Genomic DNA, 72,089 nt, shown 5'->3' on the forward strand with positions numbered 1-72,089 from the left:
ATGAGAGTTCTTCAGCGGAGAAGTTGGCGGAGATATATGTGAGAGAAGTGGTATCTCGGCATGGGGTGCCGATCTCGATTGTTTCAGACCGTGATGTGCGCTTCACTTCCAGATTTTGGAAGAAATTCCATGAGGAGCTGGGTACTAAATTGCATTTTAGTACCGCATACCATCCCCAGACAGACGGTCAGAGCGAGCGAACGATTCAGACGCTGGAGGACATGCTTCGAGCGTGTGTGTTAGATTTCGGGGGTAGTTGGGATGCGTATTTACCCTTGGCAGAGTTTTCCTACAACAACAGCCATCATTCGAGCATTGGTATGACACCCTTTGAGCTGTTGTATGGTAGGAGGTGTCGGATCCCCATTTGCTGGGGAGAGGTGGGACAGAGAGTGATGGGCAGTACCGAGATCGTGCTTCAGACTACAGAGCAGATTCAGCAGGTTAGACAGAGGTTACTGACCGCCTAGAGCCGACAGAAGAGTTATGCAGACAGACGCCGATCCGAGCTTGAGTTTCAAGTCGGCGACTTCGTTCTCCTGAAGGTCTCTCCTTGGAAAGGAGTGATTCGATTCAGGAAGAGGAGCAAGTTGGGACCCCGGTATATTGGGCCATTTCGTGTGATTGCAAGGGTAGGCCGGGTAGCCTATCGTTTGGAGTTGCCAGCAGAGTTGGGGCAGATCCATGACACTTTTCATGTGTCGCAATTGAGGAAGTGTATAGCCGATGAGTCGATAGTGGTTCCATTAGAGGATATTCAGGTGGACGCGAGCCTGAATTATGCCGAGAGACCAGTGGCCATCAGGGATCGGAAGATCAAGGTTCTGAGGAACAAGGAGGTACCTCTGGTGTTGGTTTAGTGGCAACACCGGAAGGGATCGGAAATGACTTGGGAGCCGGAGCGTGAGATGCGGGAGCAGCATCCGGAGCTATTTTCAGAGTGAGACTTCGAGGGCGAAGTCTAGTCCTAGTGGGGGAGAGCTGTAACAGCCCGAAATTTCAGGTATTGTTATATTTATGATTTTGGGTGTTTTAAGAGGGGACTCGGCGAGTTGGAGCCTAGACTCGCCGAGTAGGATCGCGGATCTGGTCGCGGGTTCGCGACTGGACTCGACGAGTCCGGATATGGACTCGGCGAGTCTGCGCTGTTTAGCGAAAACCCTAACCGTTCAGGTTTGGGACGTATATGAGAGACTTTATGGCCGTCATTGTTCACCCTAGTCCTCTAAGAGAAACCCTAATTCGATTGTGAGCGTCTGGAGCAAGGTTGAAGGCCATTGTTGATTTTGGAAGTGTTGTTTTGCAAGGAAGAAGAGGCTTGGTTAAGGGAACAACAGGAGGAGCCACGTTCTGTGGATTGGGGACACAGAGAGCACGTTATTCAGGTAATATTTCGAGTTACATTCTTCTATGTTGATGTGTATATGGATTTAGGGTTTATTGAACCCTTTTGTGGCTAGATTGAGTGTTACTTTAGTCCCCCAAACGATTGGAACCCTGTATTGAGACCTTTGGAAGTCCAGAATGTCCCATGCTTGAGCATTTCGGGAATCAATGGAGGTTTTGGATTGGAATCCTTATGCCTTAGGTCAAAATGTAAATTATGAGTCATGGGGTGTATTATGAGCACCGAAATGAGGACCTTACGTGATGAATCAGTCTAGGAAGGCCAGACCTATGAATGGTCGGAGCAGTTCTGACCTTAGAAAGCAGTTTGAGCGGTTGCATGGCATGGACTCGCCGAGTCCGATGAACAGACTCGACGAGTAGCTTGAAGATTAACTGGGACTCGTCGAGTTGTTCTTCAGACTCGGTGAGTTGAGTCGGGGTGGCCCCGCGATTCTTCCAGGAGAAACTCGCCGAGTCAAGGAGGATACTCGACGAGTAGAAAGGGAATCTTAGAGAATTGGTGAGGACGTCTAGACTCGCCGAGTCGCCCTAGTACTCGCCGAGTCCGGTCAAGTTGACCGTTGACCAGAGTTGACCTATGTCTGACTTCTTAGGGATAGTCAAACTTAGAAGATAAAAGTGTTAATAAGAGATATATGATGTTATAGGGAGATTGTAGCTTGACGGAGCGAGCACGAGTGATTTCGGGATTTGCTAGCTTTCGATATTCACGAGGTGAGTCTTCTCACTATACTGTGCCCGGAAGGGTTTGACTGTGTGACCGGAAGGTCAGATATGATATGTGATATGTGTGTTTTATGTGCTATGTATGATATGTTTGATATGGGCCGGAAGACATTATGTTATGGGCCGGAAGGCGATTATGTTATGGGCCGGAAGGCGTTGTGTTGTGGACCGGAAGGTCGGCGTGGGTAGGACCGGAAGGTTTACCCAGCAGGGACGGAAGTCCCCTGAGACACATGGACCGGAAGGTCAGGGCCTGGAAAGGCGTATGTGCGTAAGTTGTATATTGGGGAACTCACTAAGCATTTATGCTTACAGTTGTTATGTATGTGTTTCAGGTACTAGCGAGGACCGTGGGAAGGCGCCGGCGTGATCTATACACACTGAAGGATGTTTTGTGATCTTGGGATTTAGATGACTTGTATTTTTGACATGACACTTGAAATGTTTATGCTTTGTTTTGAATGAAAATAACTTATTCTGAAATGAAAATTTTGTTTGAAAATTTACGGTGTTACAAAATGTTTGAAGGTATCTTTTATATATTACTTTTGGTACGTTCGGTATATATAGATGTGTTTTTATTAATGTTCTACAAAGCTTGTTATGTCTTCAAAACTTATATTTGAGTCACACTTTAACAAAATGACGTCTTAAATCATATGTGTATATAAAAAGTATATAATAGTAGAATATATATATATATATATATATATATATATATATATATATATATATATATATATATATATATATATATATATATATATAATTGTTAGTTATATGTACAGATTTGCCGTTTTAAATCGCGTCTTAACGTTAATTAAAAGAACTATAAAAAATCCTTATAAAAAAATGATTTTCGATGATACTGTGGACCTTAATTAATTATTTGGACTGCCTTCATATTTAAGTCATGTTATATGGTTGATGGTTGATGGTTGATGTGGCTTTAATGTAAGTAACTAGATGGACGGCACTAATTGTATTGTTGAACTCTTGTTGATGTTTGACTGTTTTTATACCCTGCTTTGCCAATGTGATTCGTTTTGTACCCTGCTTTGGCCATGTGTAATTGTTTTCTTGTTAGCTAATTGCTAGTCTTTTAATAAAGGTTTGTTGTTAAAAGAAAATTATTGTCTAAAATAAATAAAATGTACTTTTCTCACAAAAAAATTTATTATTTGTGTTGTAATAGCTAGAATGTCTTATAAATTTTGGATTACATTCGATAGAGTAAATATAAAAAAATATTGAAATATTGATATTCCTTCCAAGGATAAAAAAAGAAAAATCACACACAGTAAACATTTTTTAGTTGTAAGCCTCCTTTTGACAAAAATTTAAGAAGTTAAACAATAAATGAAGGCACTGCCGCCAGACAGCGTTGGCCACATCACGATTAGAAAAGCTAGGGGACCACAAAATTGTTGATCGTTTGATCATGTGGTGTACCCATCAAACCAATATGGTGAAACGTTATTTCTGTTTTATCTTGTCACGACATCACTCTATATTTATGAGACGTATGTGTACGTAATAGAGGAAGAAAAGAATTAATGGTCTGTACAATAAAATAATGAAGTTTTAAATTTATAGGTAAAATCTGTAAAAAAAAAAAATTATTATTTTCTTTTGCATTTTTAACCTTTATATACGGTTAGTCGTCAAAGGTCCTGTCAAATGTCAAACTCCATCCCCATTTCTCATTGCTTGTGTTGCGCATGGCACCACGGCACAACCATGATGACCAGCTAGGTGGCCACACAACCCCAATGTTTTAAAAACCGGTTTTTTAGTTGAACCGGTATGGTGACCGGTTTCCGGTTCAACCGGTTTAATCGGTTCAACCGCCGAGTGAACCGGTTTCTATATTTTTCATGTTTTTTTCTATTTTTCTACACATAAATACATATAAAAATTATAAATTTGATGTTTACAAGTTTAAACATTAAAAATATACATAAAAATAAGTTGTAGATGAATCAAAATACATTAAATTAACACATAACCATAAATTTTAATGTTTTACATCAATCCATATAGGTCAAAAAGAAAATAAAGTATGATACCGAAACGAAATATAGTTTTTGATTAATACAAAAACATCAAAAGAATTTATAACATTTACCGTATGTTTTTATTTAGAGAAACTAAATAGATTTGAAAAAAATTACCAAAGTTTATTATGTAAATGGTTCTTTTTCATGTGTTTTTATTCGGTTTGACCGGTTCAACCGAGATATGATGTCAGAGGCAAATGAGGTTTCATAGGGTTGCAAAAATGTGTTGTTGCAATTAAACTTATGGTAATAGGGGAGTCGCCCGATTCTGTTGACGATTATATGAGAATGTCTGAGTGGACCACGCGAGAAAGTTTGTATTTATTGGCAAGAGGTGTTGTCGAAACCTTCGGTGACCATACTTACGCAAACCTTCGTTGCATGATATGCAACAATTATATGCGGCGCATGAAGAAAGACATGGTTTTCCGGGTATGCTTGGGAGCATTGACTGCACACATTGGAAATGGAGAAATTGCCCCGTGGCGTGGAAAGGCCAGTATTCGAGCGGTCATCATGGAGCGCCTTCGTTGGTATTAGAGGTTATTGCTTCACAAGATTTATGGATTTAGCATGCTTTTTTCGGGTTTGCGGGTTCTAACAACGACGTCAACGTTCTCGATCAATCACCGATATTTGACGATCTTTTGTCAGGAAAAGCCCCAGATGTTCCTTTCATATTGAATGGAAATGAATATAAGTTTGGGTATTACCTTACAGACGAAATATATCCACAATATTCTACGTTTGTGAAGGCGTTTCGACACCCAATAGATCCAAGGGACAAATATTTCAAGAGACGACAAGAAGGAGCACGTAAGGACGTTGAACGTGCTTTTGGGGTTTTGAAATCAAAATGACACATTGTTGAACATGCGGCGAGACCTTATGAGTTAGATACTCTACGATATATCGTGTATGCATGTATCATAATACATAACATGATTGTTAAAGATAAAGGACGCAATATTGCAACGTATTCTCCTACGAAACCAAGACATGTGCAATTTCAACTAGGGACATCAGAATATTTACATAGAGTGGTTGATATTCAAGATCAGCGAAAACACAAGCAACTCCGTGAAGACTTGGCGGATTACATCTATGTTGGTCACGAAGATGAAGATGAATAGTTTTAGGGCAAAAAATGCAGGTTTTATCATCTTTTTATTTTTTATTTTTTTTAGGTTTTTAAATGTTTTTGTGTTTTGTTGTCATTTTTTTAATGTTGTTTTTAATTTAAGATTTATTAAAATTTTATTTTTTACTTTTCAAATATAAATAAATAAATAAATAACAAATTCGAAATATAGAAAAAAAATAATAATAAAAAAATGGAAAATAATTGGTATTATCACATGTTATTAGATGTTGCCCATTTCCATCTTGGGTGTTATAACACCATGTATGAGTAGGATGCTGATATGACACCTTTTTGGTGTGGTAACATGTGATAACATGTTGCCCACACCCAGTAGTCTAAAAGGTATACCGAAAGACCTTAGAACTCATTTGGTATGTTTTCAAATGCTTCTACATAAATCCTAGAGAATAACCTTGATAAAACATCAAAGTTTGCTTCTTAATAGTTGCCGTTTCTATGGTTTTTCTTTTATTCTCATGATAACTCCATGCTAACATACTAAGTTTTTGGCAAAGTTTATTCTTGGAATCAGTGGCAGATGCATGCATTCTTGTTGTAGTTACACCTTACACTACATATTCTTTTTAGTGGATGTATCTTAATAAGAAAAAAATTACACTACAACGAAAAATTCAGTGGTTGCCACTAACGCTTTTACTATGATGCTCGTAGTGATACCGATAACACCTAGCTTTTTGGATGTAGTGGAAAATTTTTTGAAAATTTTGAATTTTTTTTTCTACAATCATGATACTACTAAAATATTCCGTGAAATCCTTGTTATGAAATTATGTGCCCATCTCGGTGAGGTGGTGGTTGGGACCCCAGGAAACACCTAAATTCATCGCTGCTTGGAATCAAACCAGAAATAATCTTTTTTTTTTAGAATGAAACCGGAGATAATCTTAACATTAGAAAATTGCAATTGGGTGAATACATTCATTTTATTAATTTGATGTATCGATTTTTATATTTTACTCTTTTTTTATTTGTCATGTAACTCTTTGATATAATTCTCATGTAACTATTTTGCCATATGTTGTCTTGAATATAGGTAATGATTTTCTATTGACATTTGAAATTACATATTATAGCTTAAAAATAAAACTTAATATCAATTGACCATTATGTGACTTCAAATTTTAAAATTATTTCAAACAATACCAACAAAATTTAAACACAACTTGCAAGAAAACGTTTGAGATGTCGATTGTATGCGAGGGGTTGCTCTAACGGTAAAAGATGACCAGCAGACTTTATGTACTCTATAGTCGTTTCAGCACCCAATCGCCTACACATATGAACACATACGCGCGTATCATATTAAATTATAAATAAGAAAAAACGCCAACATATGAAATTAGGTATCTTACGCTTTCATGGCTTTCGCAAGCTCATAACTGAAGATCTTGTCCTCCTCACCCCACAACATATGTATCCTCTGCAATTAAGACAATGTAATCGACTCCATTGTTATTCTCAAACATAAACATAAGAACAAGGACGTTAAATAAAATATAACCAATTTAATTAATTAATTAACAACCTGAGAGTATTTAGCAACCGTGTTCGCATCATTGTCGGGGACGACCAATGCTGCCAGGAGTTCGCTTCTCTCTTTTCTGTTTTTGAACATTGTCTGCATGCGAGTGTAAGCAATTGAAGTAAGATCCAGAATGATAAGAACTCGGAATGTAAACCCAGTTTCGGCGTTAATTAAAGTTGGTGTGCATGCCCATATAAAAAAAGAATGGGAAAAATTAAAATTACCTCAAAAATGCCACGATAAATGAAATCTGGAAGCCATGGCATTTTATGAGCACCAGCAGTAAGCATCCTTATCAAACCCTCCATTGTTTCCGGCAACAGAAGGTCTGCCCAAGAGGATACACCAAATCGCTTGCATGACTCATGGCTAAGTGACTCCGTTAACTCTATAGCGGTAGAAGACACCACCATAGAATGCACTAGATTTGGGTACAACTTAGCCATTTCAAAACCAACAAAACCTCCATAGCTTAACCCCACTAATGTCACTTTCTCCACGCTAAGGATCTTCATCCCTTTGGCCAAAAACTCGGCCTGAAAGCTAGCAGACCTCTCATTTCTGTTGGTGGTTGAGCCACCGAAGAACAGGAGGTCCGGGACGTAGACGGAGTACGTTCTTGTTAGGGCTAAAACTTGTGGAAACCACAGAAAGATACCATCCATCGCGAAACAATGCACGAGGAGTACAGCAGGTTTCTTGGGTGGTATGTATTGGGGTATTTCATCAACTTCGACGATAGTTTCTTGTGGAATCCATATGTTCATGATGGTACCAGGCTCTATTTCTAGGATTTTTGGTGTTAGTCCTGCAAGCTGCATGAGTCCATGAAGTAAACGAGTTAACCCTGTAAACAACAACCCCATCTTCAATGGAGAAATCTTGATGGTGTACAAATGGAGTGGACAACAATATATATATATATATATATATATATATATATATATATATATATATATATATATATATATATATATATATATATATATATATATATATATATATATATATATATATATATATATATATATATATATATATATATATATATATATATATATATATATATATATATATATATAGGGTTGAGTTCTTGTGAGACGGCCTAATTTTGTGAGACCGTGAGACGCATTTTTTTTATTTTTTTTTGGTAATTCAATTTCCGAAAATAATATTTTAAAAAAAAAAATTTTATTTTTCCATTTATTTTGCATTTTAAAATTATTTTTAGAATATGTACAATGTAATATTCTATTTAGAATATTTCATATATTTTTCAAAATAAATCGAATTTTTTTTATTTTTTTTTAGTTAATTCAAGTTCTGAAAATAATATTTAAAAAAAGATTTTTTAGATTTTCCATTTATTTTGCATTTTAAAATTATTTTTTAGAATATGTCAGTGTAATATTCTATTTAGAATATTTCACGTATTTTTTAAAAAAAAAACGGGATTTTTTTATTTTATTTTATTTTTTTTTTATTTTTTTTAGTTAGTTGAAGTTCCGAAAATAATATTTAAAAAAAGAATTTTTAGATTTGTCCATTTATTTTGCATTTTAAAATTATTTTTAGATTTGGTCTTACGGTCTCACAAAATTAGAATGGTCTTAAATGAACCTGAATATATATATATATATATATATATATATATATATATATATATATATATATATATATATATATATATATATATATATATATATATATAGAGAGAGAGAGAGAGAGAGAGAGAGTTCTTTTAAGAACCAAAACATTTACGAGAATTTGAGAATTAAATTACGATTGTTGTATTAGTTTATCTTTAATTTTTTTAAAGCAAGGTTAAGATTGTCTTTTTATCATTTTTAATTAAAACAACATTTTGTTTATCTTTAATTCATATATCCATTCGGAAAGATTTAGGTTATATTATTCTTTTTGTCCATATTCATTGTACTAACACCCTATGGTGACGACACCTATGCCGACGACGAATGTCGTCGCTACAAGTCTATCTATGCTGACAACAAGTCGTCGCCAGACTATTTGACAACATTGACCAAAATCCTTTGACCATGATACCTGTGCCGACAACATGTCATTGCTACAAGTCTGGCTGGAACGACCAAAGTCTTCGTGGTATACTGAAAATCTATTGCGACGACATGTCATCGGTATAGGTATCGAGAAATCTAATTTCGAATTATTTATATTTCATTGTCCAGTAAACCAAAACGACGTAGTTTTACGCAATCTATATCGACGACATGTCGTCAGTAAGACACGTGGCGATCCGCGTGAAAACCCTATACTGACGACATGTCGTCGCCACGGGTTTTTCATTTTTTATTATTCTTTTGTTTACGCAAATAATGAAATGGCACCGTTTATCGAAACCCTATACCGACGACATGTCATCGGCATAGGGGTTCACCCTAGCAGAGCGCAGTTTGTCTTTCATTTTCACACAGCGACGCAGGAAGAAATTCTCTCTTCCCCGCCGACGAAAATCGAATTAAACCTTACAAATTCCGGCGATTAGCACCAGGTAACATCTTTTTGCTCCTATTTCTTTCTTTGTTGCTGTGTGGTCATCTTTTTTTACCCTAATTGGGGGTTTTATTTTTTGCTGTTCATGGGTTTTGGTTAACCACCGTCGCCCTTCCACCATCTTCAGCCGTCTCGCCGATGAGTCTTCCTCACCGACAAGTCCAACTGCTCTCCTTCACTGCTACATCATGTAAGTTTTGTAGTTTTATTGTTGTTATCATTTTTTTTCTCCTGATTTGGGTTGTTTCCTTTGACCACCAGCCATATCCATCATATTTCACAATTGGAATTGGCTATCACAGCAAGACGAACAGGTTAGTTTTTTTTTACCTGTGTATATATTTGACAATTAGTTTTTTTTATTTCTAATTTTTATTGAAATTGAAATTGCACACACACACACACACACACACACATATATATATATATATATATATATATATATATATATATATATATATATATATATATAAAAGTTTATATGAAATTGGATTGTATTGTTTGTTTGGTATGATTATGGGATTGTATTGTCGGTTTGGTATGTATTTGATTATGTTGTTTGTTTGGTATGATTGTATTATTTGTTTAGTATATATATGTTTGTTTGTTTAGGTTTATGTGAAATTGAAGTGGTATATAAGTATAAAATGTTAATTTAGTTGGTTAATGTTGTATGAAATTAAGATTGTGTTTAAAATATTATATGAAATTGAAAATTGTTTAGGTACATATGAAATTGAAATTGTATGTATAGAATGTTAATTTACTTATTTAGGTTTATAAGAAATCAAATATTTTGTATGATTGTGAAATATGTATGATTGTGATCTTTGTTTAGGTTGATATGAAATTTTATGTATAAAATGCAAAATATGTATGGTTGTGTTATTTGTTTAGTTTATTAGCTTAAGTGAATGAAGTGATCAAGTGTTTAATTTTGAAGTTAAAATGTTTGTCATTAAGAACAAACGTTACTAATAGCAACATAGAACAAAATATAAAAATATTTAAACTAATAAAAGTACGTTTTTTGAGAATAAAGTTTATTAAGTAAAAAATAGGATAAAATGGGACTCAAGACGCAACATATTGAGGGTTGGAGACAAATGTGCTACAAAGAAGGTTCATATTGGTGTACAAGTCGAGCACAAGAAAATTGGGTAAGTGATAAACGAAATGAATGTGTTATTTAAATATATTATTATTATTAATTATAGTTTTTTGTTTAAGGAATATTATAATTATTTTAATGTTTAAGTTTAGTTGTTTGTTTTAATTAACGTATGTTTATTGTTTTCTTTATTTTAGGAGAAAATTCAAGAAGAATATGAGAAAATGCAAAACAAGGTTGGGGAAGGCGGAATACTAGACATGGAAGAATGTTTAGAACGTGCCCTTTGGACGAGACGCGGGCATGCTCGTAGGGTGGGTAGGAGACCAACCGCAACTTCTGTTTAATTCCAAATGAACGACCTTCCACTTCAAAATCGTCCCAATCTCAATCCCAATTTGATGCACAACAAATACAAGAATACTTGCAACAATATAATGCATCATTGTCGGCATGTATTCCGGGCTTCCAACCATCACCATTTCCTAACTTTCTATTCAACTATAACACACAAGCAAGTACCTCTCAACAAGTTGCCGAAAGGATGGAAGAAGAAGGAGAAGAAGGAGAAGAAGAAGGATATGATTATGATAATGATGGTTGATGTCTTTTTTAGTGTTTTGAACAATGTTAGCTAACTACTTGAATTTGATGTTTTGAATTTGAACAATAGTACCTAGTTAATGTATTTCAATTGATATATGTTGCAATGTGTTTTGAATTTGTTAAAAATGCAGGAATGGTAATGTATTAAATCTGTAAAACAGGGGAAAAAACAAACAGTAGCTATCCCGACGACATGTCGTCGCTATAGGTATGTCATTGACTCCTGTGAAAAACCTATACCGACAACTAGTTGTCGTACTAGATTACACCTGTTGCGACGACAAGTCGTCGCTATACGTTTTCCGACGACAAGTCGTCACAATAGGTAATTAATAAAACTTTATTTATTTCCCCCGAAAATATGATTGACGAAATATGTCCCAACGACCAGTCATCGGCATAGGCGAAGCTATCGCGATGACATCTATACCGACGACACTATGGACCTATGCCGACACGACTATCCCGATGACTATATACCGACGACATGTCGTCGGTATAGGGTCCGAATTTGTAACAAACGTAAAAATTAGGTCGATGTCCGTCGATCAACGACCGTAACTAATTTTGACGGAGGACTTAATGTACGATGCTCTTATAAATTTAAATATATTTTAACAATAAAAATCGTTTAATATAGATTATTATTCCTATATGGCTAGTTATATGCTAATAAAATCAATAAGATACATACAATTATGTTTATGTAGTGAAAAGGTTTTATTTATAAAAATAACCAAGTCCTTACTGTCATTATATGTAATAATAAGGGGACTCTATTAGTATATGAAAAAAAATATAACAAAATAAATTGAATATGAAATATATTTATGGGTGTATATGGTTAGATGCCTCGAAAGTTAGCCATAAAACCACAAAAGTCCATTTTTTTGACATACTATACCTCATTAAGGACTTGTACCCACTTGCTTCCAACTACATTAAGAGCTAGAATTTAAAGGTCAAATCGTATGAATTTATCCCTCCTCTACAGGTGTGTTAAAGGCTTTCAACCACCAAATCCCATCATCCCATTAAGTGTATAAGCACATTCATTTAAGAAGGTAGATTCTAAGTATTAATTCAAAGTGCAAGTAGTTGGGGCCTCCTATACCCCAGACCCAACCCCCCACGTTTATTCTTCTTTTCTCTCTTCTTACACTCCAAAAATTATGCATTAAGAGTACAAAAATGATTACAAGTCTAAGGCCTAACCATCTACAAAAGAAAAGTGTTGCTTCTAAAAATGGGCTAAGGTACATGCTAGAGTAAAGTTGATAACTTAGGAGAGTATAAAAAGAGCACTATTAGGGACCTTTAACCCAAAAAAGTTCAGCCTCAAAACTCTTTCCTCTTTACTTCTTCTCTTGTGTTCAAAGTTCATGAAGAACACCTCCACCGGAGGAGATTTCTGCTGTGATTTCGGGTGGCAAAAAGGAGCAGCCACCACCGAGTCTAGCCACCTGTTACAGCCAACAAACGTGCCAAATATACCCCTGAAGTCATTTGTTTTTCAACCCATTGATCCCCCCTCAAGTGCTGCTGCGAAAACACGAAGAAAAAGAGGCGAGAAAGCTGCCGGAAACATCCCCAACCACCCTATTTTTTTCGACAACTTTGTGGCTGTTTCGGTGAGTTTATTTCCAACTAAAAATCTGAAAACTTGCTGTTTTGTGCACCTTTGTAAGGTCCAAAAATCTAAATCTAGATTCGTTTACTTTTTGGTGAAGATACCGGGTCTTGAACGAAGCAAGAACCTCACCGAACCTCCCATCTAAACTCGAGAAAGACGCACCAAATTGGAGTTTCTACGGCCCCTCTTTTACTGTTTTAATATTTGGGGGAGAATACATGAGTGTCTATTTAAAGTTTGATGATTTTCAAGTCTTATACATAAAATGACATCATACCTTATTGGTTCAGAGTTATGAAAATAACAATTTAAAAGGTATAAAACATTAATAAATTATATAAGTTATATTAGAATGCTATAAATGATATCATTATACCTTGTTGTGATATATTAATTAATATTAATAAAAATCACTGAATTATAACTAGATTGACATAAAGATATAAGTTATTCGACGAATCATAAACTGTAATACTCGTCGTATATATGTACATGAAAATATTGAGAAAGCATAAAAATACATTATATACATAACAAAATATGCTATTCAACAAAATTGTGTACAACGGAAATGTACATTGTCTTAAACGACTATAAACAAAGATTTGACAAATATATAATAATTAATTGAAAATATAACAAAAATCAATTATTATTATTATTATTATACTCCCGATCATAATGTGGAAACGATTCCTAAATAAATGATATAACTTATTTTTATAATTATTATAAAAATATAAATTATTTTAGTTGTGATACGAAACTCACCACATATGATAAATTAATTAATTCTCTGATTTTTGGGGATTATTACCTAATAAATTATATATCATATCAATTATGCAATTTATCGAATATTTGCATGAATGAGTATTCGGCTACGCGAACGAACATCCTCCTTATTGGCTGAAGTAAAGAACTATACAAATTATTACCGCCACAATAGTTGAACGCTACGTTAATTTCACTATTTAACTAATTTCACTAAGCTTCGAAAGTCTTAATAATCTAAGATTCACGTTAGTGACCCTAGTGAACGACGAATTTTATGAGTTGAAGACTCGTCATCATGGATTTCGTGGATTGTGTATCACATGTGTGTTTGTAGGAGGAATGTATCGAAAGGGGTGAAAGAGAGAGTTTTATGATGGTGTATTTTTCCTTTGTAAGGATCAAATCCTAGAATCGACACCTAGCTCTATAACCGTTAATCCAAGAGGAATCATATACTGTAGGTCTATGTACACGGCATAGATTTATAATAAAGAACTTTGGTGTAGATCTATTTCTTATGGAAAGATTTATGCGAATGGTTATTTTCCGTCTGTGGTTGCTAGCTACAACTTCATCTGACGAGGCAACAGGCATCAAGTGTTTCTTTCTTCGTTACTATACGACTGCTTTTAAACGTTAGTAATGATCTCGATTCCTCCATTTATATTTATATTGTACATGTGTGGCTTGTTTATTGTGCCTTTTTGGCTTGTGGAGGAGCGACGAATAGTGTCGCTTATACACAAATTGATATATTGAAGATTCTATTCGAAGAAGTGTAGATCTAGATTGAGTCAATCCTCCCAATTTGGGCCGAGTGTGAAAGAGTGTTTAGGTTGTTAACTACCTCTACCTACAACATAATTCTCTGTAAGCAGAGACGTTTTAAAGAAAAGAATTGTAAAGAAAATGGTTAATACTTGTCGTTGAAATTATATGAGTGGTAAAAATATGCATTTATAATTTACCGGTTATTGAAAAGTATTTTGGGATGAGTTTGCCCCACTGGTTAAGTGTTGATTTCCAAATTAAGTAAAATAATGCTTAATTAATAATATGAAACGGATTTACAAAGTTTATAAAATTCAAAATTTTGAGTTTTACATATAAACTATATGAACGTTTGTACAAAGTTTTAAGAGAAAACTTGGCTATTTTATGTTTACACAAAGTGTGATATGACTTTATATAAATTGGTTTCAAAATCTTTATATAAAGAGCATTTCGGTCATGAGAACCGTAAGAATTTGTTATAAGTTTGGTTTACTTATATATTTTACAAATGGTGTATTTTTAGATTTGAGCAAATGACATTTCTAAATGAGTTTAAATATACTTTTATGACGCAATTATTTTATACTTTCGATAGAAAAATATGTGTTTATAAAAGCTGGTCAACCAGATAAATTTTATAAAACATTTTTGGGTGAAAAAATACATTGTGTCAAAACCTGTAGAACTCACCAACAATTTTGTTGACGTATCTTAATGCATGTATTCTCAGGTTATTTATAAGGTCAGAAGAGTTTGTACAGAAGATTCTCCGATATTCTTATCATACAAATGTGAACGCCGGATTGTTAGGTGTGTGTAGCGTTTCAGCAACAACTATTGTCACTGTAATTTCCATTTCGGTAGTAATAAAGATTATATTTCTATTATTCAATGTATGTTCAATAACTGTGATTACTGGTTTACGTCATGCACCTCGGCGTTTCCGCCGTCGGCCGAGGGTGTGACAGAATTTGTCGTCGCCATAGGGTGTTAATGTTGTAGTGTTTCCAAAATTCATTCAGTGATTCATCGATCCATTTGATTTATCAATTTTCTTCTTAGAATCTTCTTCTTTTCTTTTTCGAATTACATTCATTGATCTTGAATTGTTATCTTTTGATATATTATTGAAGATTTTCGCATTCAACGATTCATTGATCCATTCGATTTATCAATTTTCTTCTTAGAATCTTCTTCGTTTCCTTTTCGAATTACATTCATTGATCTTGAATAGTTATCCTTCTATTTCATATTGAAGATTTTCGTTATTGATTTTGTGATTCAGTACCGTGATCGCTTTCTAGGTTAGTTTTTGTTATTCATCGATCCATTTGATAAATCAATTTTCTTCTTAGAATCTTGTTCTTTTGCTTTTCTAATTATCTACATTGATCATTAATCGCTATCTTTTGATTTATTATTATACATTGACTTTACTGATTTTGCGATTAATTACGTCGATCATGTTATAGGTTAGGGGTTTTTTTTAGGGTTCCAACGATCGTCTTTATTGTTATTCTTTTTTAATCCTTTGTTTTTTTTGTTTAAAACCTTTATTCATTATTGTATTGTTTTTTCATTACTGTATTGTTTTTTGTTTTCTTTTTTAGTGTTTATCTTAGAATTTTTCATTGATTTGATTTAGTTTTTAGTGTTTTTGAATTTTTCAATAGCTCATCAATGGAATCAAGCTTTTTTGTTTCTACAATCCTATTAATGAAGGTATTACTCCATCTATAAATTTATTCTATATGTTATTGTTTTTTTTTATATACTTTGTATTTGTTACAAAAATTGCTTATAGATGGTATTCCTTTCAATGATAATAACCATTTTTTTATTGTAAAATGTTTTAAACTTGAAAAGATTAATCAATTATACAAAATGCTGATAGAAATAAATGATGATATTTATTAATATTGATAAGTGTTGATTGATCTTAATCAATAAATTGTGAATAATACTAGTTTGTACAGTATAGACTACTTTTTATAATTAAATGATAATTAAAAGTTTTTCATTGTAAATTATTTTTAGAATGGTTCATAATTTCAGAATTATAAACCGATTGTGGATGTAAGGTCTTGTAGTTGAAAAAATTAAATAATTATACAATATGTGTATAAACAAATAATAATGATGTGTATTAATGTTAATAATTGTTGATTGACCTTGATCAATAAGTAGTGATCAATACTATTTCAATAGTATAGATTAGTGATGACTGCTGATTTGTTATTTTCGTATATGTGCACGTATATATGAATGTTGATTTGAACTTTCAGTAGTTGATGTGTATTTTCATTTTTGCATATATGAAGTTTTTGTTTTTGTGTATGCACAAATATGCATATTTTATGTATATTATTGATTTTTTTTCTTATTGTAATGTTATATAGATCATTCTTCTGCTAGGAATGGTTTCTTTTCTTATGTGAATGAAGAGAATGAAAATAACACAACAAATAACATTGTTAATTCATCAAATGAAGTTAATGTTGGGATTCTTTTTTTGTTCAATAAATGGAACAAGATGAGCATTGTTCAGCAAACAATTTAAGTCATTCAATATAAGAAATTGATTCTGGTAACTGTATTTTTATTCAACATCAACATTGTAATCAGAATATTGCAACAACAACTGAATTGGAAGGTGATTAAAAAAAAACTTATTCAAATATTAATTAAATTTTTTATACTTTTATATTAATATATTTGTTATTCAAATTCTTAGATCATCTTTCCTGCATCGAAGTGAGATCTCCTAGTGGCACAGGTATAGTTTTTTGGATTCCTAAAGTCGATAAATTACTTTGGCATTTTCTACATTCTGAATTTGATTCTTTGGATTTGGGAGTTTATATGTATATGAAAATATGTTGAAAAAGCAGGGTTTGATTGTAGACTAAAAGATGAGAAAGTTTTGGAGGCAGTTTTAATTTATGAGTATGTTTATTGTAGTAGATCTGGTATAACAAAGAAACACAATGTTGAAACATTGAAAGGTGTTAAAGGGAAACAAAAAAGAAAGCGATCTAGCCAAATGATTCAGTGTCCGACGAAGATTGGTTTTAAGGTAGTTAAAGGCACTACTAGATTTTTTGTTTTGACATTGGTTGCGGAGCATAATCAAGAATGATATACATATCATATTGTTCACATGTCACGCTCTAATATACAGTTAGATTATTTTGATAAAAGTGTTATCTACAATTTAAATTCTTCAAGCCTTGGTGCCACTAAAGCACATGTGTGGTGTCTACTTTAAAGGGTGGACATCATTTTTTTTTGCACATGAAAAATCACGTTAAATGTGAACTTATATTATAAATTCAATATAAGTTTTTCTTTTTTGCTTTTTTTGTTTCATACAGGTTTCTAAGAAAATATTGGCTAAAACTGATTTTCGAAAAAAAAATATAAATGTTTAATTTGGAATCAATGCATTGATCCTGAGGTTTTATAAAATGATTGGAAGTCTCTTATTAGTGAGTTTCAATTAGAAGATAATAGTTGGTTAAAGCAGATGTGTTTTAATTCGTGATCGATGGATTCCTATTTTTTTTAAGAACATTTAATTATATGATCTAATGAGGACTACTTCTAGACCTGAGAGTGATTTTTTTGGAACTTTATGTCAAAAACAGCCAACTTGTCTTCTTTTATGATGAAGTTTGATGCTGCTATGGACTTTCAACACAATACACAAATTTCCAATGATTTTGATTGAATGAAGAAAGCTCATGTTCTTGAGACATCTTTTCCATTAGAACATCAAGCATCAATGTTTTATACGAAAAAAATATTTTTTCTATTGTTCAAAATGAATTATTTCATTCTATCTACTCATGCTCACATGGAACAGTCTCTATTGTTGAAGGGCATGATGTTTATGTAGTTTTAGAGCAATCCTTAGGTCAATATGGTGAAAATTGAAGTATGTTTTTTTAAACAATTCTCGAAACTTGAGCATAATCGAAATGTAAAGGAGTTTAAATTTCAGGTATTACTTTTCATTACAATTTGAAATATATGAACATCAATTTATACTTTTTTCATTTATTTGAATAATTTTTTATATTTTATAAACATATTTGATTCTTTTTTTTTCAGGTGAATGTGAATGTAAATGAAGAAAGTTTCAAATATAGTTGCATGATATCTGAGCTTTATGATGTTTTGTGTACATATGTGTTCTGTATTATGAAGAAGATGTTTTTGAAACAGATTACATCTAAGTATTTGTTAAGAAGATGGAAGAAAGATATAATTTGTCCAGAAAAATTGGAACTAAAATATTCATTAAGCGATAGTAGTGTTGGCTGCCAAAAGATGGTAACTGATTTATATTATGTGGTGGCTGAGTGTATAAATTTAGTTTCTCATGATACTGAAAAGTTGCTCAAGTATTTTGAATGGAAAAAACAAAAAAGGAATCTACTTAAAGAAAATCCGCTAGAAAAAATTCTCGTTCAAAATGTGAACACTTTGATTCTTTAATTGGTTTTCTAAACTTGATGTTAATGATATTTTGAATCCTGAAGTTGCTAAAAACAAAGGATCTGGTTCTGGTAAAAGGTTTAAAATTCAGAAATAGATATCTATGACTGATCAAGTGAAGGAACCAAGAATATGTAATTTTTGTAAAAAAAAAGACCCTAGTGAAAAGCATGATAAAAGAAACTGTCATCTCCGAATAAAAATGGAAAAGAAAAAGAATTGGAAAAAGAAGAACAAGTTATTCAAGAAAAAGAGTTGGAAAGAAAAAAGGCATTGAAAAAAGGAAAACAACTTACTGTACTTAAGAAAAGAATTTACCTTGTTAGCAATACTTTTAGAAGTTTGGTTAATGTTTTTTTAAAAAGTTTTGTCATTGTTTTTTAGATATTTTTGATAATTTCATTGGTTGATGTTTTTTACTCTTTTAATATCTTTTGTTTATGTCAACATTTTGAAGTTAATTTGTTTTTATTTGTCTATTAGTGTCTTTGTAAGTTATATTGCAATTATTACATAGTGCAGGCATTATGAATTCTTGTCATTACAAATTTAATGCTTTACCAATTCCATTCTTTTCATTAATAAAATCATTATATCAAAATATTTGTTTTCATTGATTTTATTTAAGAAAATAATAATTTTATAAATGTGGTTAATGTCAGTAGTTTATATTGATTCTTCATGTAAGTTTTAGAATGATAATCAGTTTAGAGGACTGTTTATAAAGAAATGTTGACTTGAATTCTACTTGGAAATAGAAATCAACAGTTATTAATTTTAGAATTGAAAATATTGAAATAAAGATACAACTGCTGACACATAAATAATAATCAACAGTTATGTATAATGCCTTCATTGATTTTATTTAATAAAAGCATGTTTTTAGAAATGTGGTTAAAGCCAGTAACATATCGTCACTGCTAATCTAAGTTCTAGAAATGAAAATCTATCTATATCTTTATCTATCTGTATCTATATCATATCATACTATATTATAAATGAATCATCTTTCCTTTCACTATATTCATTTGAAACTCCCATGTATTTTTCCTTTCACCACATTCATTTGAAACTCTCATTACTTTTCAATTTTTTTCTAATAATAATTATAAGTTGGTTAATAAGATTAAATAAATATCAAACCTAAAGTGTAATCATATCCAAACTAAATTTTAATATCAAAAGAATATCTTTACTTCTACTTATAAACTTATGTATTTTAACTTTTAAAATATTATACTTAATTTATTAGTTTTAATATATTGTTGGGTGTAAATCATTATCATTTTAAAGCTACTAATTTTGAACAATTTGTATAAAATACTTAAATTATAAATTTAAATATAACATTATAGGATCAACTTAAATATAAATTTTAGTTTAACTTAAACCACCCAAATAATATTTTGTAAATAGTTAACAGTGATAAATTGTAATGTCTTTCTAATAATGATTATAAGTTTGTTAATAAAGTTAAATAAATATCAAATCTATAGTGTAATCATAAATAATCTAAATTTCAATATTAAAATAACATCCTTACTTCTACTTATAAAGTTACGCCTTCAATTTTTAACAGAAAATACTTAATTTAGTAGATTTAATATGTTCTGTATGTAAACCGTTATCAATTTAAAACTACAACTTTTGAACAGTTTGGACAAAATACTTAAATTGGTAATTTAATTATAACATTACAGTGTCAACATAAATATATATATATATATATATATATATATATATATATATATATATATATATATATATATATATATATATATATATATATATATTTCAGTTCCACTTAAAAAACCCAATAAATATTTTGTGAATAGTTAAAAGTCTTAAATTGTAGTGCTAAATGCAAAAAACTAAATTATAATATCAATTTAACTAAAATATTTCCTAATGATATTTGTATAATCGTTAAAAGTTTTCAAAGAAATAGTTTAAAATAACTTATAATAACAATAGTTAAATATAACTCTATATAAATGATTATATTGTTACCTTTAAAATCAAAAAAACAATATTTAATGTTTTAAATAATTATAATGACAAATATTAAAACGTTAAACAAATAAATTTTAAAAAATTAATTTAAAAATAACAAAAATTATAAATAACATTAAACCATATATTATATTTATAGTCATGAGTAATCGCGGGTAGAAGTCATTCAAACGGGTGATATTATGCAGTACAATAGATGTATATATTATCATATAATTTAACAACAACATTATTGTTATATTTAAAGAAAAAAATATATTTGTAAAGATTTCAACTAAATAGGTGTTTGTACGCAACGCGCAGACATTCACCTAATATACTAATAAATGAAACATTTTTCCTTTCACCACATTCATTTGAAACTCTCATTCATTTTTCCTTTCACCACATTCATTTGAAACTCCCATGACTTTTTAATTTGTTTCTAATAATAATTATAATTTGGTTAATAAGGTTAAATAAATATCAAACCTAAAGTGTAATCATAAATAAACTAAATTTAAATATTAAAACAATATCTTTACTTCTATTTATAAAGTTATGTTTTTTTTTTAACTTTTAACATATATACTTAATTTTTTAGTTTTAACATATTGTTAGATGTAAACCATTATCATTTTAAATATACAACTTTGGAAAAAAAATTATATAAATTACTTAAATTATTAATTTAAATATAACATTACATGGTTAACTTAAATATACATTTTAGTTAACTTAAACAACCTAAAAGATATTTTGTAAATAGTTAAAAATGATAAATTGTAGAGTCTTTCTAATAATGATTATAAGTTGGTTAATAAGGTTAAATAAATATCAAACCTAAAGTGTAATTAAACATAAATAAACTAAAATTCAATTTTAAAATAATATCTTTACTTATACTTGTAAAGTTATATCTTTAACTTTTAATATATTATAATTAACTTATTAGATTTAAAATATTGTTGTATGTAAACCATTATCAATTTAAAACTAAAACTTTTGAATAGTTTGGAAAAAATACTTAAATTGTTAATTAAAATACATTACAGTGTTAACTTAAATATAAATTCCAGTTCCACTTAAAATATATATATATATATATATATATATATATATATATATATATATATATATATATATATATATATATATATATTGTAAATAGTTAAAAGTGATAAACTGTAGTGATAAATGCAAAAACTAAATTGTAATCTCAATTTAACTAAAATATTTCCTAAATATATTTTATAATGGTTAAAAGTTTTCAAATAAGTAGCTTAAAATAACTTACAATAACAATAGTTAAAAATAACTCTATATAAAATTAAAAAATATTAAACCATATATTATATTTAATTTTATTCATGTGTAACTCGCGGGTAGAAGTCATTCAAACGATTGAGATTATGCAATCATAATAAATGTATATATTATCATATAATTCAAAATAATCAATATATTATATCAATTTAGTATACAAATTATTATATCAAATTTAACAACAACGTTATTTCCATATTTAAAAAAAAACATATATTTGCAAAGACTTCAACTATATAGGTGTTTCTGCGCAACGCGCGAGCATTCGGCTAGTCATATCATACATACTTATAAAACTAGCATTTTTTCTTTAATCACATGCATTTGAAACCCCATTTTTTAACTTCCTCAAACCAAATTCATTTGAAACCCCTTTTTTAACCTCCTCAAACCAAAAGTTTTCTTAATTATGATTTGACACTCAAAAGTTTTATAACTTATATTATATGTAATTAGCATTTAGTGAAAAGTTTACAATAAAAAGGTCAATCTTTTGGGAAGACATGCATACAAATCATATACAAATTTCAGAAAGAAAACAAACTTAAAGCTTTTTGTGTTGGGTTGAGGTCTTATGATCACTTTTGGAGATATCCTATTATATTAGAGCTTCTTATTTGTAAGTTTGTTATACTAATTCATTTTTATATTTTCTTCGTTTTTGGATTATTGTAATATAGCCGTTGTATATTGTGGTTCAATCGTTAATATATTGATCATATGTTATATAGGGTGATGTCGAAAATATTTAATTAAATATTTTAAGTATGTTTTTTTTTTGTTTTCTAATTGTACCGTTTCAAAAAGATAATTAATTAAAACTCATACATATGTTATACTTTCTATCTCTCTACTATATACTATATATATATATATATATATATATATATATATAATAATAATAATAATAATAATAATAATAATAATAATAATAATAATAATAATAATAATAATAATAATAATAATAATAATAATAATAATAATAATAGAGGTCAAAACACTTCAACCAAAATTCATTTAAAATCTAATATTTCAAATGTTTTTTAATAATGATTGTAAAAATTTCAACATGTGTTACTTATTGATTGATTAATAAAAATATTAATGTTTTGAAACTCCTAACTCTTAAACATATATTATTTAATTTGTTAGTTAACTAAAATATTTTTTCTACATAAAGATAACATTTTTATGTTTGGTTACTAATATTTGTTTATGTAATTGGAATACAAGGTGTACATAGAACGACTACTTCAATTTCACATAGGAATCGATATCACTAGAGAGGTATATTGTCTTTAACCGGTGGTAGGGAATCCACATATCCTTTTTAATTATTTATATTAATACTTAGTAATATCTATTTTATATTCCTATTCACCTTAATTTTTTAGGTACAAATTAAGGAAGAGGATTCTCGGCGCACCAACATAAAGTCAAACGTACGCCTTGCAAAATATGTAATTAAATTAAATATCATATTTACTAATGGACTTATTTTATAACTCTTGATGAGATTTATGTATAAAGATATATTTTGTATGACTTCATTCTTAATTTCAATGTTTAATATTTGAAAGTTCATATATGAAACCTTGGATGTTTTGGTCTAATATAAATATTGTAATACAAAGTTTATTAGTTCAATATTGTTTATTAATAGCTCATTCAAAACAACTTATTACTTATTTTAGTCCAAAAAATATTATCGGACATAAGAAAAGTAGATTATATTAATGTTATACAAAAGATTATAATATATATTGGATATTATAAAAGTAAAAGTAAAGTTTATAAAGTATGGACTATATTAGATAGTATCAAAATATAAGTTGTTTGATTTTTATGTTATTTGAAATTCGGTTAATGCCCAAAACATGACTAAAAACGTAAATTTCAACATATTTCTATTTTTTCCCATAATTATTTGAACCACTTAAATGCATTCTTGTGCAACGCGCGAGGTAACGACTAGTATACTTATAAATGAAACATTTTTTCTTTCACCGCATTTATTTGAAACTCCCATGACTTTTCAATTTCTTTCTAATAATGATTATAAGTTATGTTTAACTTAAAGTGTAATCATATATAAACAAAATTTCAAACCTAAAGTGTAATCATACATAAACTAAATTTGAATATTAAAATAGTATCTTTACTTATGCTTATAGAGTTGTCTATAAGTTTTAACATATTATAATTAATTATTATTTTTAATATGTTGTTGTATGTAACCATTATCATTTTAAAGCTACGACTTTGAAACAGTTTTGATAAAATACTTAAATTGTTAATTTTAGATATAACATTACAGTGTCAACTTAAATATAAATTTCAGTTTAACTTAAAAACCTAAAAAATATTTTGTAAATAGTTAAAAGTGATAAATTGTAGTGCTAAATGCAAAAACTAAATTGTAATATCAAATTAACTAAAATATTTCCTAAAGATATTTTTATAATCATTAAAAGTTTTCAAATAACTAGCTTAAAATAACTTACAATAACAAGAGTTAAAAATAACACTATATAAATGATTATATTGTTACTTGTAAAAACAAAAAATATGTTTGATATTTTAAATAATTATAATGATAGAAATTAAAGCGTTAAGCAAATAAAGTTTTAAATAATTAATTAACAATAATAACAACTATAAATAATGTTAAACCATATATTTTATTTAATTTTATTCATGTGTAACTTGCAGGTAGAGGTCATTCAAGCGATTGAGATTATGCAGTTTTAATAGATGTATATATTATCATATAATTCGAAATAATCAATATATTATATTAACTTAGTATACGTATTATTATATCAAATTTAACAACGTTGTTATTGTTATATTTAAGAAAACATGTATTGTAAAGATTTCAACTATACATGTGTTTCTGCGTAACGCGAGGGCATTTGGCTAATCATATCATATCATATCATACTATATTATAAATGAAACATTTTTTCTTTCACCACATTCATTTGAAACTCCCATATATTTTTCCTTTCACCACATTCATTTGAAACTCCCATGACTTTTCAATTTCTTTCAAATAATGATTATAAGTTGGTTAATAAGGTTAAATAAACATCAAACCTAAATCATAATCATATATAAACTAAATTTCAATGTTAAAAAGTATCTTTACTTCTACATATAAAGTTATGTTTTTTTAACTTTTAACATATTTATTAATTTTAATATATTGTTGGAAGTAAACTATTATCATTTTAAAGCTATAAATTTTGAACAATTTGTATAATATACTTAAATTATTAATTTAAATATCATATTATATTGTCAACTTAAATATAAATTTTAGTTTAAGTCGAACATCCCAAAAAATATTTTTTAAATAATTAAAAGCGATAAATTATAATATCTTTGTAACAATGATTATAATTTGGTTAATAAGGTTAAATAATTATCAAACGTAAAGTGTATCCATAAATAAACTAAATTTCAATATTAAAGTAATATATTTACTTCTACTTATAAAGTTATGACTTGAACTTTTAACATATTATACTTAATTTATTAAATTTAATATGTTATTGTATGTAAACCATTATCAGTTTAAAGCTACAACTTTTGAACAGTTTGGACAAAATACTTAAATTGTTAATTTAAATATAACATTACAATGTCAACTTCAATATAAATTTCAGTTCCATTTAAAAAACCCAAAGAATATTTTGTGGATAGTTAAAAGTATGACATCCCCAAAATCTCGGCCAGAAAAGACCGTTTTCATTTATGCTTTTTAAACATTTTCAGAGTAAATCCTTTTGATTTTAAAAGAGATGCGGAATTTGTTCCCAAAAACAAAACATGATAAAATAGATCTTTTATCAAAACATTTCATAAAGAGATATAATTTCATTTCATAATCAAAATCGGGATGTCATGTTCCGATACAGACCATAAAGCATAAACGATAACCTTACAAGTCATTCAACAAATATATAGATATACAGACTTGTAAACAAAACAACTTGATGATTCATCCATCTTATGCCCTTGCGCCACTTCCTGTAATACAAATAAACTGAGTGGGTCAGGCTTGGGAGCCTGGTGAGCATGTAGGGTTTTCAACCCACAATAAATAATTATATTTAATTCAACAATTAACAATAACCCGATTACCCATTCCCGTTATCCTCACTTTACGTCCCTAAAACAACATCTATTATAAGGGACCTAATCCAGGATTTTCATTTGGACGGACATTACTGCGAAGGGGCTTCCTTAGCAATAAATATCCTAAAGGCAACCATGAGGGGGATAGAGTACACCGGTGAACACGTCGTTCGCAACACCTACAGGTTATGAGCCTGCTAGTGTTCCACAAGACTGTCTAGAATAGTTCGTGGTCGTCATCCATACTCTGCTGAATGACTAGAATAACACCAACAACATCGAGGCCTCTCATCTGTTTATTACACACCAACTATCTACCCATGTTCTACCCAACATATTAGTAGATAAAAATATACATTTTTATACATAGTTTAAAACCTGTATAGCATGCTCAATCAATACATTTTTCCACATAACAGATGAGGCACACACACATAACACGTATTTCATACAGAATAAATCAGATCTATGAGATAGAAGAAAGTGAATATACATTCACACATATAATCAACAAAGTATACACGTAACACGTATTTCGTATAAAATACTTCATAATAATGTGTTAGAAGAAAATGACTACACACTCACTTGATCAGAAGATGATCGGGCAGCACTACGGCTTGCAGAAGTAGTGTTTCTCCGTAGATCTGGAAGATCTTCACAAAAATCAGGCTCCTCGCGGGCAGGGCTTCGGCTCGGAAATCTCACTTCTCGGGATTCTTCGGGCTTCGGATCTTGCTTCGGGGCTCGGGAATGATATCGGGGCTTCGGGATATGATTGGCACGCAAATCAAGGCAAAAAGTAGAGAGAAGAAAGAGTTCGAACAAGAGGAAATGGTTGATCTCGGTTTCTATTTATAGGCTGTTGGGTCTGGGATTACGCTGGGCGTAATTTCAATTTACGCTGGGCATAATCTCCAAGTATGTTGGGCGTACTCCAGTATGTTGGGCGTAATTTGGTTACGCTGGGCGTACTTCGACATCACTGCATGCGTCAATTGGTGGCACTCGAGTATTGGTCAGACAAGTTGCACCCTTCTGAGTACGCTAGACGTACTCAAATTACGCTCGGCGTAATTTGACTTGTCAAACTTCTAAATTGCATAACTTTGGCATACGAGCTCCGTTTCAACGTTCTTTATATCCACGCATAGGTCATACCATACTCTACAACTTTCATTTAGACTCCGTCGGCTAATTTTGACTTTTATTTTTATTATTTATTTTTAGAAGGCTGGGACAGAAAAACTTCGTTATAAATTCATAACTTCTTCGTTCGACGTCCGTTATCACCTAAATTTTCATCGTTTCGCTACTAACAACGAGATCTTCAATTCTCGTTTAGATTGTTTCGGCTAAAAAACTGCTCGATCTCAAATCGAGTATTCGGGCTGCATTTTAGTGCTACCGGGACGAATCGAGTACATGATTTGTGAGCTTCTTCCATCAGAAGATATCTGATTCCTCCTGTCTTAGGTATCCAAATCCGATCTTGGAACACCTTCAGTCCATGACTGTTTATACCGAACACTAACGTTTTGCCCAAACGTTCCTCCTGGCTCGTCGAAGTTTTTCAGCAAAACCGGCATGGCACGGGGAGACGTAAATAGTGAATTTAAGATAGAGGAATTTTTAGCCTTTGTGATCTGAACAAACATTTTAGTATCCATTAAACCGAGAACATACAAAAAAAGAACACCCAAATCTGACTTTATATGAGGAAGTTATGATTTTTCTAAGATTTGGCATAGCAGTGCACGACCCGAAACTCGAATTTTAATTCAAGCGGTTTTTGGCTTACGCGACCTAAATGAGAGTTGAAGATCTAATTAATAGGAACTCATGGTAAAAAGACAGACGAAAACGGAGTCCGTATGAGGGAGTTACAAATTCTTTGCGGACATTTAGCAGTCTAATCTCCTTGTACTGTTAAATTTAAGATCGGTCGAGAATTAGCCGATAGAGCCTAAATAAAACTTGTAGATCTTGTTTTTACCTACACGTGGATATAAAGAACGTCAAAAACGGAGCTCGTATGCAAAAGTTATGAATTTTTAAAAATCAGTTGATTTCCACCCTATGTGCGATGCCACGTGTCAGCACCAGGCTGTGCCTAGCTGTAGCCAGCATGGCTCATGACGCGAGCACCTTAAAAATTACGATGTGAGTGACCCTCCAGCCTCCTATAAATAAGAGGTGAAGCCCTCTTCATTCCTCACACCTCCCCTCACTTCCCTATCTCTCTAGAACTTCTCTCTAGCCCCAAAACCCCCGAAAAGCCTAGGGAACCTCCCTAGCACGAGGCGGAAGCCCCGGAGTGCCCAGCGGCTTTGAGAAGAAGAGCCTTTCGGCTCGGGAACACTTCTCCAGCGGCGCCCGGTTTTGAGAAAAACCCGTTGTTTTGTCGAGGAAAATTATTTTAAGAGTAACGAAGTGTTGTCCGAGTGCCGAGTCACCACCTAATCAAGTGAGTGCATAGTCCCTTTCATGAAGATGATTTTAATACAAGTATTGATTGAAGTTTTAATTATATGTTTATGTGCGAGTTAATTGATGTTGCCTAAAATACGTGTTAAAGAACATACCTGATTATATATGATAATTTAGGATAAAGATTAGACCTAAATTAATTATGAGGAATATTGGGTAGTATTTTCTTACGAGTACAAGTGAGTTATACTCAGTGAGTAGAACTTTAGCATATGTCAATTATCCAGGAGCATGGATTAGACACAGTCATTGTCCCTAGTCCGAGAGTATGGATTGGACATAGTCAACTGTCAATAATCCGGGGGTATGGATTAAGACATAGTCAGTTGTCCTTAGTCCGAGAGTATGGATTAAGACATAGTCATTTGTCCCTAGTCCGAGAGTATGGATTAGGCATAATCATTCGTCATTAATCTGAGAGTATGGATTAGGCATTCATCCCTATTCCGAGAGTATGGATTAGGCATAATCATTCGTCATTAATCCGAGAGTATGGATTAGTCATTCGTCCCTAGTCCGAGAGTATCGATTAGTCATAATCATTCGTCATTAATCCGAGAGTATGGATTAGTCATTCATCCCTAGTCTGAGAGTATGGATTAGTTAAAGCCATTCATTTCTAACCGGGAGTATGGATTAGGTAAAACGGTTAATCTTAGGTCCGAGAGTATGGATAGTCTCGTTGTGAGGATCAATAAGGTGGGATAAGAGTTGCTTATACATATATGGTGAAATTGTATGTTTTGTGAGTTCTAAATTATATATATGATACAACACTGTGGGATTGAAATCCCTATGTACTCACTAGGTTTCCCAACCTGACCCACTCAGTTTATTTATATCACAGGTGTCGATATGAAGTGACATTACACCGACAAATTAAGGAGATATAGATCAGTATTTTAAATGAATGTAAGTTCTGTTTATGCTTATGTTTCTGTATTGACGATGACATCCCAAACGTTTTAAAATGAATAAAATACGTTTCTTCGAAAATGTTTTGATAATGTATTTATCGTATTTTCTGGGAACAAATTCCGCAACATTTTTTTATGAAAAGAAGTACTCTGATTTTTACAAAGCATAAACAAAATCGGTCTTTTCTGGCCGTGAAAAATGGGGATGTCACACATAAGTACAAAAAATAACAAAACAACATTTGTATTCCATTTTGATGTTTGAATACATGGTTCTTACAGATAATAGTAATACATGAATTGCCTTAACATGTAGGCAGACATAACAAAAACTAGTAACTAGATTGCCTGAAATTCATATCATTCGTCGTGTAAATAGTTGAGTTATTGATTTCTTGAGAATACATGAAAATTTGAGGGTCAACATAAACTTGGTGAGGGTCACAGGTTTTCTACTAGTAGTAGTAATGATATTTTTGAAAGCATTCAAAAAGTATTCTCTTTACAAGTAAATCATTTTTTGGAAAACCAAAAGGCGTCTTGGTATAACTAAATCCATGTTTAAAACGGTTTTGAAAGAATCAAGTTTATGAGTTGTAGTAAGATAGAAAGAGATTCGAGTTAATGTTTATAGTAAGTCCTATAAGCAAGCTATGTAACTGAATGTACCATGCTACAACGCTTCATTGGATGTTGTAGTAACGATAGTAGACACTTATCACCCGCTTTGATTGATCGGTCGAGGTTGTAGCTAGCAACCGCAAGTGGGGATATCTACCCCGTATAGATCTATACATATGTATCTCGCTCCGAAGATTAAAGGTTATAGTAGTGGGGGTGTGTTAAGTGTTTAGACTTTAGCTAATGAATAGTGTCTTACTATAAAGCCCTTAATTGAGGTATGGATAACTCTCAGTCGTAACTTAAAAGTGGATAAATTGTACACATAATGAATTGTATAGAGTTTATAAAATTCAAGCATAATTGGTATGCATGTATAGTATAAGGCAATAGCTTTTATAAACTAAGTATGTTTCTTGTATAAACTTTGTATATATGCATGTATAGTTCGAATCCTTAGGAATACTATAGAGTTTTATGACATACATTTTATGACACACAATGTCACATAAAAATCATAGAGTTTTTTTTTAATAAAAAGGCATATGTTATTTTAAAAAATTGTCTTATTTTATAACATATGAAAATATTGAAATTTAAATTTAGTTTATGTGTTCGTGACATATAAAAGTTAAACCAATAATTTATAAACTAGATTCATTTTTTTTACATAAATTAATAATATTTTATGTGAATTTTTGTATTATCTAGCACAAGTAGTACATGTATTCTCCCTCGAAAATATATAAAAGAGGGGCCATAACACTCAACTTAAAATGCAGTTGTCGAGTTCTTTTAAGTATTGGATATGTGAACGGGGACGTGTTGTCATAAACATGAAACTTCGTGATTAATTTAGTTTCCTAGGAAACTTTAATATAAATTAATATTTGGAGGTTTATTTGGTAATTGAACTAAAACATATGACTCCTTTATTAATTAAAATAAATTAAGTGGGACTGAATTAGTTGATAACTTCCAAATGACGAACTAAAATTAACTTATTTAAATTTTAAGTTTCAGGTTTGTACTTATTTTGCAAATAAATCTCATGAGGAGGAGGCTGAAATAATAAAATGGGAATGAAGTTTGGGTCATTAGGACTTGTTTTGTAAAATAGTTTCTAAAGGGGGGGTGGTAATTATTTTGGAATGGAAGTTTTGAAGGATGTGGATCTAATTTGAAAAAAAATGAGATAGTTTCTAAACATTTAAAAATTGAGCTTTTAATAGGAGGTAATCACCTCCTTCCGTCGAGCATGCGAGAAACACAAAAAAAATATAGTAAACGAGTTCTTGGCTAACGATCGACATGGAACACGATATAAAAGAACGATGCCAAAGGAACTCACGATGATCAGTAAGTAGGCAGAAGGCGATGGTGGCCAACAGTAGGGGAGCGGTAGTGGGGTGTCCGATGGTGGCAAGAGCACTCCGGCGAGGGCAGTAGGGGGTGACAGAGATTTCTGCCTCGTTTCCTCCTTGTTTTTCTAGCAGTAACACAACAGGAGGGAGAGATGGGAGCGTAGGGGAAGGTTAAACAACACCACTGCAGTTCACAGATGGTGGTGACGGTGATTCTTGATGGCAGTGGAAGTAAGGTGTAGGGATGAAAGTGGGTCCAAACCCGGACCGGATAGACCCAGACCCGGAAAACCCGAAACAGGTTAACGGTATTTTGTAGAACCGAAAACCGGACTGGTATATAGGAACCGGTTCCGGTTCGGTTCCGCGTAAAGTGGGTCTAGAACCGGAAAACCCAGAAACATCAAGTGTGGGTAGGTTGGAACCGGATAATGTGGGTTTAGAACCGGAAAGAGCGAAATTTTTTTGTAATTACTTACTACTTAGTGGGTTGAACTTTGAAAATTTTCATATTGATATCCCAACTTTGGGGGATTGTAACTCATTGAATATGAAACCAAAATCGACAAATTTACAGTCTAAAATCATGTAGAAACTCTAAACTACAGTCTGGAAAAAACCGGATGTCAATCCGACTTTAAACGAATGAGATATGCATGTTTTAACATTTTCACAGAATACAAAGTACAAAAACAAATAGCTGAAAATTTGAAAATTTTCAGTTTTGATATCCCAACTTCGGGGGACTGTATATCATTGAATATTAATCCAAAAATGACAAAGTTATAGTCTAAACTCATGTCGAAACTATAAACTACAAGTTAGAAAAAACCACATGTCAATCTGACATCAAACAAATTAGATATGCATGTTTTAAAACTTTCATAGAATACAAAAAAACTGAAAAACTAAAAACTTCCAGCTTTGATATCTCAACTTTGGGGGACGATAAGTCAATGAATATAAAACTAAAAATGGAAAATTTATAGTCTAAAATCATGTACAAACTCTAAACTACGCGTTGGAAAAAACCGAATGTCAATCGGAGTTGAAACGAATGTGATATGCATCTTTTCAACATTTCACAAAAACCGGTTCCGACCCTAAAAGTGGTTCCGGTTCCTAACATTGGTTTCGGTTTTCAGACCTGGTTTACCAGAACCTGATGGACCCAAACCTGGATTATCCAGAACCTGGATAAAGCCAATTTTTAAACCCAAAACCAGAACCAGTTCTATATATTCCGGTTCTAAAGGTTCCGGTTCCGGTCCGATTCCGGTTCCGGTCCGATTTTCTGGTTCTAAATCTCATCCCTAGTAAGGTAACAGGTGGTGGTGTTTTGGCCTCCGGTGGTTGATGCTTCCTATTTTATCTTGTGTTTGGGGCAGACTTTAATGAAGGAAGGAGAGGACAGGGGCTGAGGTGATGCTTGGGGGCATTGGCGGATGCATTATGGATCCCGGGGTATCCCGGGATACCCCTCAAAAAAAATTTAGTATTGTTAATTTTTTCGGAAAAATTCGTTATATGTTGTAGTTTTATATCGGAAAATATATTGGGCTACCCTAAGAAATTTCAGGTTATTTCTAAATGGACCAAAATACAAATTAGCCCAAATGGACCATAGATGTTTAGCCCACACCAATTAATTTAATGAAACAAAGAAGTATTAAGCCCAAAAAAAGAAAAAAAGGACGTGATCGGTATTGGGACTTGGGTTAGTGGATCGTTACTTCGACTTCGTGATTCATCAATCATCAATCAACTTCTCAATTGTCGACTCCCAAGCTCCAAATCGAATGTTGTGATCGTCGATATTGGAACATCAAGTCATCAACCATTCTCAATTGCAAAATTTCAGACACGTCCTCCGCTCCTCGGCTCTTCCATCACAATGAAACAAGTTAGTATAACCAAAATACTCATCTCTATTATGTATTTAGGTTAATTCAAATTCAAATTTTTTGTTATTATGTTTGGAAAATTAGAAATTAACAATTAATTTTGTTAGCTTAGGGACTTAGGGTTAATACTTCATGATTATTTGTTGTCGAAACTTGAAATCAAGTTATGCTTGATGTATTTTTAATGTAGATTGCTATTTATTCATGTGTTGTTGAAACTTGGAATCAAGATTATAGTTGATATATCTTCATAATTGATAATTTAGTTGTAGGTTGTTATGTGTTAACTGTTGTTGAAACTTGAAATCAAGTTTATAGTTCATATATTTTGATTGTAGGTTGCTATTAAAAGTTTTTTCAAAAGACATTTAGATGTTGGAGACAACAATGGTGAAGGAACTTATAAAAAAAAATAGGGCTAATGAAAGTAATCAAGTTCCACAAACTAATCAACCAATGCCAAAACTCTTAGGAAATTTAGGGTTTGTGGTGGAGATCTGGATACCAACTTGGATCGTGATATCACTTTCCGAACTGATATTTCTATCCTATATCTGGGTTACAAGAAATTCAGCCTAGGATAATCCAAGTGGACACTTACGTTTCTAGGCACAAAAGACATAAGCCAATATGCTAGAGGATTTTGTGAAAGTCTTATAAAAAAAGGAGCTTAAGATCGTAACCCGCTTCTGTAGAAGAAGAACTATTTATATATTAAACACGATTAGGGTTTCATTAGGGCTGGGTCGTCATTAGTTTCTTTGGAAGCAAGTAATGTTAATTCGGATTTAATGAGGATTTAGGGTTACCAAAAACTAATGAGTTTTGTTAGTTTTACCATAATCACCCTCAAGAAATTGAATTTACCATAATGAGGATTTATGGACCCCAGCCAGGGGCTCTTCCCCTTGGACCCCGCTAGGGGCACCACCGCTAGACCCCGCCAAAGGGGCGCTGCCCCCGGACCCCTGACTAGTCGTCGAACCGGCTTCTGGTTCGATTTTATACATGTGTGCACTCCGCACAACCCCGTACATATATTAGAATACAAATCATGAAGCCCCTTAGCTCACATGGTTGTTCCAGTTACTTAAAATGACATGGTGACACTAAAATCACCAACAGTCCACAAGAAACACAATCTAATGAACCTACTCAAGTTCCACAAACTAATCAACCAATGCCAAAACCAAAAGTGACACAGTCTTTTGATTTGAATGATCATCCTTCGGACCCGGGGGATAGGCCAAAGATTACATCTTATAATCCTAATCAAATGGATGAAATAAGGAGGGCATATTTGATTAAAGGGCATTGTCAACCAAAGTGGCATAATTTTGAATATACATTATTTAGTCATAAGCCAAGACGTTTTGTTGTGCAATGGTTTATTGATTTTCCATGGTTAGAATATAGCATAAAAGATAAGAAGGCGTCTTGTTTTTGTTGCTACTTTTTTGGAGATATGGTAGGGAACAAGGTGGAAGAGGTGCATTTATAACCGAAGGATTTGACAATTGGAGTAAAACAGGCTCATTCCAGAAACATATGGGTAATATTCAAACTTATCACCATAAGGCCCAAGAAAAGTGTGATTTGCTATTGAGAAAAAACCAATCTATCGGCAAAGCCTTGCATAAGCAAATAGAACTTGAGAAAAGTAATTATGAAATTCGATTACGTGCTACAATCTGTAGTTGTAGATTTTTTGAAAAAATGCATTACCATTTCGTGGACATGATGAGACGGAAAAGTCTAATAATAAACGACTTTTCATTGAAGTCTTATCTTGGATTAGAGAAGATAATGAGAAAATTTTTAAAGTTACTTTAGAAAATGCTCCAAAAATGAAAAGTTGACTTCTCCCACTATTCAAATAGCTATTATCGATTGCTTTTCAAAAGAGATAATCAAGTCTATTTGTGATGAAATTGGTAAAGATGTGTTTGCTATTTTAGTTGATGAGTCTAGTGATGTTTCTAAAAAAGAACAAATGGCAATAGTTTTGAGATATATTGATAGACTTGGGATTGTAAAGGAAAATTTTATTGGAGTTGTTCACGTGTTGGATTCATCTTCTTTGAATCTTAAAGCTGCCATTGATGCCGTATTTTCCAACAATAACTTAAGTATGGCTTAGGTGAGAAATCATAACATATTTATTCCTTTAAATTTTATTATGATATTAGTTTTATTTTTATTTATTATAGTTTTTTTTTTGTTTTTTTAAATTTATAGGTGAGGGGACAAGGTTATGATGGAGCAAGTAATATGAGTGGTGCATTCAACGGTTTGAAATCTTTGATTTTAAATGAAAACAATTTTGCACATTATATACATTGTTTTGCACACCAACTTCAATTAGTGGTAGTGGCAGTTGCAAAGAAACATGATGATGTTGATGAATTCTTTGAACAACTAGCTTTGGTGGTTACTGTCGTTTGTGGGTCTTGTAAGAGAAAAGATATGATACGAGAGATGCAAAAAGAAAGAGTGGCACCTGAAATTGGTAGTGGTGAAATTGAACCTGGAAGAGGGTTGAATCAAGAGATTTCTTTTGTACGAGCTAGAGATACTAGATGGGGTTCACATTTGAGAACAATTGTAAGTTTGGTGAATTTGTTTGCAGAATGTGTTGCGGTACTTAAATATGTCAGAGAGGAGGGGTCTACTTTATCTAACCTTAATCAAGAAAAGGGTATTTTTTTCATACTTCAATACACTTGATTTCATGTTTCTTTTACATTTGATGTTGGAAATTCTATGCCTCGCGGATACCTTATCAAAGCATCTTCAAAAAAAAGATCAAAATATTTTGGAAGCGGCTTCGTTAGTAAAAGGGACAAAGAAAACATTGCTAGTTTTTAGAAAAGATGGGTTTCCAGAAATTTGGACGAAGGTATGTGCTTTTTGTGAAAAGCATAGTATTGGAATTGTGGACATGACGGAATATTATGTTACCCCACGCAAGCGTAGGACCAATATGACTAATCAACATCATTTTGAAGTTGTGATTTTTAACACAATTTTAGATATGCAAATTCAAGAATTTGGGGATAGATTTAGTGATGTTGGCACGGAGTTGATGGAGAACATGGCAGCTTTGAGTCCTAGTGACTCATTTTCTAGTTTTGATAAAGCAAAGTTGTTAAAGCTAAGCGAGATATACAAAAATGATTTTTACGATTCAGAAAGGGCACAACGTAATGGGTAACTTGATATCTATTATCACTCTTTGCTCCATGATGATAGATTTTTCAACTTGAAGGGAATTGTAGACCTCTCTCGTTTGTTGGTGGAAACCGGGAAGCGTCTCTCTTTTCCTTTGGTTTATAGATTATTAAAACTAGCTTTGGTTTTGCCCGTCACAACCGCAACTGTTGAATGGTGTTTTTCTGCAATGAAGTTCTAGAAGACCGATTTGCATAATAGAATAGGAGACGATTTTATGAACGGTGTTTTGATTTGTAGTGTAGAAAAGAAAGCACTAGAGAATGTTAAGACTGGAAATGTAATTAGTCGGTTTTGTAAAATGAAAGATCGAAGAGGTGAACTTTAAAACGTAACATTCTTATGGAAGTTGAACTTTATATTTAATTAAATTTCTTTTTTTTTATTATATATTACACAAAAAAAATCCGGGACACCCCTTTATTTTGACCCTGGCTCCGCCACTGCTTGGGGGTATAAGGGTGGTGGTGGAGTGGTGGAGTGGTGGTGGTGTTGTTGAAATAGAGAGATATGAAGGGAGAGATTGAGAGGTATTTGATCTGCTGATTTGTGTGTCAGATGAGGTTGCATATACCTACTTTTCTAGCTAACTAACTCACACACACACATACAATAGCCATACCCTTCACCATGCTTGGTAGCTTATGGTGAAGAGTGTAAACATGGAGAGGGTGAAGGAATAAGAAGGTCATGTGGGTAAGGCCAAGAGAGGAAGGAAATGGCTAGCTTCTACACTTAGGCGAGAAATGTGGGTCCACATGAGGTCACACTCTCATTAAATGCCCCAAAACCATCTCATTTTGGTGTATCAAGATCCCGATGTTGAGAAATTTTTTCCGAAAGTGCCATTAAATAGTGTTTAATTCAAGGATTCCAAAAACCCGAACAGATTAGTTTTTCAGTTATGGAACTCCGAGAAATTGCGTTTAAAGTTGCGCGTCTAAATAGCCCGTAACGCTTGATTTTTCGACTTTTGCAAATATTTTTGCTAAAAATATTTTGATAATGAAATTAAATATTAGGCCATAGCCTGAGTCCAAAAACACTCTCAGAATTTCCATCGGAGGTGTGCAAGTGCCTCAACGGATCGATTTAGTTTTAAACGATTAAAGAAAACTAGTGTTTTACTATCTGTTTTCTTAAAACTATCATATATTTCGCATACGAACTCTGTATTGGATGTTTTCTATATTTTTCGGAAAGAGGGGAAGATTTATTATAAGGTTTTAATGTTTTCTTTCATCATAACTACTTAATATGAAATTTCAGTTTTTCAGACGCATTAACCAGTGTTGTAGCTTGATGTAACATCTGGTTCCCGGTACGTATTTTAATTTTAAATAATTGCATATTTTGCAGTGGGACTCGACGAGTTGGAGCCCTAAATCGTCGAGTAGACTAGACTTTGGACGCGGGTTTTAAGTAACCTACTCGACGAGTTGAGAGCCTGACTCGGCGAGTAGATCTGCCTGGATGAAACCATAATATTTAGTATTTGCACCCTATTTAAACACATTATCTTGTCCCACTTCAGCCTCCATTGTCTCTCACAATCCAGAAAATCCCTAACACGAAACCCTAAAGCATTTGGAGTGTTCTTAAGCCATTTTTGTGTGTTTGTGGTTGTTTGAAGCTTGAAGGAGGAAGTGGAAGCTTGGTGGTTCTAGATGGAGCAAGTAGATCTAGAGATTTTGCTTCATTTCTAGCTCATTCAAGGTAAAAATCTTCAACCTTGACCATCTGTCTCTTAGATCTCTAGTTAAGAAAAGTTTCTACCTTTTCTAAGTCTTAGTAGAGCCATTTTGGGATTTTGTGGTTCCAAAGGGGTATGAATTCAGATCTGGAACCATTGAGGGTTCCCATGGCATAAAGGTGCCAACTTTATGGCCATGGGAGTCCCATGCATCATATAAACCTCATTTTAGAGCCTTTTGAGCCAAAAACCCCATGCATGAACGTCAAGTCCGTAGCTTTACGTGTAATATGGACCCTAGGAGGCCAGATCTACGTTTTGGATGCATTAGGACCATCTGAAATCGACTGAATAGTTTTGGACATAGAGGGACTCGATGAGTCGTTTATGTGACTCGGCGAATCAGGTTGCAATTTTCCCCCAAAACCCTTCTGATATTGTGTAGTATGTTGGGTTGGAAGAAGACTCAGCCAGTTGGTCCATTATGGACCTAAAGATCAACGCACTCGATGAGTTCAAGGACGAACACGGCGAGTTCAAGGAAATTTCCCAACCAAATGAAGATGCACTCGACGAGTTCAAGGATGAACTCGGCGAGTCAAGGACTAAACACCTTAACTCAGATGAAGATGAACTCGACGAGTTCAAGGATAAACTCGGCGAGTCAGTTGTAGAAGGTCCCGACTTTGTTTAAAGGAGAACTCTGTGAGCCCTTGTAAGGCTCGACGAGTAGGGTCAAAGTCTTGGCGTTTTCATGATTTCAGAACTCGACGAGTTGTGGGGCCAACTTGGCGAGTTGAGTCAACTGGATTTTGACTTTGATCTAGAGTTGACTTTGACTTTGACCTGAGTTGACTAGAAAATGGTAATTAATGAAGATTGTTATGTGTAGGATCTGAGAGGAGTTGATTCTAGCAGCAAGGATAGTTCAGACAGTTTACGACATTGAGGTGAGTTACCTTCCAGTAGAAGTGGGTCTAAGGCCACAATATCGGCCCACTAGTAGGAGTTGTTTGTAAGATAATAGTCTTTGTGATAATTGTCTGGTTAGCAACTATCTGATATGTTTTATGTGCTAGCATGATATGATGTTATGTGATAGTGGTAGTAGGTGGAATAGTCCTTGGTTACCGGTCGATAGGGCCAAAGGGGTAGTCTAGTCCCCAAATATACTAGACAGTATGTTTATGTTATGTTATGTTTTTATGTAGTAGTGATAAGGGTGAAATAGTCCCCGTAACCGGTTGAGATACACCGGAGGGAAGGTCAAGCACCCAGATATGCCTGACAGTGGGGTAGGTTGAAGACCCCGGTATCCTTAGCAGGGTAGGTCGGGCACCCAGATATGTCTGAGAGTTTTTTATTTGTATGGTATGTGGTTTGATGGGGTAACTCACTAAGCTTTGTGCTTATGGTTTTTAGTTTTGGTTTCAAGTACCTCTTCGTTGAAGGGGAAGGAGTCGGCACGGTAGCAACGCGTCGCACAGACACGATTTCCGCATTTTGAGATCCATGGGATTTTACTCTGACATTATTACTATTGATGATATGAATTTTGAGACATGTGGTTATGGTTTTTATGGATTAGTATGATATCGATGATGTTTTTCAATAAACTATTTTATAAGTAACTTAATTAAAAACAAAATTTTTGGTCTTAAATTTTGGGATGTTACATTTGAGTTGTTTGATTCGTTTGAAAGTTTACATATTTGGAAGTAAGGTATCATTTGATATTATATACTATTTGAGATGAATTCATTATTTCATATTAAATGCACTAAAACTCAATGAGTTAAATTATAAAGAGATTTACTGCAATTTTGTCGTTCGCAGTCTATGACCTAAATTTCCGGATGTCACAAGATTTTAGTGATAATGAAGGATAAATTAGACTTTATTGGATAAAGTTTACTTTCTAATCGGTAGAAATTATCTTCTTTTATGCTCTTGGGATTATACCTTAATCACTATTAATTGTATCTTGAATACAAACACCAATAAAATACATATATGTATAATATTCTAAAAGGGCATATTAGATTATTAATACAAACCCACAAAAAATAAGTTCTCTTATTCTTCTGAATTTTAAGTCAGTAGAAAGAAAGCTTCTAGTGACAAAGAAAGTGGGAGGCACATGGAACTTGAAGCAGCTCAAGAACCATAGGCTAATGTAGCAATTGTTGGCACTAGTTTCAACAAGGAATTGTTGAACTTGAATAATAGCTATTCACAAACACACACTGTTCTCATTAATGGTAGAAATAATCTTTGACTTGAGAAATGTGAAGTCTCTCATTGATGAGTTCTTCTTGAAGGTTTATAGCAAACCCATCAATTGCCAATATGTCATATCAAATTTTGAATTTGATGAATGACTTAGAGTCATGAACATTGAAATGTAATTCATGTATAATAATAATGTATAGGTTTGATTAATTTTCCTCTCTGTAGCAAGGCTAGAAGGAGTAAGAGATTCCTTTAGAAAGAATATATATATATATATATATATATATATATATATATATATACATGGATATCATACACATTTAGTAAGACGTGTCATAAAAGAATTTTGTCATACTCATGTCATTAACTATGGTCCTTTTCATACTCATGACATTGACTATCATCAAACCTTTTCACAAGTAGCTAAGATTAGATCAATAAGGATATTATTCATTATAAGTTCATATTCTTAAAATGAGCTATAGAAAATAGATTTCAAGAAAGACCACTTTTCTTAATAAGACATCTACTAAGAGATGTCTATATAGCTTAGTCTGGAGGTTTTCTTAATACATGTTATCGTAACCAAATGTGTAAGGCTTAAGATCCACTTGTGGATATAAAGCAAACATCTCACGGTTGGAATAGTCATTTTAATATAAAGATAAAAGGTTTGTGATATGAGCATATCTAGTTATAAAATTCATGCATTATCTTAATACTTTATGTTGATTTTATCTCATTTAATGAAAAAAAGGTGCTTAATTAGTTTATAATTTCATTTATCAGCAACAATTACATGCTCGAAAGGAAAATGAAGCGGAATTGGCGATTGGACGCTCGGATCTTGGATTTTGAAGAAAGAAGGACGTTGCTGGACAGCTTGACCCCTCGTCAGTGTTTTGGCCATATATCACGAACCGTAACTCCGATTGACGAGATTCAAAATGTTCTTAAAAGTAGACACAATTTCGAACGACTTTTGGGTTTTGAGAAAATGCTGATTCGAAACGTACTCGGCGAGTAGGGTCGATTACTCGGCGAGTTGTATCGAACTTTCGCGATTCTGGACGCGCTGACTTGCCGTACACGGGTTTTAAGTGACGGACTCGCCGAGTAGTTCACTGGACTCGCCGAGTAGCCTCTGGTTTGTGGAAATCTATATAAAGGGACTTTCAGATCGATACCCTAGCATGGAGAGAAACCCTAGGAGGCTGAGAAACGATTGGAAGTGCTGCTAGGTCGTGAGGAACTGAAGAATCAACCCTACATTCAATTTTAAGGAGAATCAAGGCAAAATCAAGTTTACTCTTTACCTAATCTCTTGTTTGAACTATGTTTTTACCAATTGATTTCGTTTTTGAGCTTGTTTCTGCTGTAATCATGAGCTAAAACTCATAACTTCTGTTTAGGTAGATGAATTTTATGAACATGGATTGATTATTTGAGTAGGATTAATTTTAATTGGTAATTATGTTTTGTTAAGCTTGTTAAAGAACCTTATGTGTTGACAATAACTATTCTTCTGTTAATAAATCAGTAATTAAGTTGTATGAACATCTCTTAGTTATTAATTTCACATGATTTATTGTGACCACATAGTTGTATGTCTAGGAATAACGAACGTGAAACTAGAATTAACTAGAAGATAGGTAAGTTAACGTGTAAGCTTGTTGGATGAACATCGACAAGAGGTTAATTGAAGGGCCAATTTAGTTAACCACTACAAGTCTTACTTAACCCGAATCAGTAATCTAGGAAACCCGTTAATTTAGACAACTGGCCATTGCTTGAGTTAATTTGTTTTCTAAGAATTAGGAATAGCGAACGTGAACCTAATTATCTTAATCGGTAGCCAATGAAGAATTAATACGATACATTAAAATCATCCATGGGAACAAATGAGTCATACCTAAACAGAAGTCCTCTTTACTATTGAATTTAGTTGGTAATTAATTGTTTTAGTTGCTAGTTATTCTAATTAAGTTTCTAGTCTTGTAAAACTAGAGAAAACCCTTTTTTTTGTTATTTGTTTTATTTAGATAATATTAGCATTTATTTTAATTGTTTACTGTTCCCTGTGTTCGATACCCTATTTGCTTGAACTATATTACTAATCGATAGGTACACTGCCTTTCGTGTGTTTATTTTGTGTCTAAGTTAGTAGGATTAAAACTAGTTGGTTTCAAACACATCAGTTTGCTTTTAGATAAAAATTAAAAGGACACATGTGTTTACTAAGTACTAGTAGGAGGATAGTGATATTCCTAATCTTGTATGAATGAGACATACTTAATCATTTGAAAAAACATTTCGACTATACGGGTTCGTTTAACCTTGTCTCGTAAAGTATTTCTAAAATGAAAGACTTAGGAATGACAAGATCGATTCTTGGGATGTAAAATCTATAGTGATAGATAGATATGAATGTTAAAAGTTTTAAATTCTGTTGCATGAATTAACAATTTCTTGAAAGAGGTCAAGATAAAAGATTCCTTTGGAAAACTCTTGGCATTGTCCAATAACACCTTTTCAATCTATCTTAAAAGGACCTATCACATAGTAATGACCTAGATGAAATGATTTATATTCAATTTGCTTGGAAAAAGAACTCATCATTTATGTCATATCAGGAGATACAAGATTGAATACATGGTTAAGTCACTAGACGACTATGAGAACATTCTAAGAGTACTTAAGAAGAACTAAGAGAATGTATATGTGATCATTACTTTAGAATAAAATCTTAATGTAAAGTGCTACATACGATTTTGATTTCTAAATAAATATAGAGAATTATGAATTATAATTGGATTATAACTTCATTGTGAACTGAATTAACATGTTTAATCCATGAATAATCTTATTATTCTAAAAGCTCATAGTTGGATATAATTGTGGTAGCAATTATGAAGTAAGACTAATATGACTTAGATTGGTTGACTCTCAATAGATGAAAGTGTTGGGTTTTGAGCATTCTAACACTCCTATGGTGTACATGCAACTCTATAAACCTTGGATCTATCTTTTCTCTAAAATACATGCAAATAAGAATTTCCAAGGTGTACATCCTAACTAGCATGGCATGGGGAACTTGAATCATAAAATTACTAGTAGAATGACATACCTTTTAGTAGTGGCTGATTTCTTGGAGTTTGAGAGCCTAGCACCAATAGTGTGGATGCCTCAAATGGAAATCACAAATCACCACAAACATTGGAAAACTCTTGAGAGAATAATGAACACTCTTGAAATGACCACCACTCTTGTACACACACAACTAGTGCCAAATCAAGTGCCAAGGACTGCTTTATATATTGCGGAGGATTAGGGTTACATCTATGTAAACCCTAATACCCATGACTCTTCCTTTCCAAGGATCCATGGTTTAAAAGCTCCATGCACTATGCATGTACTCCCATGCATGCCAAGCCCATTCCAAATGAGTATTAGCCCACACTTATATAAATACAAGAGCCCATATTTAATTAGTCACCTTTTTTATCACCAAATTAATTCTAAATTAATTTATGATCAATACTAATTAAATATTATGATTTCATATTAATATATTACAACTTATAATATATTAACAAATCATAAACATATTATTCTCAAAAGGTTATCCAAATCGTTCTGGTGAAGTGCAACCCAAATGGACCATGTCGGGTTGGGTCATGTGCATCTCAAATAAGTTATGGACTTAGAAACTTTATCCAACAGTCTCCCACTTGGATAAGTCTAATAACTATATTTGCAGATATGACTTTAGGAACCAACCGACAATCATAGCTCTCAAAACTGTGTTGAACTATGAAGCACCATTTTAGATAAGTGATCATATAATCCTTTGTTCTATATATCAGCCAGACATATACATGGAACAATGTCTTGCTTATTGTCCAACAGTTTCTTTTCTCGATTCCCGATTTATTTGACATAGAACTTAATTGAACACATCAACTTAGTTCTGACCGGGCCCGATACATAGGTCAAAAAAAGTCATCGAGGGGACTAGATATCGCTTCTAATCCTCCAAGGACTAGAAGGAATAGAAAAACTTTGACTCATATACTTGTTTCTACTACTTGTTGAATTATACACAAATGCACATTTTATAACATCAAGTTACTGATGCGTTTTCCTATAATCAATGCATAACCAACTCTTATGCAACAACTCATATCTCTAGGTTTGAAGACTTATATGATATTACCGTCTCACGATCACTCAAGATAAATTCCATGAAGTGATGCAAGTGAGCATAGGTTTATTCCCATACTCAGAACTTATAAGCACTCATGAATGTTGTAGCAACCATTGCTATGGCTAAACACCTTTAGTCATCTACAAGCCCAATTCATGACAGTCTTAATTCATACCTACTTCCGACTTATGACCGACAGTGGAAGTTTGAATAACTTAGTCATTCGGAAGGAATAACCTAGTTATTATGGAATTCAGAACATGCAAGGTGAAACACAAGAATAATTGAATACAATATGGTCTCAGCACTTATGAATATAAATAAAACACCTTTATTCATCACCATATTGATTACACATTATTCTATTTCGATTTATTTTAACACTTGAATTAAAAACAATAGTTGGCCCATGTTCCAAGCATGTACACTATGTTTTCTAAACAACAGTTATGCCATACTCAAAGTATGCAAACTATGTTTGTCTATGATCCTTACTTTGTGAAGTAGATCAATTGAACATGATTCCAATAATTCTCATTTCACAATCCCAAAGCTTACCGTAAATGTAAGAATATCAAATTCTTGTCATTTACTATAATCTGTTAGATTTTAAAGTCATATGCATTGATCCTCTTGCAATTACTATGCACAAAAGTTACAAAGACCTGGCAACAGACATTAAAAAAGTATTCCAGTGGAGATCAATTCCATGGAAACGAAGTCTCACATTCAAAGTACATTCCTTTGAATATCCTTCTTTGATAAAAGTTTCTAACTTTCTCATACATTCTTAAAATCCAACTCCCAATATGGAAAAGATTTCCATATTCCCATTTTGACTATCACTTCTGAACAAGAGCTACCTCTTTTCAGAAAATGTCAATATGGCCCTTTCCAAAATTTAACATCATACTTCCAACTGTCCATGAGAAACCAATCTTAGGTAAACCTCAAATTGTTCTCGACAATTGCTTAATCATTTCAGTTATATTCGGTTCTATTCTTTTTTTTTTCTCTTAATGCTCTAGGCATTTTTGAAAATTTAGAACGGATAGATACTGTAGCACATGTGATCGATCCTATACCCGAAGCATATGGGACACGATTCATGATGTCTCACATAAAGACATGATATTAGATCAGTCTTTTGCTACAATATTTTATTTGCCATGTTTTCAAAAATCGACTATGAAGAGGGATGTCGTAATCATAATCGAATTTTTGAGAACGCAATATATATAGAATTCCCTTATGTTGAACCATTCCAACATACTACAAGAAAAATACCCTTTAATGACGCGCAAACAATGACACTCGCTGATTTACGATACGCATTTTTGTGTGCCCTTAAAAATAATGTCAGCCTTCCAAAATTTGAAGGATAGGGGACGCGCATTTTTTGCGTGCCTTAAAATTAATGTCAAACAAACAAAAATGCAAACACGGAGGGCACTTGTTTTAAACGTGTGTCCTCTACAAATGTCGCTTTATATTTTTTTTTATCAAACGCGCGTTTTTGAAGGGAAAAAATGAAATCCTCTGAGATTCTAAAATTTTGAAGTGCCCGCTTCTTCAATCTCTCCTCTATATCCCCCTTCATTCACTAATTCCTAGGGATTTTTCAACCATTCTACCTAGGGCTTTTTCAAGGAAATTCAAAACGCTCTCCGATTCTCGATCGATTCTCCCAGGCCTCTGCAACAATCGATGATCTCACTTCAGGCTTACTTCTTCTCCGATGAGCATAGGATCACTTCTCCGCGTCCATCCTCCTCGCCATAAAATCATCCAACTAGGGATTTTTTTCTCGATCTCTTCAGGTCCGTCCTCCCAAAATAAGGAAGAAACTAGTTTGATTTCTCCCCTATAACTTGGTATGACTTCTCTTAATTCCAAATTCACTCTTCACTATTTAGGTTATCGGCTCAAAAAATTCTCCCTAAAACCTGGTTTGATTTAGCCAACATTCCAACGAACCTGTTTATCAAAATGAAACCCATATGGGAGTTCGTTTTCTCCCTCATTCCCATTTCGCAGTTCAATTTCTGCCATATCCTTATAATTTCTAACTAGCGCTTTTGAACCATTCACATGTTGAAGATCAGAAATCAGATGTTCAAGGTAAAATTGGTGCTACAAATTGATTACTTTGTATTTTTCAAAAGGGAACACATCGATGAGCTCCTTCGTCATCCAATAAAAAAATGGTGGGTGGCCTTTCTTAACTTCACCGCATTCTTCTCTCATGCCAACGTCTCTATCAATAAGTAAAAAAATTCCAAGCGTTTCCCCAAAGCTATTTGCCACTGTGCCACATCCTACTTGGTTTGAGGCGTCATTCCCTTTGGTGAGTCACCCTCTATCAGGAGCTCCAGCCACCACCACAAAGAGACTTGGAGGTGGGTTTTACTATTTATCTTACGGTTCTCCTCAACCTCCTTACTTTTTAATCGGTCCGACCAGCTCGTGGTTTCGCTCTAGGGTTTTGTTTCCATCTTCCTCTTGAACACCACATGATTCATCCTTATTATCTTTTCTTTTACAGGCTTTGAAAGAACGACAATTATATGTTCCCCTTCATTTGATTTTTGGGTCTTTTCAACAAAAATTATAGAATTAGATTTCAATTTGGATTCCAGTTCATGAGGTATGGTTAGCTTTTGGTTGTAGTTCATTTTAGAGCTTCAATTTTTCACCCGTTTTCACCTAAATTCATCTTCTAGCTTTTTGTTTCTCTGAATATATGTTGAAGTCTTATATTTATTCTCTTCTCTTCCATTTGAAGGTGAATACACAATGTCTCTCAGTATAAGTGATTAGTTTGATCCCACAGTCTTTTAGTCTTACTCTTTGGGATTATTTCATTTTAGAAGGTTTGTGTTACAAGTTTCTATCAGTTGAATGGGATCCAGATGAACAATCCCTGTGATCAGAGCTACTTATCAAGTACGTAATCCTTTATTGTGTTAATCGTTGCTAGAAGTTGAGCTATTTGGAATTAATTAGTTTATATATGCTTTGTGGGTATGATAATTTTTGGGGGTTTTCTATTTTTGGTGTGGCTATCAACTGGAGATTATAGGAAAATATAATTTTGGTTTTTTTTTTAAATTATTTTTCAAATTAAAATATAATTTATGATTTCTGGTTGCTTAAGTGTATAAGACTATAATCATGTCTGAATAAACACACAAGTGCAACTTATTCACATTCAATTGAGAGTACCAAAATACGGATGGACAACACAAAAAGTTTTCCACTTGATGAATTTTGTGGTTAATGGATGTAAGGTTGCTACTCATTTTCATAGTTTCTTTACCTTTTATCTCCCTGTATATTTGATTCTTATACATTCATATGCCTTTCCATAGTAAGAGCTCTTTAATTTGGATTTTCCTAGTTTTCTATTTTCTCAACATACATGTCACTCGTGTTATTCTGGGCTGAGATATACCATCAGGTATTCACAATTAAGAAACTCTGTAATCCTTTTTTTATTATCTTTAGTCACAATTTTGTAATGTTTTTTTTGTTGATATAAATAATAAATCTGGTTCATGCCTCTGAATATCAGGCAAGAAGCCTTCCAACTGATAAACTCAGACCTGCATATTTCATTGTCAATGGAGTTATATACTTCCTTCAGGTAATCAAAAAACTCACAGCCAAACTAGTGTTTTTTTATAATTTTTTTCTTTGAACTATGTTGTAATTGTATTTAAACATTAGATTTGCATCTGGATATATATGACATTCAGCCTTGTTGGTGTGGAGATTGCTGAACTACTTCTCTCGGGTTTGACAAATTAAAAAAAACTACTTAGTCTTATTTATTTTTAAAAATTTTAAGGAGTTGGCATCAAGAACATTGAAATTTGGTGATTTGATTGGACAACAGAGGGAACTAAAGAGGCGGATCATGTGGATCTCAGGTCCAAAATGCTCACCATATTTATCCCACTCTTTGTTGATGAGGTTTTTAATGTGATTATTCTTTATTTTTTTCTTTAATCTTACTACCTGTTTCTTATTTCTTTTTCACTTAATAGTTAATAGAGCTCCTCTTAATAGTTAACTATTCAGACGCTCCTTTTTACCTTTTCATCTTGTCTTACCATTTTACCCTTTCTCTATATATAGCTCTTACTCAGTTCTCATGTATGACCGTTATACCCTTTCTTCATATGTTGTTGGGTTAGTTGATGAATGGGCTGTACGTTTCATTGAGGAGCTTGACTATATTAATGAGGGTGAAAATGGAACATTATACCCTACTATTCTTGATTTTGGTAAGAATTAATTATTTATTTCTTTAATTCTCTAATTATTTAATGTTTTCATTGTTGTGGTAATGGTGTAATGGAGGAGCATAACCAGGTGCCACCTATTGTCCATACCTAGAAGCCGACGGAGGAGGAGCGTAACCACCAGGGTGATTATACCCATCATTATTAATAGGATCAGGGGCAGTAGTACCATACTGAGGGTAAGGTTGTTGGGTGGGCCCAATTGACATAGGGTAAGGCTACTGTTGCTACTGCTAACGAGGTGGAGGTGGTCCGTAAGGCTGACCATATGGTCCCTGCTGCTGTGGCGGCATGTTGTAGGCAAGGGGCTTACCATACTAATCAAGCTGCTGCTGTTGCTGGCCATATCCTTGATTTTGAGGGTAAGTTGAAGGTTGAGGCTATGTGGCTTGTCCTTGTCCTCCATATGAAGAATATGAATGTTGACACATGTCAGCTACCCTTTTTTCCTGAAAAATTAAAAAAAATAAACATTTAAATATATCATTTAAATCTAATATCTCAAGGAAAAGAAGCATAACAGACACTTGTCTTGTCTTGCCTCTTTCCTTTTTTTTCCTCGTTGATCGCTCCTAAAAGTGAATCCTGTAGAGCCCTTATTGAAACTTGATGTCATTGTAGTTTGTTTAATCCTATAAATATAAAGAAAATATTAAAAAAAAATTGGAATGGAATCCAAAAAAATGATACCTTTTATTTAGAGGAATACTTTTTCCTTCACAAAACTCATACTTGATTCCTAACATAAGATATTCATGATTCATCCATGCGATTTTAATAGTTTTATGTCAAAAGAAAAAAAGAGAAAGTGATAAATATAGTAAAAGAAAATGTTAAATGTTAACACTCACTTCTGATTTTATAGTTTTTCTCACAGAAAGTGCAATGGGAGTAGCAGGTTGAGGTGCCTTCTTTTCTTTTTCCTTCATGTGTAAAATTTTAATTTCCTTTGTTTTAGCCTTCACATAATTAAATTCATGAGCCTTCAATTTTGGCTTTTGTTGTTTCATTTCTGATGTAGGCTTTATCTAAAACGAGTAGATGAAAAGCGCTTAAGAACATGGATATAATTATATAAAAGTTATACGTAAATATACATGAATAAAGGACATACCATTGTAACCATATTTTTGTCCTTTTTTGTAGTGTGAGTAATAAGGGATGAAGAATTGGGTTTTGATGTATTTTCACTTAAAGTTTCGATATTTTTGCTCACAAGTTTATGAATTTTGGTTTCTTCATTGAAGAAAGTGCTTAATTCTTGTAAATCAACATTGACGCTGGGTCCACGTTGGCTAATTTTGTACCATCAACACAAATAACCACAAGTCAGTATCATGTTATATAATAAAACAAAAAATAGAAGTCAAATATAACATAGTGGAGCAGGTAAGACTACGTTATTGGATGACCTTGCTGGTAGGAAAAACGTTGGATTTAACAAAAGTGTTGGTGGTTTGATTGGTATTTTTTATGCATATTTAATAAGTGATTGATGTGAATTGATTCAGGTTGTGGAGCTGTACTTTTTGTATCCAAGTGAAGGTATTCATAGAAGATGGGATGGTGAATATAGGATAACATCAACCACTGCAACGTGGGACCAAGCTGCTTTTGTTCTTAGTGTCCCAAGAAGAAAGCCTGTAGATGAGACACATGCAGATGAGACACACGAAACATTGTGCACTTCTGTGTTTCCTAATACACATGTTAAGGTCAGCAGTCTCCTTTCCTTTCCTTTCCTGTTTTATTTTTACAATAATAATAATAATATCATTTCTTATGCATGACATACATACATTTCATCAGTATTTTACCTTCTAATCATTATTTGTTTCATTCCTACTACCTTTTTAAATGCACAATAATATATTTTTTTAATTATTATTTATGTAGGCAGAATATCGCAAGGTTGTTCCAAGGACAACTAGTGTTCTTTGTGGGTATGTGTTTGAACTTTGATGCAACAAAATTTGAGGTTTTATTTCTTGTTTGCAATTTGTATGTTTTGTTGATTTTAGTGGATAAAGACCTTGTAGTTTGTTTCATGTATTTTGTGCATCAGGTAAAGTTGATGGAAGAAAGGAATATGAAGCCACTTGATTCAAATCTTGCAGCTTTATCAGCAAGATGCAATAAAGACTTGGAGTTGAATTTGGCTAAGTCATTCTTGAGTGAGATGGGCCAATGTCCAACTGATTATCCATATAATCAGCTGCTTGGAGCATTAATCTTAAAAAATTATGAAAGGCAAGATGCAACTTTACTTAGTGGGAATTTGATGTATAGAGTAGATTAGATGCAAATTTAGATATTGTAAGAAATAGAATTGTATGACATTAAATTTTATGCAATGGATTGTATTTTTCGTATATGATATTTTATTTCTATTATGAGACATTAAATGCAAATTTAATTTAAAAATTAATAAATATATAAATATTTTTTTTAGAACATTTAAAATTATGATACGCAAAAATGTGTGTCATCTTCATTTATGACATCGCCTTTCTTGACAGGGGCTTCCTTGATACACATTGTGTGTCATAAACATGCGCGTCGTAAGGTTACGACATGCAAATGCGTGTCGTCTTCCTTTATGACAGGGCCTTGCTTGATACGCATTGCATGTCATAACCGCGCGTCGTAAATGTGCGTCATAAATGCGTGTCGTAAATGTGCGTCGTCTCTCTTTATGACAGGGCCTTTCTTGACGCGCATTTGCGCGTCGTCTAAGCGTTTTACGACACGCAATGAGCGTCGTAAAAGGTTGTTTTTCTAGTAGTGATAAAATATATATATATATATATATATATATATATATATATATATATATATATATATATATATATATATATATATATATATATATATATAGCCTTAACTAAAGATGATTGAAATATCAATATAAACTTTTAAGATTGAAATGAAGTATAATCTCATCTCCCTTAATTATAGCAAAAAAACCTTTTCCAAGCGAAACTTTTGCTTTCTATAATTAACAATACTTATCAATATGCTCCCACTAGCTTTGACATATACTCAGAAATCGACTTATAGAAATCAATACTTTATTAAATTTAATCACCAAAGTTCATACTCCTGATACGAGATGCTTCGACAAAACTTTATCTAAGCTTCTCAGACTCATACATCTTTCCTTAGATAGCTCACATGTGTGTCTAAACAAATATGAAGAGGGATTCTGTAATCATAATGTTTAGACCCTTTTGCCATTTCGCACAAGTCCATGTTAGTGTGTCGGTTAACCACACATGCTCCATTAACGAATTTGAGAATGCAAATATCACAATTGCTATCTACTTAGTGAAAGCGTTTCCTCACCATCATTTTCATGAATCGGAAAGAAACCTTATGACACTTAGATTTTATGGTGTATGTGTTCTTATCCATGTGAATTTGTCAAAACCATAATCACAAGACAAGGTTAGTGATAAACTCATACTAATATGAATTGAACTTGATCAATCTTGATTTCTTGCCTCTTGGTAGCACAAGGGCCCACCTTTGCTTCCAAGTTGTTATGCACACAATTGAGAACTCACAGGACTCACATACATAGTCAACTTTACCAGAATAGGCACAGAAACAAGAATTATGTCAACATAATAGGTTACAAACCTCAAGTCGTGTGCTAGCGATAAACTATAGGTTTTATCCTTGATTAGTTCTTGAAACTTTCAAGACCTTTAAGACTCCCACTGTCCTCTTGACATATAAGTTTCTCTTTGTCAAGAACCATTCCTTGACAAACAAACAAATATTCAAGAGTAAGTGCCGATCCTTATCAAGATAAACACTTCACACAATTGGTCTCAATTGGTCTTTGTTTTATCCAAGACAACATAACTTACCAATTTCAAATGTTCAAGAGTAGAAAACCCATTAGTCTGCATTTGATAAGTGTTTTAAACCCTTCTTTATGTCACCCAAGGTTACCATCTTGGAGTATAACTCCAAGAATTGTTTTGGAATGGAGTATTATTCATCTTCTTGATTTTAACCACTTCAATAATTCGTGACACCTCTTCTTAGCCATAAGAATGCATTAAGATGTCCGTAGAGGATGAATTGTGATATGGTCTCACAATCATTAAGATGATCATAAAACATGATACTAAAGTACTCTCCCATCTTTTCATATTTGAGAAACTTTTATCTTTCTGCCAAATTTGATTCTTCCCATTCGTTCTGTCATATATCGAAACTTTTCCACTGTTTCAGAATTATACTTAAACTATTAAGTATAACCATATTTACTAAACTTTAGTAAATCATGACGAATAGTCTTATCGATCTTTTTTGGTGGACTTGACCAGTGCACACGAATGTGTACTCGATCCCTTAGTCCTTCACTTGACTCACATATATATATATATATATATATATATATATATATATATATATATATATGTGTGTGTGTGTGTGTGTGTGAGCAAGGAATTAGTCTTAATTTTCCAAAGATGAAAGTTCTCATTCATCATTATACAACCTGCATGATTCCAAGTTTCGGTCCAATTGAAACTTGGGTGATGAGAATCTTTCCTTATGTGGTAAATTTAGACACTACCACTGATGAAATAATCAAATTCATTATTACTAGAAACACACAAACATTAACTTTCCATAAATGCCATTGCAAGGAGATATAAAATAAAGTAAAAAAATTATTTATTTATAAAATGCGGAAAAAACTTTTTTTTCTTACAATGCAAATTTAAATGGAAACTATGTTGTTACATATTTCCTAGCAATCTATCATAAATCCTAAGTAGTAGCTCAAGAATCCGATCTTCGAACCATGTGATTGAAATCCATCTTTGCGATCAGATTCAGCATACTCTTTCTTTAAGTGTCCTTCCCTTTGCTTGATTCTGCCGAACACCAAAATGTAACCGAGTCACATTTTGTATTAGGAATCATCAATAAGGAACTTAAAAGAGTTTGATAGTTGACTTACCTGAAGTAGAGTCAAGCTTTTTTACTAGACCTTCTCTCAGATCTTTCAGGTAGTTAAGGCAGCTTCGCAACCAATGCCCCTTCCTTTGGCAATAGACACATATGGACCCTTTAGGAATGGTACATGGGACTATCTTAGACTTAGCCATTCTCTTTACCATTTTGGTCAACCGAGTTGACTATGGCCGATCCCTTTCCATTGGGAAGAGAAAGCTTTTCTGGATATTCAATGTTACCATTGTCAATGTCCATGGAAGTCTGGGAAGTTAAACTTCTTAATCAAATTAACTCTACTAGTACTCCAAATCATTGCTGATTCAGCAGTACCAAGGAAATAGATAAGATCATTGAGGGTCATGTCATAGTATTTTACATAGTAGTCCCAAAGGACACTCACTATGTGACTTAGAAAGTGATTGAACAACCAACTTTCTCAAGACTTTGACACCCAACTCTCCCGGCTTTTCAATATGTGACTTCATCTCCAAGATGTGATCACACATAGACCTTGCTTGCCAATAGGGCTTGAGTGACCTTGAACTTGTGGGATAGGGAGAATAAATGGAGGAAGTGGAGGTAGAGATGTATGATTTCCATGAGATTTGGGAAGATCACAGTTGTCTAAACCAGACATCTTTTGGGAGATATTCAAGATAGTTGATTTAAAGATCCTTAATATAACACTGAATATGAAATATTAAGGCTAGGACCCAACTCAATATTTTATAACTTGGAAGAGGGATGCCGTAATCCAAGCTATAGAATATTTGAAGGTAGGTGAATGACGAATCACTAATTTCCACCATGAAAAACGAAATAAAATTAGGTTTTAATTGGTTTGAAACTCCTAGATCTTTTGAGATTCATTGAACTTTTCAATGGCATGTTTCAATCTCGATTGTGCCCTTTAGATTTTGTGACTAGGATGCCGAGGATCACAAAACAAGGTGTGAATAACGATGCAAATTCACTCGGTACCCTTAATATTATCACCTAATCAATGTGTCGGTTAACCACATGCACTCCATTGATCTATGATAAACATTAAGTCACCCTTTTCCATCCTTACTAGTCCAAGTTAGTCCGCCAGTTAACCACACACGCTCCACCAACGACTTGGTAACGTACAAAGTGTAAATTTCATGGGTTGGCACCAAATTCACATTTTCCTAAAGTAGCTAAGATTGGGAATTTATATAAAGGTTTAGTTACTTTATATTCATCATTATACTTTTAATGGGAATTATAGTCCTTGTCCTACCCGTTCGGCTAACGACCCTCCACCAGTCAAGGAAGCGGTGGGTGACCGTGGACACCCATTAAGCTGCTATTCTATAGGAAACAACCTTATACCCCCTTATAGACCGGCTTCGTGAATGAGGCCTACTAACGGTAAGACTGACTTGCTCTTTTATATATATATATATATATATATATATATATATATATATATATATATATATATATATATATATATATATATTATTAACTTATAATACTATAAAGTATAAGGGTGAAATTTTCACTTTCAAAACTCTAAGGGTTGGAACTAAAGTGTGTGTGTAACATCCCAAGTTCAGAAGCAAGAGTTCGGGAGTGTAAAGTGTAAATGGGAGAATGGACTCGGAGAGTTGGATCTACAACTCGTCGAGTCAAAACATGTGTGGAGCACCTGTTAAGTGCCCTGACTCGCCGAGTCGGCAGCTAAACTCGACGAGTCAGTGTTGGGAAGAGAAAACCCTAAGATTTAGGGTTTGCACCCTATTTAAAGGATCTATTATCCACCCCTCAGCACCCTTACTACCCTTTTGAGATCCAGAAACCCTAAATCATGAGTGAGAGTCCTTGGAAGCAATTTGGAGCTTAGATAAGTGATTTTGTGAAGAGATCTTGAAGATCAAGGAGATTTGTGAAGATTCGGATTATTCTTCAGTGAGAGGTCGTTTTGGAGGTAATGAATCGTTATCTTGGCCTTCTCCTTTCTAGATCCATCTTTCATGGAGTTTTAGGGTTTGTGTGGGGATAACATGATGAGATTTTGGTGCATGAGTTAGATCTGGAGTTGAAACTCCAGATCTGAGTTCTATTTGGATCCAATATGCGGAAAGCCCTTGAATTGATATGCAAAAGCCATGCCCCAAGAGTTAAGTTCCTTTTTAGCTTGGTTTTCGGATTATGGGACATGAAAGCACATAGAGGTAGCAAATTTATGTTGCTAATGCGCTCTAGGGACGTAGATCTACTGTTTGGATCAAAGGAGTAGCTCTGTATCATTCGACTATGGTAATACCCGTATGAACTCGGCGAGTCTGGAAGATGACTCGACGAGTCGAGTGGGGTTTTGGTTCGATGTAGTCCTGAGTGGACTCGGTGAGTTTGGGAGATGACTCGGCGAGTGGGTGTGGGGTTTCGGACACTAAGTCGCGTAGTGACTCGGTGAGTCTATAAGGAACTTAGCGAGTGGGGTCGTGTATGGTGGGTTTCTGAGTTCATAAACTCGATGAGTCGATAGGTTGACTCGGCGAGTAGGATCAACCAGGAAGGTTGACTTTGACCAGGACTGAGAAATTGACAAACAGTTGACCAGTTGATTTCCAAGGGTATGTTGGTAATTTGGGTTCTGATAGCTGTGGGTTCTTTGGAGTGATAGGTGGTGGTGTTCGTGGCGGTGATCGAGGGTTTTGATTCTATCTCTCCAGCTCGGCAAGTGCAAGGTGAGTTATCCTCACTATATCAACAGGGTCTAAGGCACCAAGGCCGACCCTTTATCGGATTTGAATCCGATAACTGTTTGATATGTTTTTGATTTGTTAGATCTGCATCCTGGTAATTAGGATGGTATTATGTTAGTGACCTAGTTTAGGTCGGTATCCTGGTATATAGGATGATGCTAAGCTAGTGACCGGTTAGGTCGGTATCCTGGTTAGGATGTTGCTATGCTATATGATCTGTTGGATCGGTTTGTTTGGTTGTGGATAGTTATGTGATTACCTGTTTATGTACACATGGTTGTTTGATTAGGGTTGGGTTGAGGCGGGTCCTGCTTTGTGCTGTAGGCCAACATACCTAGGGTGGACCAGATAGACTGAAGGCCCAGCGAGCGGTCCGGATAGGCTGAAGGCCCTAAGAGAGTGGTCCAGACGTGCTGAGGCTCGAAGAGTGCACCAAAACAGACTGAAGGCCCGGTGCGGGCGAACCCGTCAAACTGTAGACTTAGAGGTGGACCAGGTGGACTGAAGGCCCGGTGCGGTCGGACCAGTCACATTTTAGACTCGATATGCGTGGCTGCTCTGTATTGTGATATGATATGATATGATTATGGTTGTACATGGTTGGTATTTTGAGGGAACTCACTAAGCTTTCGGGCTTACAATTTTAGTTTATTGTTTTAGGTACATCAGGAGATCGCGGCAAGGCAAAGGCGTGATCGTAGCGCACCTCACTTTTATGATGTTGTTTCTGGGATACTCTGATAAATAATATTTTGAAAACAACGTTGTAATGTTTGATGAACTTAATATGTTTTGAATGGTTTAAATTGGTTTGAAATTTTATGGATGTTACAAGTTGGTATCGGAGCCTTGGTTTGAGTGAATTGGAGGAACATTCGTGTGAATCCAGTCTCAAATCAAGGGGAGTTTTCAAAATGATTTCTAAAATGGTTTTCAAAATAATTAAAGGAGAGATGCAGAGTGTACGATCAGTCGAAACTAGTAAGTAGACCCCAAAATACCATACAAGTTAGTTGATTATGTGATATGATAGAGCAGCATGCTAGTACTAAGCTAAGGATCTTCAGGAATTGCATGATAGGATTGCCTGATTATATGATGGCTGCTAGCCTAGGGTTTCCTTTGTATGAAATTGACATCATTACTGTAGTTATTTAGTGTATGTATCACGGTTACACATAATTAAGATCTTATAGCCTGAGAATGTTTGATTTAGCCTTATGTTTTGTTCTTGTATGATTGGGAGCTTAGGTTAGGATTGGATATTCGAAAGTCTATAGGGTCCAGCGTTATGTATGACTAGAATACACTAGTGCTGTAGGGTTGGTGGAAGTTTCATGGCTGGGTGGGTTGTGTGGGACCAATAGGTCGGTTATGAGATAGTTGTGCTCCTCTAGAAGTGAGGATTGAGTGTTCGTTATGTATATGTTATTGTTAGGGTGTTGTGGTGATGCTTGATACAAATATGGGTAGCTGTGGAAGGTAGTATGGGCCCGTACTACTGAAAGCACAGGACCCATACGCGTATCAAGGAACTCACAACCCTAAGGTTTTGTTGGGAGCTAGTTCTCGGGGTTATTATGAGGAATGCCTAATATCTTGTGGCGTATTTTCAGTATGGTGGTTACGAGGCGTACCGGGGATGGATTCGAATCAGGAGCGGGACCAGGAGAGGGTGGTCAAGGCGGATTAGTGCCACTCGATGTCATTGGTTAGATGAGTACGGATGAGTTGGATGCCAGGATTCGTGAGATCCTGCATGATGAGGTTGCTACTATGTTCCGGGCTCAGTTGCTGGAGATGTTTGGGTCGATCAAGACCGCCATGGTTGCGTACTTTGATGAGCACTATGTAGCTCTTGCGGAGACAGCTGCAGCGGCTGTAGCAGCGGCAGGGGGAGGAGCTGGTCGAGGCTTTAACTATCGGGACTTCGATAATACGAAGCCCCCTACTTTTGATGGAGTTCAGGATCCCATCATTGCTATGAGATGGTTGTCAGATGTGAAGGGTTACTTTTTCACGTGTTCATGCCCTGCGGATCGGAGGGTGAGGTGTGCTCTGAACCTTTTGAGGCTCGGGGCGAAGGATTGGTGGAGGTTGACTACGGGATCTTATTCTGATGCACATCGGGCTGCGGTTACTTGGGATCAGTTCCAGGAGATGTTCAGTACTTGTTATATTCTGTGGGTTGCGAGAGAGAGAGGTTGGCTCAGGAGTTCTTGGAGCTGAAGCAGGATTCAGAGTCGGTGACGGAGATCACCAGGATGTTCAGGGAGAGGACAATGTTTTGCCTTGAGTTTGCTTCGGAGTAGGCTCAGATGTCCCGGTATCTGGGTATGCTCAAGAGGGATATTTAACAGTTTGTGTCCACGTAGAGATGTGATACCTTGTTGGAGTTGCAGGAGGCCGCCAGGCAACGCGAGTTTTAGATTGAGTTGCAGTTGCGAGAGCAGAGGCAGACCCCGGTGCAGTCGCAGCCGGTGCTGAAAACGGTCCAAGACCGTTGACCCTAGGATTGGAGGGCAGAGCAGCCACACTTGTGAGAAGTGTTGGAAGGGTCATACCTGAGTTTGTAGGTCTAGTGGTACGTGCCGCAAGTGTGGGAGAGAGGGGCATTATGCGAGGGATTGCCGTCAGTCGGCCCTAGTTCAGGATGTGAGGATTTGTTATCACTGCCATCAGGTTGGTCACATGAGGACCAACTGTCCACAACTTGTTGCAAGACTGGTGCAGGCTCCAGCACCGGCCACTTTGAGGATTACTGGCAGGGGTCAAGGTGGAGCGGAGCCTCTGAGGGCTCAGGGACGTGCTTTCCAGCTTACAGTAGAGGAGGTCAGGTCAGAGCCAGATGCAGCTGCTAGTATGTTTCTATCTTGATATCTTGTTATTGTGTGGTATTGTAAACCTTTCTATCTTTTCAGCATGATTCATAGTAAATCTGAGGATTTTAATAGTTAGGAGTTGTAGACGGTTAATTCCTAGGAGTTTAGATGATCGGAAGATAGGTTATATGATCTCTTTGCTAGGTATAGCATCTGCGATGTGAGAAGTGTTCAGCTATGATTCGAACTTCCTTAGAGTTCAGATGTGTGATAATGGGAGGGTTGTTCTGCGAAGGTTGCTCACTCCTGAGGGAATCAGTTCATGGATAAGGGGGAATATATCGAGTAGGGACGTTTGAGCTATGTCGGTTTCGCCATCGGTAGTTAGAAGTTTGTGCACTAATTGGGGAGAATTGGAAAATTCTCAGGTGAAACAACAAGCATCCAAGGTTGGTTAGCTATTTGGATTCAGCAGTGTCTTTAGGTGAGAGTGTGGTCTGATTAGAGCAGGTGATAGACACGTGGGGCAAGGAGCAGACCGTGGTTTCAGATAAGGTGGTTGATTGACATGAGGCCTGGGGTTAGGTCGGGGTTTAAATTCTTAGAATGGATCTGGAGTTTGGAACCCCAAGAGGGATAGAACAGTCTACATGGGAGAGGTTCCCAGGAAGAATGGTTCAGAGTGGTGTACAATAGTTTTGAGCGGTCCGGATAGACTGAAGGCCGACGGGCGTACCAGTCAGGCCGAAGGCTCGAAGGACGGTCCAGACATGCTGAAGGCCCAAGAGAGCAGTCCAGACATGCTGAAGGTTCTGAGAGTGGTCTAGATAGGCTGAAGGCCTGGTAAGGCGGTCCGGTCATGTTGAAGACTATGTATGTGTTGGTAGACCTGTATGCGGAGATTGATTGAGTATGTTGCTATGCAATAACAACCAGTAAGTCTGGCCCCAATTACTGATCATGAGAATGGAGCTAGCTGAAGGCTGTGTGTGGGCCTTGTTAGTTATGTGATCAGATTCTGAGTATATGGGAGTTTCGAAGTAGCAATTTCTCTACAAATGGATAGTGTAGAGTGAAGTTTTAGCACTGTGCCACGTGTTGATGTGGTAAAGGTCATCGAGTAGACTTCCTTGAATAATGGAAGGGAAAAGTATGTAGCTCTGGGAAGGAGTGTTGGTTAACTGAAGGAAAAACAGTAATGTGAATGGATGATCGAAAGTACTTCAGTTATGGGTAGTGAACATTGGGATAGTTATATAGGAGCACATCTAGGTTGGGTGTCTGTTGAGGCTGTGGAATGATTATCGGTGGTGTTGAATCAGAGGAGCTCGAAAAAGATGCAAGGATAGATCCTTGGATTCCATGTATGGTTATAGTCATGGGTTATGTATGTAGTGGTATTTCATCCTAGGGATGAATGGACCCATTGTAGGTGTGCCTGGTATTCCAGCCCGAGGCTGATTGGGCCGGATATGATGTGTATATGCGTTATAGATGAGTGTTCATGGGAGTTGCTCGGAAGCTGAAGAGTGTGTTATCATGTCAGCGTGGAAAGGGATTGGATTCAGGAAGGAAACATGATGAGTTCCCAACAGTGCAATTTGATAGAAGTTGCGCCTGTTGGGCAAGGGATAGCAGATTAGTACTAGGTCAGGGCCCGGTGGTTTATAACGGTATCCAGTTTTCGCAAGCTGCGAATGAATGTGTAAGACAGGAATATGGTAGTATCATCAGGTGATACTTAGTTGATATGTGTTGTCATCAGGGAAAAGAAGTCGATGGTCGGCTTTTATCAGTTGTCAGGGCCCTGCAAGGGAAGGGATTGATTTTTTCAGGGATTCAATAGTAGTGTCTGAAGAGACCTGGGTCGATTGAGATCGAAGGTTGCATCGAAGGAGTGTTATCCGAAATCATGTGCTGAAGTAGGCTTCAAGGATGAAGCCTAATTTAAGTGGGGGAGAATTGTAACATCCCAAGTTCAGAAGCAAGAGTTCGGGGGTGTAAAGTGTAAATAGGAGGATGGACTCAGCGAGTTGGATCTATAACTCATCCATTCGGAGCATGTGTGGAGCATGTGTTAAGTGGTCTGACTCGCCGAGTCGACGGCGGGACTCGCCGAGTCAGTGCTGGGAAGAGAAAACCCTATGATTTAGGGTTTGCACCCCTATTTAAAGGATCTATTATCCACCCCTCAGCCCCCTTACTACCCTTTTGAGATCCAGAAACCCTAAATCATGAGTGAGAGTCCTTGGAAGCAATTTGGAGCTTAGATAAGTGATTTTGTGAAGAGATCTTGAAGATCAAGAAGCTTGGATCAAGGAGATTTGTGTAGATTCGGATTATTCTTCAGTGAGAGGTCATTTTGGAGGTAATGAATCGTTATCTTGGCCTTCTCCTTTCTAGATCCATCTTTCATGGAGTTTTAGGGTTTGTGTGGGGATAACATGATGAGATTTTGGTGCATGAGTTAGATCTGGAGTTGAAACTCCGGATCTGAGTTCTATTTGGATCCAATATGCGGAAAGCCCTTTGAATTGCTATGCAAAATCCATCCCCCATGAGTTAAGTTCCTTTCTTGCTTGGTTTCCGGATTATGGGACATGAAAGCACGTAGAGGTAGCAAATTTATGTTGCTAATGCGCTCTAGGGACCTAGATCTACTGTTTGGATCAAAGGAGTAACTCTGTATCATTCGATTATGGGAATACACGTATGAACTCAGCGAGTCTGGGAAATGACACGGCGAGTCGAGTGGGGTTTTGGTTCGATGTAGTCCCGAGTGGAATCGGTGAGTCTGGGAGATGACTCGGCGAGTGGGTGTGGGGTTTCGGACACTGAGTCGCGTAGTGACTCGGCGAGTCTATAAGGAACTCAGCGAGTAAGGTCGTGTATGGTGGGTTTCTAAGTTCATAAACTCGACAAGTCGATAGGTTGACTCGGCGAGTAGGATCAACCAGGAAGGTTGACTTTGACCAAGACTAAGAATTTGACCAAGAGTTGACCAGTTGATTTCCAAGGGTATGTTGGTAATTTGGGTTCTGATAGCTGTGGGTTCTTTGGAGTGATAGGTGGTGGTGTTCGTGGCGGTGATCGAGGGTTTTGATTCTATCTCTCCAGCTCGGCAAGTGCAAGGTGAGTTATCCTCACTATATCAACAGGGTCTAAGGCACCAAGGCCGACCCTTTATCGGATTTGAATCCAGGCAACTTTTTGATATGTTTTTGATTTGTTAGATCTGCATCCTGGTAATTAGGATGATATTATGTTAGTGACCTAGTTTAGGTCGGTATCCTGGTATATAGGATGATGCTAAGCTAGTGACCGGTTAGGTCGGTATCCTGGTTAGGATGTTGCTATGCTATATGATCTGTTGGATCGGTTTGTTTGGTTGTGGATAGTTATATGATTACCTGTTTATGTGCACATGGTTTTTTGATTAGGGTTGGGTTGAGGCGGGTCGTACTTTGTGTTGTAGGCCAACATGCCCAGGATAGACCAGATAGACCGAAGGCCCAGCGAGCGGTCCAGATAGGCTGAAGGCCCCAAGAGGGCGGTCCAGACGTGCCGAGGCTCGGAGAGTGGACCAGACAGACTGAAGGCCAGGTGCGGGCGGACCAGTCATACTGTAGACTCAGAGGGTGGACCAGGTGGACTGAAGGCCCGATGCGGGTGGACCAGTCACATTGTAGACTCGGTATACATGGCTGCTCTGTATTGTGATATGATATGATATGATTATGGTTGTATGTGGTTGGTATTTTGAGGGAACTCACTAAGCTTTCGGGCTTACAGTTTCAGTTTATTGTTTCAGGTACATCAGGAGATAGTCGCAAGGCAAAGGCGTGATCGTACCGCTCCTCACTTTTATGATGTTGTTTCTGGGATACTCTGATAAATAATATTTTGAAAACAATGTTATAATGTTTGATGAACTTAATATGTTTTGAAAGGTTTAAATTGGTTTGAAATTTTATGTATGTTACAGTGTGTGAGACTTTGCAAATTCCTAAACTTGAGGGCAAGTTTCGAACATTTCGAAAACTTTTGGATTTTCATAACTTATGAGTTTATTAAGGTTTTAAAAAAAACTTTTAATGAATAGACTCTTGGACATCCATAACTTGAGAACAAGTTATGGAGTCCATAAAACTATTTATGATGAAAAGACTCTTCAACTTGTGTAACCTATGGTTTTTAATGGGCTTTAATGAAAAGACTTTTGGTAATCCATAACTTGAGGAAAAATTATCGATTCCATTAAAACACATCAAGATCAAGAGTTAACTAACAAACAATTTGCAAATAATTCCTAAGATCTAACAAAACTCATACGTTCATGAACATCCATATCAACAATTTCAAGAATCATATGAACACATACAAAACTTGAAATATTGATAATAGCCTTTGAAATTGGATTAGCATAATCATTACAACATTAAAAACAGGTTTTATAAGTCCAAAACAGTTTAGTGTAATGGTTATAGTCCAATTCCAGCTTAAAAACTCGAAAAATTGCACTTTGGGCCTCCTACTCGTCGAGTGCATGAACTTACTCCACGAGTAGGATAAAGATAAACATGGACTCGTCGAGTCCCCCTATGGACTCGGTGAGTTCACTGTGCAGACAACAAGTTTTTCGATTTTTTCAACAGTTTGCATCAAGTATTCAAGAAAACAAGCCTAGGCTTTGATACCACTGTTGAGATTTAAGCATTCTAACACTCCTGTGGTGTACATGCAACCCTATAAACCTTGGATCTATGTTTTCTCTAAAATACATGCATATAAGAATTTCCAAGGTTTACATCCTAACTAGCATGGCACGAGGAACTTGAATCATAAAATTACTACTAGAATGACATACCTTTTAGTAGTGGTTGATTTCTTGGAGTTTGAGAGCCTAGCACCAATAGTGTGGATGCCTCAAATGGAAATCACAAATCACCACAAACTTTGGAAAACTCTTGAGAGAATAATAAGCACTCTTGAAATGACCACCACTCTTGTACACACACAACTAGTGCCAAATCAAGTGCCAAGGACTCCTTTATATATTGTGGAGGATTAGGGTTACATCCATGTAAACCCTAACATCCAAGGATCCATGGGTTAAAAGATCCATGGACTCCCATGCATGCCAAGCCCATTCCAAATGAGTATTAGCCCACACTTATATAAATACAAGAGCCTATATTTAATTAGACACCTTTTTTATCACCAAATTAATTCTACATTAATTTATGATCAATACTAATTAAATAATATGATTTCATATTAATATATTATAACTTATAATATATAAACAAATCATAAACATATTATTCTCAAAAGGTTATATAAATCGTTCTGGTGAAGTGCAATCCAAATATACCATGCCGGGTCGGGTCAAGTGCACCTCAAATAAGTTATGGACTTAGACACCTTATCCAACATAAAGTAGGCAAGTGGTTGTAACCAAGTTTCATAGGTACTTGTTAGTTAGCTAGTACCGAATGGACCTGCACCAAGATAAACGTATAGATCACAATTATGAGTGATGCTTGATTACAATGTACTATCTTTGTATCCTTAACACCTAAGATACATAATGGGCCTCAAGTGTAGGGAATATTATGCTTTGATATGGTCAAACGCTACTCCTTAACCGGGCAGTTATAAAAGCCATTTTAAGATGTGGTATGAACTATGCAATGGGCTTATGTAGTCAAGATGGGATTTGTTGCTCTTATGTGTTGAGAGTTAGATATCTAATACATGTTATCCAAAGTTGAATGACAAATGAGACTCATTGCGATCCAAGTCTCATATTTAACAAGATGCTTGTAACAAAAGGGATAACTGATAATCTTACTTTATATATCAATTGAAGCTTTGAGCTTTTGGGAATTGGATGTTGATGAGTGACATTCTTCGTCATGTGTTATTAGGGGCGGTGAAATGTTATCATCAATTGATTATTTATTAGTATAATTTGATTATTAATAAATATAGCAACACTTGTATTTAATTGGAAAATTATTATTTCAAGGAAATAATATTTTTCTAATTGGGAATTTATTATTTATGGGAATAATATTTATTTGAGAAATAACAACTGATGAAATAAATCATAAAGTATGATTGTTTATAAGTTATATTTGTATCTTAATAAACTAGTTAGATTTTATTTAGATAAAAGATAGTTTTACATAAAAGAAGATATTTATCTATATGCCTAGTTATATATATACTTTATATATAAGATACCCTTTTATATAAAGATGATATATATATATATATATATATATATATATATATATGAGTACGATCACATGAGAACACCTAAAAGGTTGAGAACGTGAGAACAAATCTAGACCATCTAAATACTCAAATCTAAGGTTATTATCAAACAGACCATTTATGAAAATTATGAAATTATTGGTATTAATTGTAACTTTAAAAATGTGATAAGGGTATGATGGTAATCATAACTTTAGTCCATTCCTATAATTTCTCACTCAGTCTCTTATTTCCTTTCAAATTTTCCGTATCCTTGTTCATCTCTCTTTATATATCTAGGGTTTAATCAAAAAACTGCCTTTGCACACCACAATCTCTTCTTCTATCAAACTCTAAACCCTAATCTAATTGGTTTTAGAATTCCAGCCACACATCCCCCACTTTCTTCCTGTCGTAAACCATTCACCTCCTTCATCATGTCACGACTGCGTACCTTCATTATCTTTCTATGCCTTCATTATCGATTGGAGGACACAAGGTTTTGAAACATAGAAGCAATATCAAAACAATCGTCACCCCTGTTGTGTGCGTCCTACTCCTACTGTCGAACACCCATTGTTAATGAATGTCAAAGCATCTGCGACGATGGCCCTCAACCCAATTAATCGTTAATTGTGTAAATGAAACTCTAGTTGCTGTGGTGAAAGGAGGATTGTGGAAACAAACCGATGTTGGTCGTCATTTACAAATCGTTACGTTACTTTTTCCCTAATCTAGAGTTCATTCATCTCAATCCAGTGGTGGTGATTTGCTCGTGATTGGCATACTAGTGAAATCTGTTAATTTTTTTTTTCAAAATACTATTTAGATTTTATTTAATATAGCTCGTTATTTTTCTAATCTAGATATACTGATGATGATATGTCAGGAAAGAATTTCATATTCCAATTTCTCATATTCTATTAGCATGCTAATGCTTAAATAACTCCCCATAATAAACAAGTAAATTTATAGCTTGATTAATTGAATTTGGTACCTTCATTTTGTAAGTTTTCATTAAATTTTCTCAAATTGTTAGCATAATTATTATTAATTACTTGTGTACACACTTATGCATCTGAATCCGTAAAGGGTAAACAAGATTCAAGGCAAGATGTGAACTTTTGTTAAAAAAGTATTATGGATATATTGATTTTTTTAAGCTTATATATTTGTCATCGATATTTAATCATGAACAATGCACTAGTATAAAGTGGCTATTAAAATTTCATATTATGTCATTATTAAACTTAGTTGAAGTGTATTCATTTATGATTAATGATATATATTCATTTATGAATATAATTACAATTATAGGAATTCATATGTATTTTATTTGTTGTTCATGTTTGTTCATTTATAATTTGACGTCATGCATGTTTTTCTATATCTTTTCCATTTAGTTAGTTATTAACTGTATTTATTTCTTTATTTGACGGTGTGTAGATGAAATTGAGATGCTTCTACAATGAAATGTTGCAGTGTTAATATACAAACAAACACTACAAAGGGGAAAATATCTTGCCTTATTCATTTATGATTATAGAATAACAGTTAACTATTTTAATTATAATTTTTGTTTATGTTATATTCATGTGTGATTATAGAAAAATAGATATTTATTACATTGTAACTTTTTATTTTATTATTCATAAATACATGTACTATATATATATATATATATATATATATATATATATATATATATGTGTGTGTGTGTGTGTGTGTTTGTGTGTGTGTATATATATATATATATATATATATATATATATATATATATATATATATATATCCAACGTGTTTTATTTGTTTATGATTATAGTTCCATTGCATTTTTTTCTCTATAATTGTGTTATATTCATTTAAGATTACAACAGAATTCATATATGATTACAAATATGTTTTATTCTTGTATGATTACATATATTTGGATGAAATAATTAATTCATTAATCTTTTTGATAGATTAGTAAAAAAACGTTTTTTAATTTTGGTAAAAACGTTTTTGAAATAATTTTATCGATTAAAATTAGTTTACATACATTTCTAGTATTTAGGTAAAAAATCAATTAATTAGATAACATCCAATGATTGTAGAAATTATTAATTATCAATATTTAATCACATTTTAAAATTCCTTTTATGCCCTTATGGAATGATTGGTTTACAATTATTCTTGCGTTATCAACCTTTTAGTCGTTATCATTTGATCATCTTCATATATATATATATATATATATATATATATATATATATATATATATATATATATATATATATATATATATATATATATATATATATATAAAATAAAGCTTATTAGTCATATCTTGAATTTTAAGAGGTATAATGTGACATCCCTAAAATCTCGGCCAGAAAAGACCGATTTTCATTTATGCTTTTAAAATAATTTCAAAGTAAATCCTTTTGATTTGAAAGAGTTGCGGAATTTGTTCCCAAAAACAAAACGTGATAAAACAATGTTTACTAGAGCATTTCATAAAAGAAATGTATTTTCATTATATAATCAAAACTGGGGATGTCATTTTCCGATACAGACCATAAAGCATAAACGATAACATCACAAGTCATTCAACAAATATATACATATACAGACTTGTAAACAAAACAACTTGATGGTTCATCCATCTTATGCCCTTGCACCACTTCCTGTAATACAAATAAAACTGAGTGGGTCAGGCTTGGGAGCCTGGTGAGCATATAGGGTTTTCAACCCACAATAAATAATTATATTTAATATCCACCAACCAACAATAACCCAATTACTCATTCTCGTTATTCTCACTTTATGTCCCTAAGACAACTAACATAAGGGACCTAGTCTAAGAATATTTCATCGGGGCGACAACACATGCTTCGGGGGTTCCTTAGCAATATAAGTCAAATAAGGCAACCATGAGGGGGATGGAGTACAGCGAATGAACACCCAAGTTCATTAACACCTACAGGTGGCGAACCTGCTAATGTTTCCACAAGACTATCTAGAAAAGTCTGTGGTCGTCATCTAAACTCCGCTAGATGACTAAATCAAACAACAACGAGGCCTCTCATCTGTTTATTACACACCAACTATCTACCCATGTTCTACCCAACATATTAGTAGATAAAAATATATATTTTTATACATAGTTTAAAAACCTGTATAGCATGCTTTAATCAATACATATTCCACATAACAGATGAGGCACACACACACATAACACGTATTTCATAGAAAACAAATCAGATCCATGAGATAGAAGAGAGTGAATATACATTCACACACATAACAACAAAATATACACATAACACGTATTTTATATAAAATACTTCATAATTATGCGTTAGAAGAAAGTAACTACACACTCACACGTATAAACCACAATATACTTAATACACTCAAACCATACTTGTATTATTATCGTGTTTATGAAAGGTAGTATACACTCACTTGATCAGAAGATGATCGGACAGCACTACGACTTGCAGAAGTAGTAATCCTCAGCAGATCTGGAAGATCTCTACAAAAATCGAACTTCTCGCGGGTAGAGCTTCGGCTCGGGAATCGCACTTCTCGGTATCTCGGGAGCACGAAACTTCCTTCTTAACTTGGATATGAGATCCAGGGCGTCGGGATGGCTTCGGGGGTTTACACGCAGAGCTTCGGCACAAAATGGAGGAGAAATGGGCAAATAAGCCCGGAACCCTCGCATCCTATTTATAGGAGGTTGTAGCCTCGGAGTACGTGGAGCGTACTGGTCCGAAATCGTCATTGCGTTCATCATCCGAAGTCACTTGAGTGCGAAGTTTGTCATGCTTCGTTGTACGCGGGGCGTACAACAGTACGCTGGGCGTACTTTGGATATGCCCGGTGACTCCCCCTTCGGATAATACCGGGTTTTATAATTAAATTTAAATACAAATTATTTAATAAACTTCGTAAATTCATATCTTCTTCATACGAACTCCGTTTTGGATGTTCTTTATATCCACGCGAAGGTGAGACTACGATCTACAAGTTTCGTTTAGACTCCGTCGGCTAATTTGAACTTTATTTTTATTATTTATTTTTAATAGGCCGGGACAGAAAAACTTCGTTATAAATTCATAACTTCTTCGTTTGACGTCCGTTCTCGCCTAACTTTTCATCGCTTCGATACCAACAACGAGACCTTCGATCCTCGTTTAGATTGCTTCGGCTAAAAAACCGCTCAATCTCAAATCGAGTATTTCGGGCTGCATACCGCTAAGTCGAAATTTAGAAAAATCATAACTTCCTCATACGAAGTCAGATTTGGGCGTTCTTTATATATTCGGAAACCTCGTTTCAACTACTACAACATTATCTAAAGATATCAAGTTTATGTTACACTTTAATTTTGACGCTTATTTTTATTCTTAATTAATTAAACCACATATATAAGCAATTAAGCACAAAACACATAATACTCAAATAATACACTCTTATTATTTCAAAACGGGTTACAAAGGTTAACCTAGACTATTACATTGCTAAAAATGGCAAGCCCAGAAACACAGGCATTACAATTCTCTCCACCTTAGAATGATTCCGTCCCCGGAATCACACATCAACAAACAAATGCGGATAGCGACTCAACATGTCACTCTCCGTCTCCCAGGTGAGATTCGGCCCATTCGTGTGTTTCCATCGGACAAGCACTAACCCAACCATTTTGCGTTGCAACTTCTTAGTCTTTCGGTCAACAATTGCCTCTGGTTCTTCAATCAACCTTTTGTTCTCATCAATTCTCAATTCAGAAATTGGAATTATATCAGGAACTTCTCCCGTGAACTTCCTCAAATAACACACATGAAAAGTGTTGTGAATTCCATTCAGTTCTTCTGGTAGTTCTAGCTTGTAAGCTTGGTTCCCAATTCTCTGAAGAACTTTAAATGGTCCAATAAACCTTGGACTCAACTTCCCCCTTTTACCAAATCTTATAATTCCCCTCTATGGCGAGACTTCAAGCAAAATCGAATCTCCAACTTCGAAGGTCATTGGCCTTCGCTTCTTGTCAGCATAGCTCTTTTGACGATCTTGAGCTGCTAACATTCTTTCTCTAATTATTTTCAACTTTTCAGCGGTTTGATGGACCATCTCGGGACCCATAAACTGCTTTTCTCCAGCCTCAAGCCAACAAGACGGTGTACGACACTTATGTCCGTACAAAGCTTGATAAGGTGTCATCTTTATGCTCGAGTGGAAACTATTATTGTAGGAAAATTCTACCAAAGGTAAATGTTCATCCCAGTTACCTAGGAATTCCAGGGTACATGCTCTCAGCATATCTTCAAGTGTTTGTATTGTTCTTTCACTCTGACCATCAGTCTGCGGATGGTAAGCTGTACTTAAACATAACTTGGTACCCATTTCCTCTTGTAGACTTTTCCAAAATCTCGAGGTGAAACGGCTATCATGATCTGACACAATCGTTAACGGAACACCGTGAAGCCTCACAATTTTCCTCACGTAAGAATTTGCAAGCTTCTCCATAGACCATTTCTCCTTGGCTGCTATGAAATGCGCACTCTTAGTGAATCGATCAACGACCACCCAAATCATGTCGTGACCATTCTTTGTTCGGGGTAGTTTAGTGACAAAATCCATAGCAATGTCTTCCCATTTACCCATAGGCACAGGTAAAGGCTCTAAACTCCCAAATGGTTTCTCATGTTGTGTCTTGACTCTCGCACAAGTCACATACTTTGCAACATCAAGCTTCATCGTCGGCCACCAGTAGTAGGGTTTCAGGTCCCTATACATTTTAGTGCTACCCGGATGAATCGAGTACATGGTCTTGTGAGCTTCTTCCATCAGAAGATCTCTAATTCCTCCGGACTTAGGTACCCAAATCCGATCTTGGAACACCTTCAGTCTGTGACTGTTTATATCGAACAGTAACGTTTTACCAAAACGTTCCGCCTTTCAGTCATTCTTCTCTAAAGCTTCTTCTTGAGCTTTCTTTATACTCTCCACAATTGTTGAGACAACTTCTATTCTCAACGCTCTTGGCCTCTTCCTTTCAAG

At 34.2% G+C, this 72,089-nt stretch overlaps 3 protein-coding genes across 5 annotated transcripts; 2 read left to right on the forward strand and 1 right to left on the reverse strand.

Moving 5' to 3' along the window:
* Positions 1-6,379: 6,379 nt before the first annotated feature.
* Positions 6,380-7,764, reverse strand: LOC111918189 (uncharacterized). Its single transcript, XM_023913847.3, has 4 exons — positions 7,111-7,764; positions 6,887-6,979; positions 6,714-6,781; positions 6,380-6,631 (listed from the first exon to the last, which is right to left on the reverse strand). The coding sequence occupies exons 1-4, from the start codon at positions 7,750-7,752 to the stop codon at positions 6,514-6,516; spliced, it is 921 nt and encodes a 306-aa protein (XP_023769615.1). The 5' UTR covers positions 7,753-7,764; the 3' UTR covers positions 6,380-6,513.
* A 4,499-nt stretch (positions 7,765-12,263) lies between these two features.
* On the forward strand, positions 12,264-15,365 carry LOC111918234 (uncharacterized). Of its 3 annotated transcripts, none has more exons than XR_008226862.1 (3): positions 12,264-12,766; positions 12,866-14,180; positions 15,050-15,365. XR_008226862.1 is itself a non-coding variant. In XM_042898578.2 (2 exons), exons 1-2 carry the CDS (start codon positions 12,518-12,520, stop codon positions 15,137-15,139), a joined length of 339 nt encoding a protein of 112 aa, XP_042754512.1. In that variant the 5' UTR covers positions 12,274-12,517; the 3' UTR covers positions 15,140-15,365. The 3 variants fall into 3 exon arrangements, 1 of the variants encoding a protein (XP_042754512.1); XR_008226863.1 differs by having other exon boundaries at positions 12,271-12,766; positions 12,866-13,083; XM_042898578.2 differs by lacking the exon at positions 12,866-14,180 and having other exon boundaries at positions 12,274-12,766.
* Positions 15,366-15,999: 634 nt separating this feature from the next.
* On the forward strand, positions 16,000-36,988 carry LOC128129232 (uncharacterized). Its single transcript, XM_052767869.1, has 17 exons — positions 16,000-16,041; positions 16,124-16,126; positions 16,375-16,405; positions 16,719-16,861; positions 16,945-16,972; positions 17,054-17,095; positions 17,211-17,395; positions 17,694-17,744; positions 18,433-18,798; positions 18,864-18,890; positions 19,000-19,116; positions 19,204-19,230; positions 19,303-19,309; positions 35,535-35,683; positions 35,815-36,135; positions 36,206-36,786; positions 36,829-36,988. The coding sequence occupies exons 1-17, from the start codon at positions 16,000-16,002 to the stop codon at positions 36,986-36,988; spliced, it is 2,280 nt and encodes a 759-aa protein (XP_052623829.1).
* Positions 36,989-72,089: the final 35,101 nt, after the last annotated feature.

The sequence above is a fragment of the Lactuca sativa genome, chromosome 9 (genome assembly GCF_002870075.4).
Source record: "Lactuca sativa cultivar Salinas chromosome 9, Lsat_Salinas_v11, whole genome shotgun sequence".
Taxonomy (NCBI): Eukaryota; Viridiplantae; Streptophyta; class Magnoliopsida; order Asterales; family Asteraceae; genus Lactuca; species Lactuca sativa.

What these genes read in the sequence shown, in the direction of transcription:
- LOC111918234 (XM_042898578.2), top strand. Translation starts at nt 12,518, where the DNA reads ATGAAGAACACCTCCACCGGAGGAGATTTCTGCTGTGATTTCGGGTGG. An exon ending in ACAACTTTGTGGCTGTTTCG is followed by an intron (nt 12,767 to 15,049) that starts GTGAGTTTATTT and finishes ATGTATTCTCAG; the next exon opens with GTTATTTATAAGGTCAGAAG.
- LOC111918189 (XM_023913847.3), bottom strand. Translation starts at nt 7,752, where the DNA reads ATGGGGTTGTTGTTTACAGGGTTAACTCGTTTACTTCATGGACTCATG. An exon ending in TTTATCGTGGCATTTTTGAG is followed by an intron (nt 6,980 to 7,110) that starts GTAATTTTAATT and finishes ACTCGCATGCAG; the next exon opens with ACAATGTTCAAAAACAGAAA. An exon ending in CTTGCGAAAGCCATGAAAGC is followed by an intron (nt 6,632 to 6,713) that starts GTAAGATACCTA and finishes TCATATGTGTAG; the next exon opens with GCGATTGGGTGCTGAAACGA.
- LOC128129232 (XM_052767869.1), top strand. Translation starts at nt 16,000, where the DNA reads ATGGAATCAAGCTTTTTTGTTTCTACAATCCTATTAATGAAG. An exon ending in GAGATCTCCTAGTGGCACAG is followed by an intron (nt 17,096 to 17,210) that starts GTATAGTTTTTT and finishes TTGAAAAAGCAG; the next exon opens with GGTTTGATTGTAGACTAAAA. An exon ending in TTAAAGCTGCCATTGATGCC is followed by an intron (nt 35,684 to 35,814) that starts GTATTTTCCAAC and finishes TTAAATTTATAG; the next exon opens with GTGAGGGGACAAGGTTATGA.